At 43.8% G+C, this 71,243-nt stretch overlaps 4 protein-coding genes and 2 pseudogenes across 5 annotated transcripts; 2 read left to right on the top strand and 4 right to left on the bottom strand.

Annotated features, from left to right (window-relative positions):
• Nucleotides 1–1,629: 1,629 nt before the first annotated feature.
• LOC105079753 (tripartite motif-containing protein 60-like) lies at nt 1,630–3,429 on the bottom strand. The gene has a single exon (XM_010968548.3). The coding sequence runs from the start codon at nt 3,013–3,015 to the stop codon at nt 1,630–1,632; it is 1,386 nt and encodes a 461-aa protein (XP_010966850.2). The 5' UTR covers nt 3,016–3,429.
• Nucleotides 3,430–21,813: 18,384 nt separating this feature from the next.
• On the top strand, nt 21,814–22,744 carry LOC141579433 (small ribosomal subunit protein eS26-like; annotated as a pseudogene).
• A 5,699-nt stretch (nt 22,745–28,443) lies between these two features.
• On the top strand, nt 28,444–30,232 carry LOC141579340 (tripartite motif-containing protein 75-like). Its single transcript, XM_074374557.1, has one exon. It carries the CDS (start codon nt 28,591–28,593, stop codon nt 30,034–30,036), a length of 1,446 nt encoding a protein of 481 aa, XP_074230658.1. The 5' UTR covers nt 28,444–28,590; the 3' UTR covers nt 30,037–30,232.
• A 3,886-nt stretch (nt 30,233–34,118) lies between these two features.
• LOC105069390 (tripartite motif-containing protein 60-like) lies at nt 34,119–36,306 on the bottom strand. Its single transcript, XM_010955505.3, has one exon. It carries the CDS (start codon nt 35,819–35,821, stop codon nt 34,400–34,402), a length of 1,422 nt encoding a protein of 473 aa, XP_010953807.2. The 5' UTR covers nt 35,822–36,306; the 3' UTR covers nt 34,119–34,399.
• Nucleotides 36,307–46,715: 10,409 nt separating this feature from the next.
• Nucleotides 46,716–67,412, bottom strand: APELA (apelin receptor early endogenous ligand). Of its 2 annotated transcripts, XR_012511354.1 has the most exons (4): nt 67,113–67,412; nt 65,664–65,753; nt 61,598–61,808; nt 46,716–48,747 (listed from the first exon to the last, which is right to left on the bottom strand). XR_012511354.1 is itself a non-coding variant. In XM_010955504.3 (3 exons), the coding sequence occupies exons 1-2, from the start codon at nt 67,186–67,188 to the stop codon at nt 65,665–65,667; spliced, it is 165 nt and encodes a 54-aa protein (XP_010953806.1). In that variant the 5' UTR covers nt 67,189–67,404; the 3' UTR covers nt 46,716–48,747; nt 65,664. The 2 variants fall into 2 exon arrangements, 1 of the variants encoding a protein (XP_010953806.1); XM_010955504.3 differs by lacking the exon at nt 61,598–61,808 and having other exon boundaries at nt 67,113–67,404.
• On the bottom strand, nt 48,754–55,932 carry LOC141579617 (large ribosomal subunit protein eL32-like; annotated as a pseudogene).
• Nucleotides 67,413–71,243: the final 3,831 nt, after the last annotated feature.

Here is a 71,243-nt window from a genome sequence, read left to right as displayed (position 1 = left end):
TATGTATTGAAATATCAATTTCCAAAATAATGTAAAGGTGTAAACAAAATAAAAATGAAAAACAATCATAATGGTGTGTAATATACCACCATTTGAATGTGTGGATGTGTTTGTGTTAGTACATATGTGTTTAAAATATGTGTGGTATACATGAAGATCTAGGAAATGTTTATCTGTGAAAAGTAAAAATATGTGACTGGGAGATCCAGCATAGTGGGAGACCATTATGACCTTATATACTGTAATTTTTATATTTGTACTATAATCAGGTAACTTTTAAAAATAATCAATATTAATCAGTATTTTTAAAAGTATACCACACTGTATATACCACATTTACCTATTAATAGATATACCTATTATCTAGAGCTACAAGAAAAAAAAAAAGGAAAGGAAACTTATTTGCTGACACTTGCAAAAAATGATCATTGGGTTAAAAACAGGAAATATGACAAAATTACAACAAGCAAACCTAAATTTCAGATTTCCCTTGAAAGTGTGGGTGTAAAGTAATAATAATTTCACAGATAAACCTGATAGGTGATAAATTAATAGTCAATTTATGCTTTATTTTTAATATGTTTGTGTCTGTGGCAATCACGTTATTTAATCGTACAGAGATATTATTTGGCAAAAGATTTAGGTCCTGTTACTGGAGATTTTGCAGGACCTGACTTCAAATCCAAATTTGTCTGTATAAACTAGTGCCATGGCCTCAAAACCCATGTGTAGATCACAAATTTCCTTCAGTTGTTCCTATCAGAGAGTCATCCTTTACTCTGTTGTGAAGGTCCTTAACTTTGTTAGGAAGGACATTTTAATGAACCCATTTGCACCTGCCATTTACTTACAATAGCTAAAACCATGCATTTCAGAGAGCTTTTTCATAGTTGTCCATGTCGATCTACATGTATTATTTTTCAACATTCACTGACATTCACTGCAATGTAAGACAAATTAGATGTCTTGTGGTAGAAATTTTCAGAAGAACCGGTTGTGAAACATTATTTTTGTAACTAAAAATTTCAAGGAATTTGTAACAGAATCCCACCCACACCTTTTTGTGGAGAAATGGGAATCACAAATATAGTTTTAAAAAACAAAGGCTAAAACTACCTGTCTTCTGATACTTGAAAAACAAAGATGAATGTAGCATGCCCCCTGGGATCCGAATATCTGAAAAACTGGAATCAAACGATATTCTAAGGAGTGCTCTGGTCAACCCACTGAGGCAAAACCCCAGCCACTCAAAATTTACCTGTGTCAAGACTGCCACAACATACCGTTTATTACCACTCACTGAGGCCTTGTGTGAAATCAGGGCGGCCACTGGTCCAGAAGTGTCTTCAGAGAAAAGAGAAAAGCCACTAGTCTGAGGGGTTTGTTGCTGGGGAAATCTCCTCTGTAGCCAGGACCGTCCTGGGTGAGAACCGCCTTGCTTAGCCCAGTGAAGGAGCCTCCAGGCTGTCCTGACAGCTTGCCCAGATGTGGGGCACAGGGGAGGCCCGAGGGTGAGGGTGAAAAGACATCAGCAGTCAGACATCAAAGATGGACTCAGACTCTTTATTGCAAGGACTTACCAAGAACATAGCAAGAACGTGGATCATACAGAAAGTCTTCCAAGGTGGCTCAGCACTCATCTTCAACTATACTTATTGTAAGTGATTTAGAAGAAGGTCTAATAGAGAAATAGGGCATAAGTTTTTCTGTAAAAATGTCACTGAATATATACAAAGGAGACCTATCATTCAAATTGTAAAAAGAAACTTCTCCCAAATCATAGTCCAGAAAAATGCCAATCCGACAGGCATTTCCTGAAACCCGTGTGTCACGGGTGGTTCCCCAGAGCTGAATTTGCCAGCAGCCATTGCTTGGGGAAGGTGACACAAGAGAATTTCTAGGGAAAGATTCTTTACACACCCCTAAGGACCATTCCCCACTGCCTCTGCCTTCTACCTGCCAAAAATGCCTGCCAGCATCAAAACCCTCTGAACTCAGGACAGCGGGGTAAGAAGTAAACACTTGGGGAGGATGAACACAGTTTGGTTCCATCCATCGAAAAGTTGCAGTTTTCCGATCTTGTGAAATTTGGAGGCTGTGGTGAGCAGTTTCAGGCTCCAGTGTCAAATGGACCTGAAAGGTTCTGATCATTTTGTGCAAGCCAAAATACTGTGGGGGGAGAGTGAAAACCTCCTTCTTCACTTCAGACCAAAAGGCTGCTGGGCTCTCTAAATTTTCATAGCTTCTGTGGATTCTTTCAATGCCTGTGAGTAAATCCAGGTCAGTCTGGGAACACTTGTTGGTTATTTCATAAAGCAGACTTTTCAACGTGGATCCGTGGTCTGATATTTGGATTTTTTTCCCAGTTATTTTGTCTACAACACTCTTTTCTTCATTTAGCAGCTTAACATGAATTTCGTCATGCTCTGTTCCCAAGAAACGCTTAAAGTGTTCAACTTCAGAGTGCAGTTTGCTCCTTTGATTCTCCATGTTGGACACCAACTCAAATGACTTGGAGACTTGCATTTCTAAGCCCTTTTCAGCAGCTTCCAGCTGCTCTGTCAGGGGCTCCAGGTAGCCCTTGAGCCTCCTCCTGTGACACACTGCAGCTTGCTCCACGGGCACCAGGGGGTGGTGGCGGTGCTCAGAGGAGAGCCTGCACTGGGGACACAGCAGCTCCAGGTCCTCCTCACAGAACAGGCTCAGGGCCTGACTGTGCTTCTCACACAGGGGGGCCTCCCCCTGCCGGCCCCTCTTGGCCCTCGTGCTGGGAAGCTGCCTCACAGCGTCAGCCAGGTGGCTTAACTGGCTGTTCCTCCTGCAGCTGCGCTCAGGGCAGGGCTGCAGGCAGAGCGGGCAGGGGAAGAGGTCCCGGAGCCCCTCCCAGCGCTGCTGGAGGCAGGCGTGACAGAAGTTGTGCCCACAGCCCGTGGTCACCGGGTCCGTCAGGCAGTCCAGGCAGATGGGGCAGCTGGCCTCCGCGTGCAGCTGTGCCAGGGAGGCCGCCAGGGCCATCGTGCCGGGAGGGGTCCTGTCAGGGGAGACGCCCTCAGAGAAGCCCGGCTCTCCAGGGGCTGGGACAGGGACAAGCTTCCGACCCGTCACCTTCTCTCTGGCCTTCACGCCCGCCCTTGGGTCTCCCAGGACCCAGGGAGCTGTGTGCAGTGGGGCCGAGTCCTGCCCCTTCCTTCACCTCCACAGCCGCAGCCGCAGGGCCCGGAGCCCCAGGAGCCTCCGCTGCCTTGGGCACCTTGGTCCCTTTCACTCGGTGGCCGGAAATCGAGGCCTGAGAGGTCGTCCTCTCCTTCAGGGACAGCCCAGCTCCAGGTGGCCGTGAGGATCCCCAGCGTGGGCCAGTCAGCACATCCAGACGTGGGCCAGTCTCCGCACAGCTCAGCAGCTCCTTCCAGAAAATGCTAACACGGGGGAAAGAACACGCATTAAAGGGATAAACAGCATGTACATAATCGACAGTGTTTTACCAGTTTTTTTTTTTTTTTCCTGGATTCAAATACATACATTTCCAAACAAAAAGCAACTGTAGTCAGTTAGGACAGCAGAGCCTGGTAATGGTTAATTAATGTGATTTTGTTAATGAAAAGAGACTCAACAGGAAAGCTACACAGTACACTGTTTACATATAAAACCCTGTGATACCAGGACCGGCTTCACAGTGAGGAGGAGCAGGGAAGGGTGGGGGAGACTCACTGGATGTGAACATGGGACATGTTGGCTGAACCGTGTGTCCTCCCCTCCCCCCATGCACAGTTCCTATATTGAATCTGTAAATCTCAGCACATCGGAATGGGACTCTTTGTGGTGAGAAGGGCTGTAAAATGTTGATTAAGTTAAAATGAGGCTGCTGGGGAGAGGCCCTAGTTCAACACTGACTGGTCACCTTGGAAGAGACGTCCAGGACAGGCACCCACGGAGGAAAGGAGGTCCCAGGCAGGAAGCAGCCCCCTGGGAGCCCCCGAGCCAGGGCTCAGGGGTAAGTGAACCTCCTGGCCCTTTGATCAGCAGCTTCCAGCCTCCAGAATTGTGACAGAATCAGTGTCTATTGTTGAAGTCACCCCAGCTATGTGCGGTGTTCTGCATGGCATCCCTTGGAAAGGAATACATTGCTCTACTCTGTATCTGTTATTTTACAGGCTGAACATATTCTGTGTGGATACAGTTTCACAAGGGTCACCAGCCACTGTTCCCAGTGGGCTCCTGCCCCAGGCAACAGGCCAGCTCCTCTCCCTTCTGTGAGCCACACTCTCCCTCTAATCCAAGGGTCCAGATCCTTTCTGTCTCTGTCTCTTAGGGAAACGCTGGGATTACAGCAAACCCAAAGCCGGACCTACCATTACAAGTAACTGACCTGAGTTGGCTGCCATTTCAAATACTTGACAACAATACTTTCTTTCTGAGACAGGAAGAGAAGAGCACAGTCATTTTGGATAAGGACCCCAGAAGCAATTTGAGCAAAGCATGCCTTTAGGCTCAAGAACAAAGGCCCTGGGGGCCTGAGTCCTAGAAGCAAAGAAACAAAAAAGAAACAGGCTTAAAGAATAACTTTATCTCTGTGACACTAACAAGTGCACATAATTGCCACAAGACAAGAAGTTCAACTATCAATTTCCTGTTCCTTTTGTCCCTGTGTTTTCCTGCAGAAAATTCTCATGCCTCCTTTCCCCCCTCACAGAAACACTCCCCATTCCTGATAGTCACTGGGGAGCCTTCTGGTGCTGATCAAAGAAGTTTGACACATTATGGAAATGTCTGATCGTGAAACAAACCCCTCCCTTTTTGTTATAAAAGCAAAACTTGCCCCTTCTGCTCGAGGAGGTGTAACGTTTTTCCACCTTTTCCCTTGTGCACAAGGGATCTCTTTTAATACAAAGCTCTGCTCGCCTAAGAGTCCTGTGGAAATGATAGTCATTTCTCTGGTATTGCTGTCCAAGAATCTGGAAAGGGCCTAGTGACGTAAGATGGGGAGCCCTTCTAGGAGGGAGGCTGAGCCAGGACCTCTCTGGGCCCCCAGGCTCCCGGGATCCCAGAGGAGGAGATTCCTTCTGGGGCAGAGGGCAGAGCTGCCTGAAGCGCTGTTGTTTCAGTGTCCTTGGGGCGGCTGCTACCCTGCCGGGGCTTTGGCTTTGGTCCATCTGTCACAGGCAGGCGTGGCTTCTCCCCTTTCTTCTCTTTCTCTTACTCCCCTTCTTTTCCTTTCCCTTTTTTTTTTTTTTTTTTTTTTCTTAGCAAGGAGGCGGGAGTCCTTCATCTGCTCTGTTGTGTCTGGTCTGTTCTCTTCAATTTTCTATTCTGCTGACTGGGAAGGTTGGCCTGAATCTGAAAATCCAAGACTGATCCCCAGGGGTTGGTTCAGGCACCATTGGAATTGCTTCCCCTCTGCATGTCTCTTTGACTGTGGTGCACCTGGATGACTGTCCTTGTTTGACTTCACGTTGTAAGCCCCAATGCTATTTTTCTAAGCAAAGTCAGTATTTGTGGGGAAAGGACCTTTGTGACTATGTAAGTCAGTGGAGCCGTAGAGGCTACAGACTGCTCTCAGCTCACTGCTATTTCTGGGAAAATCAGTTATTCCCCACCTGGGAACATTTCTGAGCCATGTACTCCTGTGATTTCTCTCCTTGTCTGCTTAGTGAGTGGTATAGACTGTTACATATAATGAAGCAGGGATTGGACCTGGTCTACAGTGTATATTGTTAAAAATTGATGGGAAGGTCAAGGTCTGAGGCAGCAGTGCTCTCTGCAGTGGCCAGTGGCCTGGGGTTTGTTAGAGCAGGTCTTTGGGAGTAACTGGGGACCACTTTTGTCCTGGGCTCCATGTTAATTGGGCCTGTTGCCTGTGGAGCATTGGCCCCTGGCCAGTGGCTCTGGGATTCTGTCCAGCAGCTACCTGAGCACTTCTGTCTCAGGGACAGTGCTGACTGCTGCCTCTGACCAGGCATCGCTGCCCACAGAGCTTTCAGTTCCGGGGTGAAAGAAACAGGGCTTTAGTCCTGACCTGTCTGTTTCTGGTCACACCAGCCTCTTGAAAGAACAATGGGAAATGAGAGCCCTGTTCCATCCTGCTCTTGTTCCATAGGGTGTATTTTGCAAAAACTGGGAGAGCTTTAATTACGCTTAGGAAGAAGATACTTTTTTCCTTAACATTAAGTAGCCGTAATATTCTTTAAACTCGGCATGCAAAAAAAAAAAAAAAACCCAAAACTGATTCTTTTTGTATATACAGGTTAAAAAGTTTGGCTTGATAAAACACTTCTTTTTTTCCCCATAATTTTGACCCTGAGGGAACAAAAATATTCCTAGGAGAAACCCTGAAGTTACAGATCTCATGATGTCCTTAAAAAATAAGCACAGCCCACGTTGCCTGAGAGTAAAGCAATGGGTTATTTAGTAAAACTTCAAACCAAAGGAAAAGAAGCAGGAAAGAGGCTTTTTAAACTCAAGTAAGTAAATTTAACTTATTCCAACTGTTAATTTTGGTCTTACACCTTGCAGGTAAATTGCCATAACATGGGTGGTCATGATTTCTTATCTTTCCATTTGCATGTTGTTTATTGTTACAAAAAGGGAAATTTGTTTTGCAAAGGAGCTCTTTTCAATTGGATTTTTTAAAAAAAGGTAAGGGCTTACAAATCAAACATTTCTAAATACAAAAAAAAAAAAAATTAACCAAAATAAATTTCAGGTTCACATGATCTGGTGAATATTCAGTATTTAAATTACTATCTAGTATTAGAATTAAGGTTTGTTAATTAATACAAACATCTTTAAAGTCATCATTATTAAGTATATTACTTTTATTGTACCCAGGTTTACTGAAAGTCAATAAACTCACTTTATGTATGTTGAAAAATGCCAGCAAGAAAATTAACTCAGTATGACAATACTGTCTTAAGTAATAAAATAGAGATAAATAATGTAAAAGCTTTTAGATAAACTGTTTAGAAAAAATGTTTTAGCTTTTCCAGATTCTTAGTAACTTGAAACCTTAGAGAGTTTTGCTAAATTAAGTTAATTGATCAAAATTCCTAAAAAGCCTGGGTCATTTTTATCAAGATAATATACTTAAGCCATCAAAAAGAAAAGGTCTAGATCATTTTAATTAAGATAAAATATTGAAACATTTACTGTTAAGTTTAAGTTTGCCCCCTTTTGCCTTCTTGTGAGAGAAAAAATCTAAAGATGTTTGGGTTTATTAGACACGCAACTGGTACCACATTAAAAAGGGAAATTATGCTATGAAATAAAAGTATGTTTTTAGAGGTTATGGAATATGTTGTTTGCTAATCAGGAAATTCTGGCAGGACAAACAGGTTGTATTTGCTTGCTTCTTGGTTTTCACTAGAGATTAAGGTTTTTTTTTTAAAGGTTAAAAATTATAATGTGTAATTGAAGTTACTAAAACAATAAAGGAAGCATTTCAGTGTGTAAAAAAGTAGGAAATATATTGTTGATGGTAGAAGATGTGAAAAGTGGAAATACATTTGTTGGAGAAAAAGAGGGGAATAGTTTTATCCTAAAGGTGGATAAAAGTGATGGAAAGCGTGTGGAAAAGGAGCCTTGAGAGAAGAGTTCTGTACATGGTCAACGTTGGTTAAGATTCGATTGCATTTAATTAGGTAAATGAAATGTGTTCTTAAAAGTAAGCTGATAGAAGACTGGAGTTTGGTTTTATCTTTCTGTTAAAAGAACAAAGTTTTATTAGAATACTGCTTTTGATAACAGATTTTGTCAATTACTTTGCCTTTAAGTGATCTATAATTGCTTTTAAAATCTTTTGTCACTTTAGACTAACCAAAACAGTTTGTTTGTGGCCAATTAAACATGCATTGTACATCTGCTTTAACCATTTAAAGAAAAAGTACATTTAAAAATTAAAGCAGAGTAACTGTGGCTAAAACATTCAAAATAGAGCTGGATGGCCACTGTGGACGAGGTCTCACACACTTTCCTGGTGTTACCGAGAATCTGAATTTCTCAGCTACAGCACATTTAAGGACACCACCAACTGTTCTCAGAACAGTATCTGCTAGCAACTGCCAACTGCAACCTTATGGCCACAAGGTACCTATAAAATCAGAAGTGACACCCAAACAATGGTCCACCCTACCAGCCTCGGAAGGCCAGAGACTCACCTGGGAGACTTACTGTCCCCCAAGACTATGGGATAAGTGGCAACTGGAACCTTCATTTTTGCGCCCTGAGTAATTCAGTTCCCTGAATTAGTTAAAAGCGGCTATACCCAGTGGTACTGTTGGTTGAAACAGGAAATACAGTTCAAAAACAATGCATACTCCCCATGGGGAGCCCCTGGCTTCTGTTAGGTAAGACTGAACCCCAAATCTGGATGCCAGTCAGTGCTCAGCTCCACCCTGAAAAGCAGTATTTGGTTGTACCCTAAACACAGTAGGGCTCAGAGGACACTCCAGCCTGGCCCATCGTGGAGACTCCAGTACGAAACGCTATCTGGTGATGGGGAAAGAACAGTTATGCTAGGAAGGCAGGCTCAGTGAAACCGTGGTGCTCTCTGACTTATAAAAATAAAACTGTTAATGTCAGAAGGACAAGAATCTGCTACAGCACTCAGCCCACGGGAAACCTTTTTTGTTCCAAGTGAGTAAGACTTTTAACAGCCTAGATGCTGAAAGACAAGCTATTTCTAGAAACCAGTTTGTCTCTACTTCTGGAAATCAGTCTAATGGAGGCTCAATGGCCAGAAAAACACTTCAGGTTGTTAGTCCAAGAAACACCACCACTGTTCAGAAATAACACAAGAAATACCACTTGTTTACAGTAAATCAAGGGGGAAAGCATGTAACTGGCCTCACTAAAGAGCACGACAGTGCTGGCAGGGGACCTTCTGGGTGGCTGTGTTCTGACTCGAGGAGCCGTGTCAGTGGGACCTGAACTTAGGATTCTTGTCTTCTGTGTAGTTGCCCTGGTTTGTAGAGCTAGGTGTAAATGTTGTATAGGATATAGACAAGGCCTGTTTTACCAAAGAAATCCCAGGAGATTTCAAACATCTATGTGGCCCAGCCCCGGCCTCATCCAAGCCAGGTAGTTAGAGACTTGTCTGCTTCCTGTCAGGTAGCACCCAGGCCCTAAGTCAGCCTTGATGCCACTGCAGAAGACCCACCTGCGGCCTCCAACGATCCCTTAAGAATGAGGGGACATAGAGACACATAGTGTAAGATACCACTTACATGTGGAATCTAAAAACATACAGCAAACTAGTGAATATAACAGAAAAGAAACAGACTCACAGATGTAGAGAAGAAACTAGTGGTTACCAGTGGGGAGAGGGAAGGGGGAGGGGCAAGATGGAGGTGGAGGATTGAGGGGTACAGAGTATCAGGTGTAAAATAAGCCTCAAGGCTGTGCTGTACAACATGGGGAACACAGCCAATATTTCATAATAACTACAAATGGGGTATAACCTTTAAAACTTGTGAATTACTACACTGTATACCTGTAACATATAATGTCGTACATCAGCTATACTTCAATTTAAAAATATGATATTGTAAAATAAATACATAAATACAGTTTAAGAATGAAAACAAAAATGACGGGACATAAAGTCTGTGGGGAAAGAGACAGGAAGTCAGAGCACAGCCGTTTTGGAAAAGGACCCCAGATGGTCTTGGAAAAACCCACTTTGCAGGCTAAAAATCAAAAGCCCTGGGGCATGAGTCCCAGAAGAAGAAAAAAGGATTAAAAGATTAACCTTATCTCAGTTACACTCAGGAGTGTACCTAACTGCCGCAAGACCAGAAGCTCAACTGCAACTTCTAACCTTGTCTGCTCCTGTGTTTTCTTGGAGAACGTTCTGACGCATTCCTTTCCCCTCCCAGAAGTGCTCCCTGGTCCTGATGGTCTGCAGGAGCCACCTACTGCTGAGCAAAGAGCTTTGATTATTTCTGGAAATGATCACTGATCATGAGACAGCCCCCACCCATTTTGTTATAAAACCAACTCTTACCCCTTCTCCTACCAGAGTAGACACGCTTTCCCTGCCTTCTCCCTTGTGCAGAAGTGATCACTTATAATAAAAACCTTTGCTTGTCTAAGAGTCTTGTGGAAATGATATTCATTTTTATGGCATTGCTCTCCAAGAATCTGGAAAGGGTCCAGTAACAACTCCATTTTGGAAGGTGTCTATCTGATGCTATAAAAACATTAGATAATTATCTTAAGTGGTAACCACGGTATTAGACACCTTCATTGAAAAATATCTTCCAGGTGACACATAAGGACATCTTCACAGATGAATCTTCAGATGCCAGGGGTTGGCTTCCACGTCCCTCTCCCCTCCTCTTTGAGCTTCCCTTCCATGTCGGGGATCTCTGATCCTTGAGGATCCGTCTCCTGTTTCTCACAGCTGATTCACATCTGCCCGGCTCTCCTCCCATTCCAACCCCCTTGCCTCCCCCGCCAACTCCACTAACCTCCCCAAATCTCCCAGGTTGAGACTGAAGGGAGATGGAGGCAGCAGAGGGTCCATGTGCTCGGATGCTGGGGGGCAGCGTCCAGGCCTGGTCTCAGAGCCGGGGCCATTCAGGGCGCTTCCTGGGTCCCCCACCCTTTCAGGGACACAGGGAAGATGGGGAACTGTCCTCATCTTCCCTCTCATTTGTGTGTGGGCCTAAGTACAGATATGACAAGGCCTCCTGGAATAGTTTGGTTTTGAACAGCAAGAAACTGGTGTGACACAGAATTTCAGGGTGTTTGTATTACTTCTGGTCCTCATTTGGGTTGCTGAATTATAGATTTCCTGACTATTCTCAACACAGTTCTCAAAACTACATTAACAGTCAACAAAATCATGTTGAATTCCCTGGAAGACCTAAAATCCAGTGTGATTATCACCAAAAGAAATTCCAGGAAGTTGATTACAACATAAAAGGAAACTGTGTGTATATGTCCTTATGAAAAAGCCAGCAAGTATTTCTGTTCCATAAAGTAACCACACATGTAGGTACATAAAACCTTAAGTAGTGAGTCCACATATTGAGAAAGAAAATAGAACAGCAGTGAGCACGGTGCCTGGCACAAGGGCTCCCCAGGCAGGAGGCCCTGGGAGTGGCCCACGGCTCCCGCAGGTGTGGTCCAGGTGAGAGGCAGAGGTCAGGCCACAACCACACCCACAGCTGGAGCTTCCCTCCCCCAACCCAGTCCTCCTCTGCACACAGGGAATCACCCACTAGCCAGCAAGGGTCTGTTCCTAATGAATCCAGTAAGCACCTCCCACCCTAAGACCTCCCAGGCCACCCCAGCTTGGCCGGCATCCCCCCACACCACGGTGGGATCACCCAGCACCCTGGGCAGCTCAGTTGTCCCCACTCAGGCCCCCGGGGAATTCTGTCCCCCCCGGAGTCGCGCTCACCTGCCCAGCTCCCGGGTCCTGGCTCTGTGCTGGGGGAGCTGCGCTGTGTCCTCAAGGCCCCGGCGTGCCTTCCACTCCCCACACTGGGACTCTGGTCTCCTCTCTTCCTCTCAGAGCAGATGACCTTCCTCCATGCAGTCTGAGCACTCGACACAGCCCGGGTTCTCAGTTCACTACTGGGGCCAGAATGTGTCCCCTTGGGCTTTATAAATGCCTGGAGGGAGGGTCCTCTCCTTCACTCCCATTGGACAGAGCTCGGATGCAGTCAGCCTTGGGAACCTCCCATCCTCCTCTGATTGCATCTTCTATCCAGTGTAGGATAAGACACACCCACCTTAATCCCCTCTAGCTAATTCCATCAGAGATCAAGTTTATGACACCATCCAATACTTTGGAAAGTCCTGGCTTTGCTTCTCTCCAGTGAAATTGCTCAGCAGTCTTGGCCTGTCCCTTCAGAGCTTGTTGGAATTCCATCTGCCCCTGGAAAGAGGTGTTTCTGGAGTCTGGCGTCACCTCTGCTTTGTGCATTTCCAAGGGCTTTCTGCAGTTGTCCACGTGGCAGACCCTCAGGCAGCTGACAAGCTCTCAGGAGCAGCCCCTCCCCTTCAGGCGGTGGGGGATCTGGGGGGTGTTGGAGCCGGTGGGGGAGGGGCTATGCCGGAGCATCACCAGCACAGGCAGGGGAGCAGGAGGCCCTGGATGCAGTAAATCAGAAGTTTTCCTTGGGGAGGCCTTGAATGTAGTTTAAAGAAGTCCCACTGGTGACGCTGACGTTCTGTGGGTTCCTCAGTAATCCTGAGTGTCCGCCTCCGGATCTGACCCTTCTCAAATCTCTGTGTTCCTAGAAGACTTAAGTTACTGTAGCAGGGTCGCCTCCAGGCCGTCCCCTCCCTGACAGCCCAGTCCCTCCTGTGTCACCGTCACACCTGTCGAGCGCTCCTGTCCATGAACTCTGACCCGCAGCCTGGGACCCGAGGATCCCAGCACCTTCCCCACAGGCGGGCAGCTGTGGTCCCCATGGAGGGCGATGGGCCCAGAGGGAAGGTTCCCCTGGTGTCCACGAGGACAGCCGTCCACTCCGAGGACAGCAGGAAGGTTTTCTCACTCAGGAGCACACAGGCCTGCACTCCAGAGCCATCCTGCTTAAAAGTGTTTCAGGGAACAATGAGATGGTGCCGATGCCAGAAAAGTCTCCCCAGGTGGAAGCATCACATGGTGGCCTCCTCCCTCTGTTTCCCTTTCTAGACGAATCCTGATTAATGGCTTTTTGATGAACCTTCCCAAGTAGTCTGTACACACAAAACTCAGCGCTTGCGTGGTGTCCACTTTGTACAGAACACTCCCCTGTGTGTATCTGCAAGCGAGGGCAATTTGTGGCATCTTCAACTTCCTATTTTGCACTTATTTTTCTCCTTCATTGCACTGCGTTGGTAAAACGTGTTGCCAACACTAAGAACATAGTGTAAGTGGAACCCATCTTTCCTGAGGCTCCCCCATAGGCTACCCTCTCCTCTAAACTAATGTTCCCCTGATGATTTGTCCCCTAGTTTATCGCTGAATACGGCTATCAGTTTAGCAATTAAAACCAAGTTTGATTATTAACACAAGGTCCTTGTGGATTTTATTGGGGATTTCATGGATGCTGCAATCCAAACTGGAGAGAACTGAAACTTACGCTGAGTCATCCAATGCGTGGGGTTTTGCTGTATTTTTACATTTGTAAGTGTCTTCTTTAATCTCTTCAGCTGAATGTTTATGATTTTGTTCATGAAACTTTTGCTTTTCATGTTTAGACTCATTAAAACCTATTTCACATTTTGATACAGTTGTAAAAGATTCACTTTTGACTCCTTTTTCTTTACTGAAGTGGAGTTGCTGCACAATATTATGTAAGTGAGGGCTGCACAATATAGTGATTCACAATTTTCAACGGTTGGACTCCTTTTGTAGTTACTATATAATGTTGGCTATGTTTCCCGAGTTGTACTGTTTATACTTGCAGCTTCTTTTATCCGTCAGAGCTTGTACCTCTTTCCGCCTCCCCCTTCGCACCCCTCCCCCTTCCCTCTCCCCACTGTGACCACTAGTTTGTTCTCTGTATTTGTGAGGAAGAGATTCACTTTCAGCACTACATTTTCCTGTTTGTTGCTCACATGTTGATATACTTAAAAAATATATATGTATTGATTTTTTACAAAATAACCTTGCCATAATCCCCTGAAGCCTTTACAATTTTTCTTTAGTTCCTTCGAGTTTCCTAAAAGACAGTCATATCTTTTGCAGATAATGAGAGCTTGGCTTCTTTCTCTCAGTGCCTGGGCCTCTTCCAGCATCAGCGTCCTGAGCTGGTAGCCGCTCTGGCGGGGACGTGACACCCAGGCTCTCAGGCCTCGGCGACCTCCCCCACCAATCACAGCATCCCCAGCGGGCCGCTCCCGGTTCCGTGCTCGCGTAGTTGACGTCTGTGGAGCTAGACTGCATCGCCTCTGAATTCTCCTGGCCACAGGACGTTGAGCCTGAATTCAGGAGCCTTTGTAGGGTCCTCTCAGTTTATGGTAAATGGAGGCAGTAGAGGAGGAATAAGTTAATGAACTTAAAAGAAACAGCACAAAAATGTGGGAAATACTGTCGAACAATGACCTGGTCTCCTCAACAGGTAAATGATGGGGTTAAAATGAAAAAAAAAAAAAAAAAAAAAAAGACAGAGAGAGTTGAAACTGCAAAAAATTTGTACATGTCAAACATGAAACTTCTTAGCATCCTGATTTGAGGAAACCAACTTTAAAAAGATATTCATGAGCCAACTGGGGAATTTTGAATCCATATTAGATAGTAAATGCTATTAAGGGGGTGTGACTTGTTTTCTAGGTACTGTAGAGGCTTTATTTTAAAATGTCCATATTTTAGTTGGGTTGAGGGAGACAGGTGTGTAATGAGAGTAACCAAAAAGGGAAGAAAAGAAAATGAATTAATGAAACTTTAATAAATGTTGAATGTGAGTTGATGGAAATTTTTTTTTAATACACGCTTCTCTGCTTCTCTGTATCTCTGAGATTTTTCATGATAATTAGTTTTACAGTGGACTGAGAGGTACAAACTAAACTCAGCTGCATAAGGAATGAGAATGAGGAATGGACTGTGGTACCTCAGAATTGTCTGTAATACTAAATTTTTCTGAGTATTAAATATTGAATCAAATGTGACAAATTGTATCAGGTATCAGTGATACATGATTAGTTCCTCATGAGCTTGGTGAGGAAGCATGTATGAAGGAAAAGTTAGTAATGCTGATCCTGTCTTTATATAAGATTTTGACATTTTGTTCATCATGGATCTTTTACATTGATTTTGATTTTTAAAAATATTCCGAAGTATCGGTCTTGATTCCTGAGTGTTTCGGCACCCTTCCAATTGTGCTCCTGGGCTGAGTCCCTGGCTTGCCTCCCCCTGGACCAGCCCTGCCACTCAGCATGTGGAGCAGGGCTGGGGCCCTGGCTGGACGGCAGTGACTGTGGACGCAGCAGAATCTTGTCTTCCTTCACCACCCGCCCACCTGCCCCAGGCCCTCCCCCTGCACGGAGGGAACCCTGGCTCTGCCCTCCCTTCCCACAAGTTCTATCTCTCCTCCGTCCCTGTCAGCACTCTTAAGCCAAACGACCAGGAATCGCCTGCATTTGAGCACCTGGTTCACTGCTGTGGGCAACGGAGAACAGACCCCATGGGGAATTCTAGAGCACCACAGGAGGGGGGTGTTAGAAAGCGTTATGTTAGGATTTGGGTCTGTTATGTGACTTGGGGAAGGGTTAGGGACGCTGCCGTGACAGGATGCTGCCAGGAGGAGATGTCATTCTATGATTGGGTGTCTTGCTAAACCTCCTGCAGAAGGAAGGAAGGCTAGAGGCTGACGCTGTGACGGGCAAAGTCACAGCCGTCACTCCTGTGGGCCAGGACAGGGGGGTCTGTCCTGGGTGTTGGGTCATTTCTGTGGTTTGAGGAATATTCATGTTTTGTCTGCGCCTGGACTTGGGTCTAGAGTGCTCTTGTTTCATCTTGTCCACCAGAGTCACAGAGTGGCCGTAAGGGACGACGGTGCTGCTCTGTGACATTGTGGACGTCCCCAGGAGACCCGCAGGATGGAGCGGAGGGTGCCAGGCAGCTCCCGCTCCGGGGGGGCAGGGCGGGCGTTTCTCGTCCAGGCTCCCACTCCTAAGGGTCTCTGGGCAGGGATGAGAAGCGCTTGTCTCCGTGCACAGCAGCCTGTGGGGCAGAGCACAGGTGGAGGGACCTGCTGGAAGGTGACAGGGAGCCCAGGGCAGACCCTGGGGACCACAGGCACAGCGCCATCAGGAAGATAAGCCAACGAGAAACAGCTACTGAGAGAGTCGCTGAGACTGGGTGACAAGGTCCAGGTCCTGCATCCTCAGGTCATGACATGTCAGTGGAGGAGGCAGAGTCCCCACGAGAAACCATCTGGGTGGAAAGGTAGGACCGGAAGTGTGAGGAGAGTGGGAACTGGATCGTGGGCGTGGGGTCGATGCCTGGAACTCAGAGTGGTCATTCCCGATGCCACCAAAGTCGAACAACTCAGTGTTCCCATCAGTTCTCTCAGGGTGAGGAGGTCCAACTCAGGTCTGCCCCCGACTTGCTGGAAAATCTACATTGTGTCCCTCGAAATGTGCAAGGCACTGAACTGCTAGTAGGGACTCAGACTAAAGTAAGTGAGGGATCCTATCCAGAAGTTTCTATCCAGATCTGAGCTTCTCAGCAGAGCCTCAGAAGTGCACCTGCTCAGGGGCGATGACAGTCCCCTCCTGACAGGGGCCCCTCATCCGCCCTGTCTGTGCTCTGACTGCTGTGAGCCCTGTCACTGCCCTGGGAAGAGGGTCTCCACTCACTCCCTGTGCAGGGGAGGGACTCGAGGCTCGGTGCTGAGCTCACCAGGCTCTGGAGCTCACAGCTCACAGCTCACAGCTGACCACCAGCAGATCCTGGGCTCCAGCCCAGACTCTCCTTCCAGTGTCCACTCCCACACTGACCACTTGCCCTGCCACCGGGGACGGGGCAGCGGGCAGGGTGCGCTGGGCAGCTTAGAGGTTGGGCTGGAAGGAAGGCTACGTGAGGCCCCACTGTGACCCACATCTTTGGTCACACAGTCAGTCAGTGAGCGTCCAGGAGTCTTATCGCGGTTTCCTCTCACTGCACTTGGAAGTCAGTCCCTTTCACGGGTTTCCAGTTGCTGGCGGGCACCAGAATGCTTGGTGCAAATGCAGGTTCCCTGGCCCATTTGTGGAAACGTACCAGAAGCAGTTTCTTTTTTTAAGTAAACCTTTACGGATGGAGACCACACAGACAGACACACACTGATGCTTTTGCATCACCTGATGCAGGATTACAAAGCAAACACAGCCCTGAAACCTCCACCAAGTCCACCCACAAAACAGTACCTGCTGCCTCCCCCACCCCCACCCCCACTCTCCATCACTGTCTCCACCCTCCTCCCCAAAGATAACCACCACCTGCTGCTGAAGCACACACTGGTCTGGCCTGGTTGTGACCTTCATATGAGGGGAAACATACAGGGTGTTTTATTTTATTTCTGGGATCTTGTGCTGAATATGATGGGTGGTGGGTTCATTCTTATTTCCATGTTTCAGATCCTTTTCCTTGGTGAGTAGTGCTCGCCTGTGTGCCTGCACCGCTGTTCAGTATGTCTTTCTGTTGCTGAATCCCTGGGTTGTTTCCCGATTTGCCCTGTGGGTTTTTTGCTGCTATGAGAATTCTTGCTTACGGGCCACGTTTCCACATGTAAATCCTGGGAGTGGAATTGCTGAGCCATACGTAGGGTAGGTACTTGCACACCCAGCTTAAGTAGAAAGAGCCAAATGATTTCCAAGGGGTTTGAACCAATGTCCTGTCTCATTTTTCTTTATGTCCACTGTCTTCACCTGACACATTATGTTTGTACTGGTCAGATGTTAGGAAAAGTGTTAAAACTTTTCTCTACCCTGAATATATGCACAAGACTTGCAATTTTGGTTTCCATCCGCACTGCTCTAGGAGACCAGAAACTTGGTTGTGGTCACTGCAGTTTCCCTGAACATCATGGACACTTAGTAGCTATCTGATGCTGATGTGAACATACATAAATACAGTAGAAATTGTCCGTGAGAGTACAGTATATATTTTACAAAAATGCTTAAATTAAGCCATTCACAGAAATTATTGGTGGCATTGGTAGACTTCTTTTTTGGTCCTTTATACATATTACCAATATATATTACTTCAAAAATATATAATTCCTATTATAGAAGGATTTTATGACAATAAAGGATGCCATTTAATATAATGGTAAGTGGAGGGAACCGGGTTAAGGAACTGTATGTAAAATATACTGCAATTTATGCTAAATAATCTGTCACATGAAAACATAAAGATGTGGATATAGGAACATTTCTGAGAGCACACAGCTGAGAACATGAATCCTGATGTATCAAAGTGTAGGTTTATGGCTGATTATCGCCCCCTGTTGGTCTTCCAATACGTTTTTACATCTTTCTTCTCCTGTCGTCAAATAAAATAATACTAGAAATAATATTAATCCTAACAGTGCAGTAACGGCACTCAGAAAAGGAGCGCTTCGTGTGATTGTACGCACTTTGCACACATTCTCACCTGAAATATTTACTGAACTTCTGGTTATTGGGCCAGAGACACTCTACGTGTCAACACGATTACTGTCCTCCACTCACAACCGGCAACGACTTTCAGGGGGCGGAGGAGCCCCTGCCCCTCTTCTCCGGGGAGTAAGGCAGCTGAGCCTGGTCCCAGTCGTGTAACTGCGTGTGAAAGGGTCGTAGTAAATCCTCGCTCCCAGCCGGGAATGCTCAGACCCGTGCGCAGCGCGGCCTTGTTCCCTCTCAGTAACTTTCCTTCACTTAACAGCCCGCAGGCTGCAGGGGCAGGGCCCTTGGGAAGCCCCAGCACCCCCTGCCAGCCCCTCGCACTGACTCCTGAATCTGGTGGTCGTCGTTATCCTCTCACCTGTGAAACTGGAAGTTCTGTGACAGCTTTTTCCTTGGTCACAGTGTCTTGTTTAAATTTTATGTTTATCTTCTTTTTTTAGTGGAGGTACCAAGGATTGAACCCAGGACCTTGTGCATGCTAAGCACGTGCTCTACCACTGGGCTGTCCCTGTCCCTCTCCGGGGCACCCTACAACCACCAGCTTAGAAATTATGCTCAACAAAGTATTTGACAAAGAAATTCACTCAAAATGAAAAAGATACCTGCACCCCAATGTTCACAGCAGCACTGTTTACAATAGTTAAGACATGGAAACAACCTAAATGTCCATCAACAGAGGACCTGATAAAGAAGCTGTGGTATGTTTATACAATGGAATACTACTCAGCCATAAAAAGATTAAAATAATGCCATTTGCAGCAACATGAAGGGAGCTTAAGATTGTCATTCTACGTAAAATAAGCCAGAAAAAGAAAAATACAGGATATCACTCATAAGTATAAATCTAAAAACAAGAAGAAAAAGAAAAGAGAACATTAATGATCTTATCTACCAAAGAAACAGACTCACAGACATAGAAAACAATCCTGTGGCTTTGTGGTTACCGGGGAATGGGGCAGGAAAGGATAAATTTGGGTGTTTGAGATTTGCAAATGATAAGCACTATATATAAAAATGAATAAAATAAATTTCTTCTCTATAGCACAGGGAACTATATTTAGTATATTGTAATAACCATTAATGAAAAATAATATAAAAATGAATACATGCATATATGCATGACTGAGAGGTTATGCTGTACACCAGAAATTGATACATTGTAACTGCCTATACTTCATTTAAAAAAGAGAGAGAGAGATCAAATGGGAAGATCAGGAGGGAGCTTGGCTGAGAAGTCCAACTACTTGGGGGCCGTGGCAACTCCTTTCCGTGGGGTTCAGAGTGTGGGGAGAAGTAATTCAGGAGTCAGAGGTTTCCCCTCAAAGGCCTGTGTGCTTTGGCAAACTGAGAAGTTATGGTGACATTATTTTCCCCGAAATGAGGGCACCGAGATTTACTCCCCTGAAACCAGTATGTGAGGCGAGAGACAGCTGGCCAGGGGCCGTGAGAGGAATTTCAGATTTGGGCCCTGAGAACAGTGGGAGCCAGTGGCGGATTTCAGGCAGAGGGACCCCGAGAGCAGCAGGGACTTTTGAACAGCTCTCCGGGCTGCACCCTAATCTTGGTGGATAAGAGGTGGATACAGCAGCCAGTGGATACAGACTGGGCAGCAGGAGGCTCCCGCTGGACCCATGGTGCCCTGAGGCCGCCTGGTGGACGAGGTGGGAAGTGCACCCAGGAGGTCAGTAAAGGGTGGAGAGGGACCCCAAGGCAAGAGCTTCAGCCACGTAGGTGACAGCGCGGGACCAGGGCAGAACTGAGGGGAAGTGAGTGCAGTTTAAGCACAAGGCGTGTCTGGTCCTCGAAGAAACAGAAGGACCTAGTTTGCACTTGGATTTACTGAGGCTGAAGCTACAAACACGGACTCCAGACCCTTTAAGAGAGAGACGGCGGCTGAAGTCTTCAGAGTGGCTGACACCTGAGCGTCCGCGAGCTCTCCGATGTGCCATCCCTCCTGGTTTTACTCCAAAAATAACTCTTTTTTCACATATCCAATTTTCATTCAGAGAATCTCGCCTCTCAGTGCTCCTCCTGTCAGAAAAAAGCAAAAACATCCTCTTTTAACCCAGGATCCTCCCCTGCTGTGTGACCTACCCGTGTCATCTGCTGGGGCCTCCTGCGGGCGGAATCACCCAGCAGGGCGGGGACTGAATGTCTGCTCTGGACGCGCCCTGCAGGCAAGTGCAGCCCCCGCCCTACTCTGCTTGCCCCTGGCAGTCTCTCAGAGAAATTAGCAAGAGGGAGGCAGGGAATGGGGGCCGCAGCACCCCCTCGCTGGAGGAACCTAAAGGAAACGGAACCCCCGTGGAGGCTCAGAACCCCAGCTTATAAAGCAGCTTCGACAAACAGGTCATTTGTAGACCAGAGAGAGGAGCTTGGAACAGATTTAGGCTTTCAAGGGAGGCAGGATGTGGGAAATTCAAACCATGGAGGAGAATTAATGGAGTAAGGTTTGTTTGCAGCTTCCTCTGGCGCCCTCCCTGGGCTGACAAGGGTCTGCGGCCACTAAGACGAGAATTTGTATCCCACCACTAGCCAGAGAAGGGGAGGGTTTGTGGGTTTGCTGCTTCTTAATTGCCTTCAGCTCAATATAATTTTTGTGTCATAAAGGCATATTTTGGGGTGACATATTCTAGTTTCCTTGAAATGCAACTTCCAGATGAATGGTTCTCAAAGGTTGGGGTGCACCAGGGTCACCGGTAGGCTGTCGGTAACAGTGGTTTCTGGGCCCCGTCCCCCACCCCATTATTTCTGAGTCAGTAGGTTGGAGGTGGGGCCCAGGAACCTATATTTTAATAAATGTCTACATGGTCATGATGCTACTGGTCTGGAGAGCATGCTTAGAGACCCCTGTGCAGACCCCTTCTTGCAGAGGTGTCCTCCCTGGCCCTTCTCCACACCTCCCCTTCCCAATTCCTAAAAGTCTTCTTAATAATGTCCTCAGAGACCCAGATGTCCACGCCCACAGAAGAGTTGTCTCAGTTCCTGTTGTAATGCTGCTTCCTGGTCTGGGCAATGTTGGGAGAACATTCTGTGAGTCTGAGGGCTTCTGCACATCCTGTGAGCAGAGGCACTGGCTGCCATTTGGTTCTGCACTATCTTTCCAAGGATGCTTCCTGAGGAGCTGCTTCAGAAGCTGGAGAGTCACCCTGCAGAGCAGAGGGAGGTGTGACTGCTGTACATCATGTTGAAGGCTATGCCTCCCTTTGGGGCAGAGTCTGGGCAGTTTTGCCCACAGCGCAGTGAGGATCCGGATGTCCTGGGCTGGGAGTTCCCGTCTGTGCTGCAAATCCCCTGTGTGCACCGCATCCATCTAGGCTCACCCCACGGATGGAAGGACCCCGGGTACTGAGACTAACATAGAGTTCATGCCACCACTGTGCCACGAGTAAGAAAGTGCTTTGTGTCTTCGGCCAGCATCCATCATACAGGGGCAGGCTAACTTGTCAGCTCAAAAATAAGGTAAATCTCACATCCTTCATAGTTCTTAACACGTACACCCTCATTTGTTTTACATCACACATTTAAAAGCGTTTACTCCACCAGATCTTAGTTTTTCATTATCCTTCATCAATAAAGCCCAACAGAGTGTCACAGAGAAAATATTGGTTCTAGGTCTGGTCTCAGGAGAATAAAAGATGGGAATGAAGGCTCCTGTATCTCACAGCAGGGATGAGCTCAAAGACTAGCGAGGACTGGCCAAGAGGGTGCAGAGGCAGCATAGGGAGCATGGCCGGCTCCATGTGGGGCTCTCTGGACCTCAGCAAGGAGAATGATGGGTATACACGTTGGAGAGGAAGAGAATTCATGAGTCCAGGGGGTGCCTCTAAAAACACAGAAGGGGACGTCAGGGAGGGAAAGGTCTTCTTTAGGGAAGATGCCAGCAGTGAAGTGTAGGGGCGCAGAATTAGAGAACCTCCATCTGCCCCCCCAACACCATCACTGAGCCTGCTGAGCTCGTCACTGGTGGTTAAAACCTTTGAGGGCGCTGATCCACTGACCTAATGCTGACATTTACAGAATAACTGTGTTGTTCCTGATACTGTTTTGTGCCGGATAACATACAAGACTGTTAACCACATCGCAGTGACTTCTGACTTATACTCAATTGTCAGAGAGCTGAGATCGCCCCAAAGCTCAGGCTCGGGCTGCTTCCCTTGCGCAGGGCGTGTCTCTCCTCTTGCCATCAGATAAATGCCCCTTGCATGGAAATGTTATGAATCACAACTTTTTTCTTTTTGGACTTTTGGGAGAGTATTCTCAAATCGGGAATTAGCTGGCCAGTGGGAATAAAATGTATTTTGGCTCTCTCGTGTCCTCGCCTGGTGACCAGGCAAAGAGGGAACGATGGTCTTGCCAAAAAGGCCTGCAGCCTCATGCAGCTTATTTGCTGTGCCAGATGCCTGCCCAAGGACACGGTCACTGAGAAGTTTGTCATTCAAAACACAGTAGAGGCCGCAGCCATCGGGGACGTTTCTGAAGCAAGTGTCTCCACGCCTACGTGCCTCCCAAGCTGTCTGTGGAACTGCACTACTACGTGAGCTGTGCCACGCACAGCAAGGTGGTCAGGAGTCCTCGTGAAGCCCGGAAGGAGCGAACATGCCCACCCAGATTTAGACCTGCAGGTGCCGCCCCACGGCCTCCACCAGAGCCCATGTAAGGAGCTAAGTCCTTAATGACTGAAGAAATCTTGTTCTCTGCAAAACAAAACAACAAAATGGAAATTATACTTAAAAACCAGTATTTTGAAATACTCTTAAGTATTTTGAAAGAGACGGGCTGTTGTGGCCCCAGAGGGGTGACACTCCATCCCGGTGGCCCCGCAGACGTCACCACTCTAACCCTCCCTTTCCACTTTTGTCTATGGGAGGCAAGTCCTCCCACAGTAGAGAATTCTCGTGAAGTTTTCACAGGATGTTTGAGTAAAGCACAGAGCACGCAGTCTAACCTGGTAAAGCACTCAGTAGGCGACACCTCTGATTTGAAACTGAGAGGGCGGAAGAACACTGGAGGGAACGCTGACCTCGCAGAAAGACTGTCCTTCTTCCAGAAACTTCTCTTCCCACCATGGATGCAACACTTTCCATTCAGGCTTCTGCTCATAGTGAAATATGTGTGTGGATGTGGAACAGTTTCTGAGACCCTGAGTTCAGTGAACAGAAGGGGCTGGGCTGGGGTTGGAGGACACCTGTCCTCAGCCGTGGTTTAAAAGAGGGAACGGCCGCTTCCTGTGTGTGCGCGGGCCGCTCCGGGCTGACCAGGAGCTGGGAACGCTCCACCCCGTGGTCCTGGACACGCATTGCTGTGGCCGCAGGGGCTCAACTGCCCAGTGTTATTTTTGATCTAATCGTGTGGGTTTGGTTGTTCAAACGTTTTCCAACAGATGGTACCAGACATTTCGGTGCAGGATCTGCAGGAGGGGGGCAATGTCTGTTCCTGATGAGAAGCAAAGCCTCATCCTCTCTCCGGATGGGAAGGTCATCCACACTGAAACGGGGCAAGGAGGCAAATATGCCCTGCTTTCCTATGTCTCTGCTCCCTGGACGGTCACAGGCCCAGCTGGGATGACACTCATGTCTCTGGCTCCAGGACTCTAACTATGAAGTGAGTGAGAGAGCTCCGGAGGTTGGCTGGGTTGGGGACTAGGTGATAAGCCGATCAGGAGATGATGGGTCTATGAAGAAGATGCGGGCAAAGCACAGGACTGAAGGTCAAGACCCGGCAGCCGTTCCCCTCTGCTGTCAACTGAGAAGAGTCGTCTGTGTCTGACAGACCCCGGATCTCCTGACCCATCAGAATAGTTTGAAAATACACCCGCTCCCAAAGTCCAGATCCAGGTACAGCCCTAAACACGTGACTCCTGCACCTCCCTTACTGCACCCCGCGGGGCAGCCAGCTCCCCCTGACCCTCTACAAAGGGGACAGGCCTGGAAAGGACCCTCCTGACAGGAGTTGTCAAGGGAAACCAGGTCACGTTGGCACATTCTAGGGGACTGGAAGTGGGGTGGGCAGCCTCCAGACTGAAGAGAAGTGGGGCGGGGTCAGAGCTGGACTTGCTCCCAGGGGCTGAAAGCGTCTCCAGCAGGTATGGAGATCTAGACCCTCCAGCGGTCCTTTCATATGAATGGAAGAAAAATGGATCCATCTCTTGAAAACATTTTAACCTACAGAAAGTGTAAAATCAACCTTTCCAAGGTCAATTTGACCCTAGATACTGAAACTTGAGTTCCCAGTCTTCTCACCTCAGAAGACAGAAAAGGCATGACAGTGGAAACCGTGAAACCACGCTGTCCACACAATCTCACAAGGTTACTTGTTTACCAGCTGCCCTGAGTCTTCAGAGGGTTGGCATCATTAGTTGGTGGAGAAGGAGGCAGTGGTGAAGGGGCCATGGTGTCTGTAGGGGTCCATCCCCTGGGATGCTATGGCTCTGCCATCCCCCAAGGGGGAAGCTGACAAATCTTTCTCTGGTCTTAACCCCTGTGTTGCACCGCATACACCAAAGTCCAGGGGGACTGGCGCTTTCTAAATTATGAGTTGGGAGAGGTTTCATTTTGTACTTTGAATAACAGCTCTCATATCAGAGCAAAAATACTTACACCAATACTTTTCGAGGAAAATGTAGGGCTTATTTCTCTACTGGACCCACCTGGGAGACATTTCCCGGTTGGTACTTTTCCTCTATGGTTCATGAGAACATTATGCAAATTAATACAATTAATAACTGTGGGATAATATAATCTCAAGAATTAGATGGTGTTTTGGGTTTTGGTTGTGTATTTGTTTTAACTTGTTTAGAAACAATTGTATTTTCACAGGAAGCTGCAAAGCTAGTGCAGGTGTTTTGTTATTTGCCACCTGGAAGACAGCCATTTTCTGTCTGTCCTCACTGACTATGTTACTTACCAGGCTTATTTTACAGAAATGTTGCAGGAAACAAATGCAAACTGCTTTGGCAGTTCCAAAGCAAAATACATCAAAATTAGAGGGTTTTCCCCGCAAACATCGTCTTTTCAAATTTTCATCAAGGCCCTGGAATTCTAATCCCTGCTGCGCTGAGGCCGCGGGGCGCGCCAGGAACAGAGTCGGCAGACGCTCAGAGGCCACCGCCCTCCAGGCACTGCTGCCCTCCGGCCCTGCGGTTCCTGCCTCACTCCGGGCTTCTCCTGGGTGCGCGTCTCCTCCCAAGGGGCCCCTCCCCGCAGCGCCCTCGTCTCTGGGAGACAATCACGCCGGGAACCTGAACCATCCGCAGCGGCACAACTGTCTCGGGGGCCGGGACTTCGCACAGTTTGTCTTCCGTGTGTCAGGCAGGTCCGGACCTGGGCTCTGTACACTGCCCTGTCTGCGGTCGGGGTTCAGCGGTCCTGGAATAGGAAACTGCTCGTCGTGAGGGTGCAGGGGGCCCGGGATGGACTCACCCAGACCCCGGACCCTCCGCGTGCACGCGGAGCTGGAGATCGGGAAGGGCGGGGGAGTCACACCTCCCTGGGGAGGAAATGGACAGACTCACAGCGCCTTTCAGAGTTCATTTCCCCCATCGGAGAAGATTAAAGTTAAGTGGCGTTGAAAGGATCATGGGAGGATCTCAAATCTGCAGCTGGGATCCTGTTATCACCGGGACAGCGGCCGCCCATCAGCTTGGCCTCATCCCAGGCTGGGTCCTCCCCCCTCCCCCCCCTCAACTCTGAGCAGCACCTCTAAACACTCATCCAATCCACTCTCCGGGGGAGGAGCCACAGCCTTTAGGGCGGGACCCCAATAGCTCCACCCTCCTGGCGGTGTATATATGCTCGGGTCACATCCCCGCCCACACTATTTGGTGGGACAGCAGACTGAGGACCAGGCGTTGGGACACCACCAGAGCCGCACCAGGTAAGCGGAGAGCAGGAGTGGGGAGGTGACAAGGCCAGGGCTCCCTGAGTCCCTGCTCTGGGCCCAGCCTAGGGACCCACCTCCGAGGGATCCACACTCAGGTTTGGCTTCTGCTAAAACCTGTCCTTTATCAGGGTTCCCAGTCCCTCAGCCTGCCTTGTCCTAAGTCACCTAAATGCGTACTGAGAGCACAGATGCCAAGTTCCTACCCTGTCCTGGGGGCCTGAGGATGAAAATACTTGTGTGTGACAATCCCGCAAAGGCTGGTCTGAAGCTGTGGGATCCCCCTCCAGGATGTCTCAGTCCTGGGAAGTGTGGAGTGTTAACCAAAACCCCAGAAACCCAGACCTCACTGAAATAGAGACGTTTATTGGGGGTCGTTAGGACTGCAGTCCCGGAGACACAGATTCAAAAAGCACTTGAATTGTGTCCCCAGGATACACAATGGGGAAGGCTTATAAAGGCATGAAACCTGCAAGGCTCCATCAGTTGGCTGTCAATAAGTAGGATGGACCTGGCAAGAAGGGTGATGGTTAAACAGAGAAGGACTGGTTGTTGCTCAAATTGATAACACAATTGTGAGGGTGGGGGTGGGGAGGGGTTTGAAACTACAAGGTTGCAGCTAGAGCTGTCAGCAGGTACTGCTTTGTAAACAGCTGGTGGTGTCCTTGAGTTTGATCCAGTTCAGAAAAGTCAGGTTGTTACTGGTGCAGGGATGTGTCTGAAACCACAGCCACATTGGCCACCGGCTCCATTTTGACTTTTAAGGAACTTTAAATCTCATCAGTGTGCAGGTGGGGAGGGACAACGATTAGAGCTCCGGGGGCCGGGGAGGAATTTGGTCTTCCTCCATCTCACCACGCCTGCCTGCAGACAGGCAGAGCAGAAGCAGGTTACCCCAGAGTCACTCAGTCCCTATGGGAGACCCGGAAACCTGGCAGGATTTTAGTGCTCTACAGCTTAGCCAGGGACTGAGGTGATTTTTGGAGATGCAATCATGGCAGACAGCACGGAGGTGACAGCTCTGTGTGGGATGCAGTTTTTCCAAATCTGTAAATCTACAGCAGTCAGAGTGAAAAGAGCTCACGATCCTGTCCTTACTGCTCTGTCACATTTTGTTGGGGAGGTGACCCTCATGCAGCGGGGAAGCTGAGATCTGGAAGAAGTGACAGTGAGCTCTGAGCCGGGCAGCACCGGAGACCTCTGAGGGCTCTGCTGGTACAAAGGCACTGGGGCCAGAGGAGCTGAACATACTACAGGAGGGTAGGAGGGTGAGAGCCTGGTGCTGGGGAAGCTGGAGCTGAGGGAAGGACGGGGTCCTCTAGATGAAACGCAGTCCTGCAGGAGAGCCCTGTGGGAGGGGGTGTGACTAGATCTGGGTGTGGGTGGCAGAAGACTGGAGGGGGCCCAGAGGGTGGTAGTGGGCTGGGCAATCAGAGGCTAGAACACTCTGAAATTCATTTGTCCATCATTCTGGATCAAAATACTGTTTTAAACCAATCAGGCATCAAGATAATTAAATCAATAGACTCCCTCACACCTCCCCGCATCGGCCATGGATACTCAGCGTCCAGCTTTGGGATCACTTCACTGATCTCAGAGGAAAGTCTGGGGAGTTTACCAGGACACATCCTCTGTGGGTGCCCTGAGTTGGCCTCTCAGCTCTTTGAGAATCAGCAGCAGCTTCTAAGGGAAAGTGCCACACATCCTTGTAGAGATTCTGACCTCACAAAGCTTCACTAGCTGGCAGCTCACCAAGGATGTCAGGGAGTAGTTATGTGTATGTGTGTTTCTCAGCTTCAACTCACAATAAAATCCTGATCTCAATCTCATACTGTGCCTGATGTGAAGAGTTTTCTGACCTGGCAGGGTGTCCAGATAAATTTCTTCTAGTCCAAATCAAATCCACTTATGCACACAGTCTGATGTATCTGATATATCCTGTAGTTGAGAACCTTAAGTGAAAAGTAAATTTTTATGTATTATGAATTGAGTGCTGTCAGAAATATCTGTGGTTTAAGCCAAAAAGTAGCAGGTTCTTTTATTAGATTTTTGACAACACTGAAATGATTGAAGCTGAGAATTTTGTCCTTTAACCAGATCCTCTTAGAATCAGGGATGCTATGTGACTTTGCCCAGGTCCACAGATAAGCTGTTGACTGAGGGGGACTCCCCACCCAGGCCTGGGGCTCTCATCCCCAAGCCCACACACATTTCAACTCCCAGGACACCGTCACATCAGCCAGTGGTCCCTGCGGGTGTAAGTGGATCGTGGTGGAGGGGAGGGTCAGCAGATTCTTCAAGGTGGCAGCGAGCTGGTCCCACAACACAGGGCAGCCTTTTCACAGGCAGGATTATTTTTCTCATCCCCAGGAAGGAAAAGGCACTTTCGACTTGTGTCTGCTTTCTGACCCAGAGAGTTGCTGAGAGCAGTGAGTGGCCCAGCTGCTCTGCGATCAGCTGCAGGAAGTGAAGGAAGCCACTCTGGCCACTGCCCGCGCCACCGAGTTCCGACGGCCCTTCGGAGCGCAGCGTCCTGGACAAGGAGTGAGAACCGAGGGTGCGCCTGCTTGTCAGCGTGGAGACCCTGCAGCCCGGCCTCCAGAGAAAACCCACCTCGGTGCAGCCCCGATGGCGGTGGCGGCGGCCCTGGCTGGACTCCAGGCAGAAGCCAACTGTCCCGTGTGTCTGGACGGCCTGAGCGACCCCGTCACCATCGACTGTGGGCACAACTTCTGCCGCCGCTGCATCCAGCAGTCCTGGGCTCACCTGGAGGACAGGTTCCCTTGCCCCGTGTGCCGCCACCCGTGCCAGGAGCGGCACGTCAGGAGCAACACCCAGCTGGGCAGGATGATCGACATCGCCAGGCAGCTGGGCGGCCGCAGGAGCAAGAGGAGGAGGCGCGAGGAGCCGCGCCTGTGCGAGCGGCACCACCAGGTCCTGGGCCTCTTCTGCGAGGACGACCTGGAGCTGCTGTGTCCCCTGTGCACGCAGCCCCCTGAGCACCAGGGCCACGTGGTGAGGTCCGTGGGCGAGGCCGCCGCTCACCACCGCAAGAGGCTCGGCAGTTACGTGGAGCCCCTGAAGACGCGGGTGGCCGACGCTCAGAGCCTGGTGGCCGCGCAGGACAGGAAGCTGCTGGAGCTGCGGGAGCAGGTGCAGCGCCAGCGGCGGGAGCTGGCCTTGGAGTTCGGGCAGCTGAACCGGGCTGTGGACCGCGAGCAGGAGGCCGTCCTGGAGAGGCTGGTCCAGGAGGAGCGGGACATCCAGGAGCAGCTGGGCGCCAACGTGGCCGCCTTCTCGGACCACATTTCCACCCTGAAGGGCCTCCTGCAGGAGGTGGCCGAGCGGAGCGTGCTGCCCGGCGTGAGGCTGCTGAGAGGCATCGGGGGCGTCCTGGGCAGGTGCGAGGGCCTGCGGTGCCCCGCCGTCTACTCCTTCCAGCTGCGCCGCGAAGGCTGCAGCCTCCCCCCGCAGCACTCGGCTCTGCGCAAAATCATCCAGACGTTCCGGGAGGACGTGAGCCTGGACCCCGAGACGGCGCACCCCAGCCTGCTGGTGTCCGAGGACAGGAAGTCCGCGACGTTCCTGGGGAGGAAGCGGAGGGCGCCCCGCGGCGCGCGGAGGTTCAGCGCCGAGCCGGCGGTGCTGGGCGCCCAGGGCTTCGCGCGCGGCCGGCGGTACTGGGAGGTGCGGCTGGGCGGGCCGGCGTGGGCGGTGGGCGTCTGCGCGGACCCCGCAGACCCCGCCCCCGGGACGCGCACGGGGCGCCCGGCGGGACCCGGCGGCCGCTGGACGGTGCGGCTGCGCGGCGGGGCGTACGAGGCGCAGGGGCCCGGGGGCGCCGTCCCCCTGGAGCTGAAGGACCGACCCGGCGGGGTGGGCGTGTACCTGGACTACGAGCTGGGCGCCGTGTCCTTCTACAGTGTGGACGACAGGTCTCACCTCCACTCCTTCTCCGCGGCGTTTTCGGAAGTCCTGAAGCCCTACTTCTGCATCAGGAGCGACTCTCTCACAGTCTGCGCGGTGAGAGACTACGGGGGTGATCCCAGCCAACAGGGACCTGCAGATAACTGAAGTGTTTCCAGAACTCTAACGTGGGAGCGTGTGAAACTGTAGTTTCACAGCTGCAATAAACTTGTGAACATTTGCATGTTTCGTCTACCTGCACCTTTACCTGTTTTATAAGCACCTTACGCGTTCCAGGTGGGAGAGAAGACAATTGTGCGGGGACACTTTTCAGTGGGTCTCTTGCTTTTCTGCAAGTGTCGGGAGCGAGGAACTGAGGGCTCCACACTGTGTTTCCAGGTATGTTTAAGATAGAAGTGGTGTCTGCATCCAGACTTTTAGGACTCACCTTTCTTTATTCCTTTCCCCCACACCTGGGAGAGCTGATAAGAAAGTCTGTGTGCAGGGGGAGCTTTGGTGCAGGGGGAGCTTCAAACCAAGCAGGACCCCAGTAGTGCCAGAACCCTCACACCAGCCCCACCCAGTAACCAGCAAAATAAAACAAAACCCCAAGTTAGAGTCCCTTCTCTCTCATTCATCTTGCACCTACTTGGTAACCACTGTGGTCACCCCATAAACCTTATTGTGGGAATAATAAACGTTTTCATATTCTTCTGGTATGTGTGGCATCATCAGTCCCGCCCACACTGAACCAGATTTTGGGCGAGGACCCACCCTGGCCACAGACCCTAGTCCTAACATTTGGCACTCTGGGCAGGCATTTCTCCTCTGTGGTCTGGCTTCAGACTGGCTCTGCTGCCCCAAAGCAAGCATACACTTTGAGCTTTTATGCCTTTGCTTGCGAATCAGCCCAGCCTTAATGGTGTCCCCTCCCAGGGTTGGGTGGGGGGAGGGGAACACAGAAGGAAAAAAGATGGAAACCTGAGGAGGAAACAACTAGAAAAGAGGTCCACAATTTGACCTAATTGGAAATCCACGATATACTCAATTTTTTGAACGAAAAACTTAAAAGTGTGAGATTCTCTTTTGTGCTCCCACTAAGTTAAAACCCGGTGCCCCCAACGATGTTAGTACGTTACTGAACATAAAGTGGACATCAAAGAGGTATGCAGCATCTTATCCATGGGAACTGTGGCCGTGCCTGAATTCCCCCAGTTCATAGCACATATTGTCATAAACTGTCCAAGAGAAGGCATGGATGATCTAACCCGTGAGAAATAGATAAAAATTAAATCGAACCGTTGGCACCTACAAATTGGCTTCACAAAATGGGATCCCATGGAATTTCAACATTTTGAAATTCACTGTGCAAGATCTATTTTGGGTAAAGTTTAATTATCCCCACTGCTTTTGTTTTACTTAAATTTTGCCTGTTTTTTAACTTGAGAAGAGGGTATCTCACAGTGAATGACCACAACCTAAATGCTGTGTTCTCACCCAGTATTGTCTAATTACTGGTTCCATCCAATCAGCAACTGGTAAATATCTGACTGTTATACGTTTGGCCAGTATGTTCTAATCAGAGCTTATTTCAACAGCTTCCCAGCCGTAATTTTCCTTTACTTACAGCAGGATACCAGGCAATCCCAGGAACTTCAACAACCTTGCTAGGGCAGGCAGTGTGTGGGGGCAAGATTTTCACTTCATCCAGCTTTCTCTGGGAGTACAGTTGATTTACATTTCTGATGCCCTTCTTCAGAGAATCATTTGAACACTCAGTCTTGGTTAATTTCCTGACAATTACTTGGTAAACTGAGAGCACCTCTATCCCTGACACTGTTGAGAAGTAACTGTTGACCCTCTCAGAACCCACGATGTGGAAACAAGCCCAATGTCTTTTAGGCCTTTTTGGGTTTTGGAGGCAACATATTCTTCGTTTATCAGTCTTACTCAAGGCCATTCATAGTGTTACTTGCAAATCAGCCCACCTTTAATGAGGCCCTTTCCAATGAGGGCTCTAGAATCTGTCAAAGTCGGAATCCGTTAAGTGCTCCTATGAGTGCCCCAGGAACATCTCCGTGGGGCTTCAGCAACTTCCTTGTGCTTCCTGGAGACTCTGGACCACCGTGACCACCACAGGTTCCCCTGCACTCCTGTTACAACACCCTGCCCTGCTTAGATGTGTGCCATTGCCACACTCATGACTATTGACAGTTACTGTTACCTATTGAGAAGAGCAGTAACTGTGCAAAATCAAATTGGTTTTGGTCCTTTTATAACATACACGGTAGATAATAAATTTGTGTAAATAATGTATATGTGCAGTTTAAAGGAAAAATACCATACTCAAGTGTCTACCATTCAACTTAAGAAATATACCTGTGGTTTCAAGTCCTTCTGTACCCCTCCTCAATTGCATTCCATTTCCTCCCTGGAACCCAGAGTAATCACTAGCCTGAATTTTGTGTTGCATCCCTTGTTTGCTTTTCTTTATGGTTGTCATATGTATCATTAATAAATTGTTTAGTTTTGCCTGATTTGGGGCTTCCTATAAATGGAAACATACAACAGATTTCCCTATGGCTTGCTATTTTCTCTAAATGTTATGTTGAGATTCTGATACGTGTAACTTTGTCTATTTTTAAAATTGCTGCTGAGTATCTGTTATATGATCATATCAGTTTGTCCATTCTATAGTTTCTACAGTTAATAAGAGGGCCCATATGACATTTCTATTGCCAGAGAGAAAAACCTTTCTCTAATTGTCAACTTAATTAGCTACATTAAAAGAAAGAAATCACTGGTTTCCTATTGAAAGAACCATGGGGAGCAACTTATTAGTTTGAAAAAGGGTAAGCACTAATTGCTATGAAGGGAAACAAATCAGGGATCTGTGACAGACAACACTGAGGAAGGGATAGCAACTTAAAGCAGCTGTGCAGATGTCAGATAAAAGTGTTCCAAGCAGAGGGAATGGCAGGTGCAAAGCCGTAAGGAAGAATCACCCCTGGCCTATGGAAACAGCAAGTTGCTAAGAGTGGTTGGAGCAGAGCAAAGAACGAGTGATAGGAAACAAGAAAAGGAGTAGCAGTGTCTGTGATATAACCGTAGGGGCCACCAAATGCTTGGTGGGTTTTGAGCACGGAAGTGGCACATTTGTTTTCAAAGGATCGCTTGGCTGCAGTGTTGCTGAAAGACTGTAGGGAGCAAGGATAGAACCAGGGAGACAAATGAGAATACTGGAATAATAATCTAGTGTATGCATTCCTTGTACATTGTTTGCAGAAGTTACATATGGGCTAAACAAACATCCACCAGTGAGGAAATCACTAGGTACCACTGACAGCATTATTTTATGTGAAGGAACAGGAGGTATCAAAAGTAACAGAAGTAACAACAGAAAAAAGAAGTACAGAAACTGAGCAAATATGAGCAATAAAATGAAGGGTAAAACCAATCATAAAATATGTCAAGAATCAATGTTGTACTGGAGGTCCCAGCCAGTGTGATCAGGCAAGAAAAAGTACCTAGATTGTTAGAGAATTTAAAATGTATTTGCTGATGACATAATAACTCTGCATAAAGTCCAATGGATCTACTTAAGGATAACCTGACAAAAGACATTAAGGGCATGTACAATGAAAAAGCTACAAAATACTGCAGAGAGAAGTTAAAAGACCCAAATAAGTGAGTTCATGGGTTAGAAGCCTTGATATCAAGATGTCAATCCTCCCCAAATTGGTCTAAAAACTCAACACAATCTCATCAAAAACTTAAGTCTTTTTTGATGATACAAGTTCTTCTGAATTTAACCTATCTGTGATCTACTGAAAACTGTGGTTCCCTGAGTAGAGTTAGCCTGAGGAGGAAAACACAGAAACCAACAGGGATTCTGGGAAAAAAGGTCAGTTCCCCAAATGGGTCAAGGATGGCAGCTAAACGGAGCTAAGGACATGTAGTCCAAACGGGAAAAAAGCGAAGATTACCTTCTGATTGTATGCGTATATTTAAGTATATGATGCATGTACATAGTGGGGGCACCACCCCATCTTCAGTAGTACTAAGTGAAGATTGAGAAAGACAGACACAGAATTAGAAGGAAACATGTTACTGAGAAATATTGAGGTAAAGAGATGAAAGTTGAATGTGGCTACCTTCACACAGCAGTTGGTCCTGTATGACTTTAAAAGAGGTTTATTTTTTAAGGAAAAAAAAAAGTAGGCAATTAATACAGAAAAAAATTACTGGACTTTTATTGACAATTAGTGAACTTCTAAAGTAATGTATTTCATAAGTATTTCATCTTAGATTTCTAAAGCACTTTCCAATTGGATCCCATAATTTATCTGTAAGGTAGGCATTATAACCACACTCTTTAGAAGTTTCTAAAACTGAGAAAAACTGTTCTAGTTGTTTACAGGAAAAACTAAAATTAAATAAAGAATTGCTGAGACTAGGTTCACTAGCTTAGTTTTGTCCAGTCACTGACAAAAAAAAAAAAAAAACCATTTAAGAGTCTTACAATAGTCCATCATTCAGAATCTGCTACTGTACAGATTTTAAGAGGTTTAGAGTCAGTTCCAGTATAGAAATAAGGCCAAAGTGCTTCTGTAAAACAATCACTAAAAATATAGAGAAGAGCTCTATCACTCAAATTGTAAAAGGAAACCTCACCCAAATCATAGTCCAAAAACACGCCAATCTTACTGGGTGTTACTCTTGGCAGAAGATTAATTTTTTTAGGGCCCAATGCAACATAATTACTCTGACTGCATCGTCCAATACCCCATAATCCATCCTGTACTAAAATCCACTGATTCTGACTCTTTCTCCTTCTGGGAAGCGAGTCTTCACAGACACCCACGATCCATTCAGGCTTGTCTTTCACTTCTACCTCCCAATAATGCCTGCCAGCACTATAGCCCTGAGAACCCAGAACAGCTGGGCAGAGATAAAATTTCCTCGGGTTACGAGGTAAGCTTTTCATTTTACTTCCATAATGCACAGTTTTCCTATCTTCTGAGACAATAAGTTTACGATGTGCTGTTTCAGGATCTAGAACTACATCTACTTGAAACTGCTTGATAATTTTGTTTAGGCCAGAATACTGTGGAGGAAGACTGTAACCATATTCTTTCAACTGGAATGAAAAAGGTTCAGGAGACTCTATGGTTCTATACCTATGGTAGATATTTTTAACATCTGCCAGTAATTCCAGTTCTGACTTCACATATTTGCTCTCTATCTCCTTTAATAGATATTTTAATATGGAAACATGATCTGAAAATTTTGTTAGATTTTCATTTAGTTTTGTTAAAATATCCATTTCTTCATCTTGTAATTGCCGAAGAACAGTCTTTTGCTCATTTTGGAGAAACAACACAAGTTGCTCAAATTCAGCCTTTATTTCTTCTCTCCTATATTCCACTTTCTTCTTCAGTTCCAATGATTTTCTGGTTTGCATAGTTATTACTTTTTCAGCTTGCTCCACTCTCTCCTTCCAAAGCTCAGTGCAACGCTCCAATCTTTTCCTGTGATAGGGGGCAGCTTTTTCTATGGGCCAAATGTAGTGATTCCGGTGATCAGTGGAGAAACTGCACTGTGGACATAAAACCTCTCGGTCCTTCTGACAGAAAAAAATCAAAACCTGATTGTGCTTTTCACACATAAGCTTCTCTTCCTGCCTCTTCCTCTTGCTTTTTCTCATCTGGAGCAGCTTAGCAATTTCAATCAAATTGCCCAGCTGGAGATTGCGCATCAATTTCCTTTCTGAACAGCAAAATCTGCAAAAAGGGCAGGGGAAAGTATCATTTAGATCCTTCCAGGACATATCAATACAGGACCGACAGAAGTTATGCCCACAGATGATAGTCACTGGGTCTTTCAAGTAGTCCAGACAGATGGGGCAGCTCGCCCCTGCCTGGAGGTCTGCCAGGGCTGTCACAAACTCCATGGAACCACGTGAACAGAAGTGGTCAGGTAATGAGCCCTTTAGTAAGACTGGGTCTCTGGTGCTCAAGACCCAGTGAGCAGTGGATGTCTTCCCCCAGACCTCACAAACGGACCAGCTTTCAGCTTTAATGGCTTGGTATGTTGATGGCAGCCTCTACAGACTACTTCCCTCTCCCTTAGCTCCAGAGTCTGTTGCCAAGAAGACTCCAACTCCACAGGCTGCAGTCTACTGCACACTAGAACACAGTAGCTGGGCCACTGCTCTTCCCACTCATGTGAAGTCAAGTTCAATGGCTTTCTAGTGTAAGGAAGTAGTCTTAGGTCCAAGGCAAGGAATCCTTCCTATGGGTGAGAAAAGACATTAAGTTAAAAATATGGTCCCACAACCACCAATGTATTAAAACATTCGCACAAGAATCATCAATGAATGCTAAACTTGTTAGATGGAGGTACATGGAAAAAAATGGGAATTTACAGTTGTAGACATTCAGCTCACATTCCTTATTAATCAAAAACAACAACAAAATATGGCACAAATTGACTCTATGTGCTTCCTGATATGATGCAATGGGAAGCACACAAAACTGCCTATAAAATATTCTATCTCAATCTAATCACAAGAAAACAGTAAGTCTAATTTAGATTGTGGGGCATTTACAAGAAAATTGGTATGCGTTCCTCAAAAATGTCAATGTCGTGAAAAGGCAAAAAAAAAAGATTCTAGATTTAAGACTAAAGAAATATGACAATAAAATATGATGCACAATCTGATGAATCTGGGATATAAAATAAAAAATTAGACTAAACTAAACTAAAAGAACACTTTGGGGAAAAATGTGAGCATTTTAGTATGGACTGTATCGCATATAACATTGTATGAGTACTAAATTGCGTTTAATTTATCATATTATTTATAAGTAAGAAGTAAAATGTCCTTGTTCTTAAGAGATAAAACTGCAGTGGTGGGAGTGGAGGTGGGGACCCAATGGCTGCAACTTACTTTAAGAAGGTTCAATAATTTTAAAAGGTATATATACATAGAGAAAAGGCAACTATATAGCAAAAGGCTAACAATTGGTGAATCCCGGCAAAAGGTATCTTTATGTTCACTGCATATCCTTTCAACTTTTCTGTAGGTATGAAACTTTCAAAATAAAAAGTTAGGGGTCCATCATCAAAAAGTCTACAAATAATAAATGCTGGAGAGGGTGTGAAGAAAAGAAAAAACTCTTACACTGTTGGTGGGAATGTAAATTGGTGCAGCCACTATGGAGGTTCCTTAAAAAACAAAAAAATAGAGTTACTATATGATCCAGCAACCCCATTCCTGGGCATATACCCAGAGGAAACTCTACTTTGAAAAGATACACACACTCCAATATTCACAGCAGCACTATTTGCAATAAGCAAGACATGGAAGCAACCTAATGTCCATCGACAGACAACTGGATAAGAAGATGTGGTATATATGTGGGTGTGTGTATATATATATATATATATGCATATTACTCAGCCATAAAAAAGAATGAAATAATACCATTTGCAGCAACATGGATGGACCTAGAGATTATCATACTAAGTGAAGCCAAAGACAAATATCATATATCACTTATATGTAGAATCTAAAAAAAAGATACAAAGGAACTCATTTACACAACAAAGACTCACAGATACAGAAAACAAACTTATGGTTACCAAAGGGGAAAGGGGAGTAGGGATAAATTTGGGATTAACAGATACACATTGCTATGTATAAAACATAAACAATAAGAACCTATCATATAGCACAAGGAGTTACATTCAGTATCTTATAATAACATACAATGGAAAAGAATCTGAAAAATAACATATATATATATATATATATATTGTTATATATATATAACTGAATCACTTTGCTGTATGCCTGAAACACTGTAAATCAACTATACTTCAATTTAAAAAAAAAAGATGCTATACTCCCCGGACCGAAAAAGAGGTAGGGGGAAAATTTCTTGGCTTGTTTTCAAGATACACCCAATTTTTAAGCAAATCAAATTCCTGTAAGCTTATCATCAACACAGTATTCTTTCCCTTCTCCAGGAACTAACAGACACTTTCTCAACTTTTCTTCTTCACAACACGAAGACAGAATAATATGGGCATGGTTTTGACCTTTGAAACTGGCTTTGCCGTGGTGACCTAGTAAGTTCTTTTACTACAGACTTTCTTTTCCTACCAGCAGAATAGGAAAAATGCAGTAGTTCTAGAAATTCTCTGTAAAGTATCCCAAACTCAAGGCTTGACTGTCTTGTACCTGCATAAGCAAAAGCTATCATAGCAACATGCTATGGGAGGCAGTGTTTCACAATGGAAAGACTAACATTTTTAGAAGGATACTAGGTTTGAATCCTGGTTCAGCTACTTATTGTGTATCTTCAAGAAAAGTCATGTACCTTTTTTTGAATCCCATTTTTATGACCTATAAATAAGAATTATAGTAACTTTTGAAAATAAGGACACCATATAAATTACACTTAATATATGTCCACTGTTCTTGGCCAACAAGGATCTATTTATTTGAATCTGGACTGAAACGTGGCCCACTCATTGCATTTGCTTAATAGTTCTCTTGAATACCTTTCAATCTAGAATAGTATTCCCCTGTCTCCACCTTTGTCCTGTAGATTATCCCAAGTTCTTTATTTGCCTATTGCTTCTTGATATAATTTATCCCTCAAGCCTTTACTTTTTTAATGGAGGTACTGGGGATTGAACCCAGGACCTCAGGCATGCTAAGGACACACTCTACCACTGAGCTATACCCTCCCCACAAGCCTTTATTTTTTAAGCTGATTCAATCTTCCCCTCATTTAAACCTGTCAACAACTCACCAAAGAAAGTCAGGACAAGTGCTCCACCTTTTAGCTTACAATTCAGAGTCCTTCATACCTCATTATCTCCATCTGGCTATGGTGCCACAAAGTACTTGGTTTTTATTTATTCATTTATTTTTTAACAGAGGTGTCATGCTCTCCTTCCTCTTTGCAACCACTCACTGCTTAGACTACTCTTTTCTCACTTCTTGGGACTGATTTTTGCTCCTTAGGAGACTCAGCCCAAGAGAAAGGTTCTCTAGGATGGTTTATCATGTATCAGGCACTACTAAGGCTCTTTCATTAAATCATTGATTCAATTAAACTTTGAGAACAATCTGATGAGGAGCTATTTTCCTCGGTTTGAAGTGTAAAAGCTGAGTTTATAATCCTTTGAATACACTTATACAACACCACATTAATTGGCATAACCACTGAAACGATACTCAATCACTACGTTGTACTGCCTACTGCCCCTTCTTCATATGCCCGCAGTATTCTCTGCTTCCCTCTACTTCTATTTCAAAGCACCTTGTATTTTTCATATTTGATATGTTCACATTTATTCACATTTGATAACATATTCCAAAAATTTTTAAGGTGAAAAAACAGGGGTTTACTGACTCCAGCCTTATAACTGAAAACAGATAAACACAAACTGAGAGGTAGCAACACCTGAGAGAACTGGGTTTGCATCCAACCACGCCACTTAACTAGCTATATGTCCCTGCCAAATTAAAATTTCTAAGGTTCAGTTTTCTTTTCACAAAGTGAGAAATAATACTATCTCACACTGTAATCATTAAATGAGAAAATAACGTAAGGCACATGTCACAGTGCCTGGCATTTAACACACGTACGATAAAAAGTTCTAACACCATCTTATAAAATCTCAAAAGCTCTTAGAAATCTAGCCGAATCCACATACTTAGACCGTAACATTTCACACTTCATTACATTATATATTACATATATACACACACGTATGTACGTGTATTGATTAGCATACAAAAAGCACCGACATTTAACCTAAAAGCTGCTATGTGTCCTGTAGTTTCTAAATCCTCAATGACTAGTAAAGGCATTAACTTGCACACAGTCTCCTCCAAGCCAATCTCCCTACCTGCCCATGCCACATTATGATAGCTACGAGCCAAGGCTTCGGTGACTTCCAATCCTTGCCTAATACTTTCAAATTGGTACTTCTGAGTAGGCTAAGGAAGATGGGGGGGGGGGCGAATGGGATTGGGGGTGGTCAGAGATTAGAAAATGGAGGCTGAAGGAAGTTTTAAGCATCTTGCCAATGTCACACAGCTAGTAAATTGCAGACCTTAACAGGAAAACCAAAATCAGAAGAAAAAAAAAAAAAAACTTTTAAGAAAGTATGTATAAAAAAGGACTCTAGCACAGTACAAGGACTATGATAAGGTACTCAATCACTCCAGTATTACTGTGTTTTCTTTTCCCAGCATACACACAAACCAGTCTTCCTAGCTTCTCAGAATCAAGCCCTTAAGTACACAGACCGTGAGGTGCACAGAACCAGCTTCGTATGCACTGTTACCACCCTATTTCAAGCCACCACGTCTCTCCCTGGATTACGAGCCCTTTTCTACTCCGAAACACAACGGAGCCTCCAATCAATTCCCTAACTCTGTAGCTAAACTGATCTTTCCATATACAATATAATCCTTTTATCTTCCAATTTAAAACAGTCTACTGGTCCTTTACTGTTTTAAGAAAATAGTTCTCAAACCTTAGCTGGCATCATAACTACCTGTAAGTCTAGGCAAAAGCCTGCTAAGTCACAGGGCCACTTTCCGATTCAGCCGCCCTCTGGTATTTCTAAGACGTTCCCAGGGGATGCTGCGGGCCCGGGGCCACGTGTGAACCACTGCTTCGTGGGAAACAAGGCTTAAAAGGCCCACCAAGGTAGGCACTGTGTGGTCACAGTACCTAAACGGTGGCCACCACCCCACTCCCTCAACACCCCCCGTTTTCCTCACACCAAACAGCAACTCCTTGGAAATAATGCAGCAATTCCCAAACCGCCGTCCAGGTCAGTCTCCGTCACTGAGCGCCGTCCGCCACCCCCGCACAGCCGCAGTCTGAGGAGACCCCGCGGTCCAGGGCAGGGAGACGCCCAGCGAAGCCCCGCTCAGCGAAGCCCCCTCCGCCCTTCCTCTCGCCCTCCCTGCTCACCTGAAGCGCGCGGCCCGACTCTCTCCAGCCGGCGACTGTGAGGAGCCTCGAGGCGCCGGCGCAGGGCGCAGGCCTCACGCCCCAGAGCGGCCGGTCTCAGGAAATGGCGCGCACCGGGCGCGCGGTGATTGGCGGTTCCCCCAGAAACGGGCAGGGGTGGGCCTGCGCATGCTCAGTGACGGGGCGGGAGCCCCGGACGAGCCCCTGAGCCTGGGGGATGGGGTAGGGGGGCAGGTTTCCAAAGTGATCCGGCCGACGTTGGCTTCTGCAGATCATCTGGTTCCCAGTGGGGCCTTTTCACGTTATTACTGCTTTGAGTCCCGTGAGCACGGTGAGTGTCAAAGTCAGGCTGCGGGAGTTGTCAAAAGCGTCACCGCCATCTCCTAACCGTTTCTGGTGGTCTGGGGTCACAGGGTGCTGCAGGGGAGGAGTGGTTTGGTTTCCAAGAACAGGCATCTCCAGGATCAGTTGCCTCAGGGTGGGTGACTGGGTGGGTCTGCCCCGCCCTGCACTTTGTGTCCTGTCTGGACTTGTGCTCCCTGAGACCTCTCCTTAGGAAGTGACGGGGGTGCGGTGGAATTTGAAGAGTGAATTTAGTTAGTTGAAGTGAAGGGTAATGTGGTCAAGGATGAAGGAGGAGCCAGTGAGGAGGCCATCAAGGCTGAGGAACTTGGTACATGATGCAGGAGCGAGGTTGGTGTGGCTGGCACCTGGGCGGAGCAGGGAGGTGCAGGAAGTAGTAAAGGTGAGAAACGGCCTTCAGGAAGCTGGGGAGATGGGCGAGAAACACTGCTGCAAGACCTTTCAGTCAAAGGTTAAGAGTTTGGTCTTTATTAAGTGCAAAGGAAATCTAGTGAAGCATTTTTAACCATTAACGTGATATAATAATATTTGAATCTTGAAAGAATGGCCATGATTCATGAAACAGGTCTTTGGGTGCCTTTAAGAGATCCAAGAAGTCGTGCGTGGTGGGCAGGTAAATACAGGTGCAGGTTAGAGAATCCTCAACAGATACTGTGAAAGTTGTGTTCCCTAAACATTTTGAATTGCTGGTGGCAGCAGCTTCCCCTCTTTTTGTTCTTTTACTGTGGGGTGAGTATATGGTTTTAATTTAAACTCTAAGATACAAAATAATTACTATATTATCATTCCTATTAACAGTTGATGACATATAAAATTCCTTAAGAAGGGAACTTTTTCCTTTTGATACTGAATCCTGAAAGGTTGACCCTGCTTTGCAGGGTACAGCAAAATTCAACAAGATGGGGCCAGTTTACCTATAAGTGCTAATTAACCTGAAGAGTTCATTGTTATACACTGAATCCTGCCTCTGGACCCATTGCTTTTAAGAATGACCGTTGTCTTCCTGACAAACTACTTCAGAAGTTATCTGGCTTTTGTTACCAAGCCCAAACTCATTCTGCTCTCTGCTCGACAGGCCAGGAAATCCAGAGATGAGGTGCTGGGGCAAGGAATAGCAACTTTATCCAGAAAGCTGGCAGACCAATAAGATGGCAGACTAATGTCCTGGAGAACCATCCTACTCAAGTCAGAATTCAGGCTCCTTTTATACTAAAAAGGGGAGGGGTTGGTTGTTGCAAACTTCTTGGTGAAGGAATTTTTTGTTCTTGGAATCCTTTGTTCTTGAAGCTGTCCACCTGGATCAGGTCATGGTGCCCTTGTGAAACTGCCAGCAAAACATGACACTTTCTTTTCTGCAACTTGTTGTCTTTATATAAGTGCAAAAGTGTTAATATCCTTAAAAGTCAGAGCCTTGAGAATGGACTGTCCTGTATATTTCAGGCTATAGGCAACATTCTTTAACAAAAGGTGCAGAACCAGCAAGACTGAGCCTAGAAAACAGGGCACATGGTTAAAGTCAAAGGAACAAATCTAATATGGTGTCAGATTTGTTCTTTTCTATTACAATTTTACCCCCTTACACCTTCTTTGTAGAACTAAAACTGTTCTAAATTTATCAGTTTCTCAACCAAGGAATATTGTTTTACACGTGTTGCTCTCTGGGATGCTTTATAGTCTTGAGCTCTGGGTTCTTCATCTTGTTTTAGCAGGTTGCTCTTCCAATGCCTGCCCTTCACGCATATACATAAAGGCTTGCAAAGGCACATGACAAGCTTTTTATATGTAGTGTGGAACATATATAGGTATGTGTATATATATGAATACACACATGCATCTGTATCTATAGATATCTATATATGCACATATACATGAATTTATGTGTATATTCATCTAAATGTCTATTTCTGTTTCCTACAAAAGTGAGATTTAGAGGGAGCAGGTCTAAGTGTCTCATTTTGTTTTGTATCATTTGTAAAGCTTTAAAAAAATTTTTTTTAAAACAAAACAACACAAAAATATATGGACTTTGCTATTTGAAAAGAACTTTTTAAAGAAAAAAAGCCAAGTTCTTTTGATACAATTATTTTTAGAATAAATATTCTGCTTAAGTATGATAGTAAATAAAAGAAAGAAGAATTTTATGCAGGTACTTTTTTCTCTTCTTAAAAATAAGTAAACAGAATGATTTTCAAAAGTCCTTGAAAAGAAAGGAGAGAAAGTTGAGAGGGACTGAATTCAGACTTTGTTAAATGACGTATGAATGCACATACAGAGAAATACACAGGTCTCTGTTTAAGTAAGCTGAAGTGGTCATCACTACACGACCTGCTTCCATGAGGTTCCCAACACAGGTTCCCACACCTGATGCACAGTGAGGCCAAACCAAAATGTTTGGAGCAGAGAAAGGTTTATTATAGGGCCAAGCAAGGGGAACAGGTGGCTGTGCTCAAAAAACCCAGAACACCCCAGTGGTTTGGGGGAGAAGTTTTTATAGTCAAAACGTGGAGGGGAGAGCTGCAGGGTGTGGGACTTTCTTCTGATAGGTTAGTGGTGAGGTCACAGGGCTGTGCTCCAGGAATCCTGTGCTCAGACTGAAGTTACCATTCTCCACCTGGGTGGGGCCTTGGTTCCTGCAGAAGCTATTGTTGTGTATATTCCTTCTGAAGGAGCCAGGAACCTGCCTCCTCATTGCACTGTTATTTCTTGAGTGCCCCTCCCTTGTTTCTGCATTCCCTCACTTTCCTGATTAGCAACTGTTTGAATCTGCCCTTTGGTACTTAGAGAAGGAAGGTCTAAGAAGCTGAAGCCTTTTTTCCTACAAACAAGAAATAAGGGACATGGAAAGGACTTGCATCCAAGAGGACCCCACAGGGTTGTGCTCAAGTTTCAGAGGCATGAACCCATGGAGCAAAAATTTTTCTTCGTTTTTTAGTTGCAGATCAGGAACCTTTTTTATTCCATTATAAAATAGGTGACTTTAATAAGTTGTTTAAAACTCCACTTATATCCTAGAGCTTAAGAGCTCATTTGGAAGGTACTTGGCTTTGTATTCCACCTGTATCAGTTTACTAGCTGTGTGACTTCAGGTTACTCTCATTTTCTTAGTTCCTGTTTCCTCATCTAACAATGGGCAAAGTGGTACTTAATCCCATAAGGTTATTGAGAAACCACTTTGCAAAGGGTAGACCCCTTCTTTTCTTTTTTCTCTCCCTTCCTTACTAATAAGTGTTCTCTTTAAATTAAATTAAAACTAAATAATGAAAAAGAAAGGCTCAGACATTCCAAAATCAGAACTCCAAAAATCATGGTATGAGTAACTCATGTACAATCTCATCACAGGAAAGAATGTTTAACAGCAAACATCATTAAAAAAAAATCATATTGCAAGTTTAGAACTTTTTCATTTTTCAAAGCTAATATTATTAAAAGATTTTTTCCAAATGCTGAAGAATTGGAAATATTTTTGTTTTGTTTGTAGTATTTGAACTTTTCATGACCCTTGAGGCTCAGTTTATACAAGTCATATTTAGTTAAGTGTAACTGTTTGAGTTATGGAACACAAAAGCTTTGTGTACAATGCACTGGAAGAAGATAGTTTGCAAACTGACATACTAACACGCCCTTACAGGAAACATTCCATTAAAAATAGAAAAACTGAGAAATGGCTATATACCAATATAGTTTTTGCTCTTACTCAATACCAAGTTAAAAACGTTTTTAAGCAAAAAACAACTAACCAGCAATAACTTCTGGACTCCAGAAGACACCAGCAGTCAACTTCTCAACAGTGAGACTTTTGGGTTTTTGTTTTGTTTTGGGGGGTGGTAATTAGGGTATTTATTTTTGTTACCACTTGAGCTATATATACCCTCCAACAACAGTGAGACTTGATAAGGGTCTGGTTACCTGATAATATTTACTATCCTTTAATTCTTAAGGAAAAATCATAGAGATGAACAGATATTTCTAAACATATAGGACAAAAATCTCACCTCCCCCCATATTATTCACAGTAATAGGGAAGTCCAGAATAGAAATATTGTTATAGTAAAAATGCTTATTAGGTAACAAAATGTATGTTTTGTTCTAAAACAAGTTAAAGTTGTTTACAAAATTTGAGTATCGTCAGAAGCTCCATGCAGTTCACGTATATTATAATCTTAGATTCCTCATTTACATAAAATAACTAACATGAAGGATGCTGAAACCCCCACAGTGAGTCAAAGGCAGCATCTGCTTCCAGCCACAGCCATCAGTGAGATCACCTCCTCACATGCTTTATGATGGCTTTATGCTTATTCTGTGGGTAAATGAAAGGACAGATAAGCTTTAAGAAACTCCAAGTTAAAAATTTTGAAGGATATTATACGACCTCTTACATAGCAAGTGCCACAAAACAGTTGATATAAGATACTATGAGAACTTGCAAAAATAAGAGTATTGTAATCATCCAAAAGGTAGAGAGTCAGGAGATGGTGTAGGTAGTTCTTATATGTTCTAGTGTACAATCAGATGACAAATTTCCAGAGGTGGTTGACAGGGGCCAGAGCCTCAAATTATCAACCACATTATCTCTTACCAAGACTCCTTGGAATCCAATTATACGATTTTATAGTAGGGTGAGAGCTTAGATATAAAAAGAAGCCAGGGCTAGAATCCAGTGTTCTGTCCATGATCACCCTGGCCAGGTGGAAGCCAATCATGGAAGATGGGATATAGATCTAGAGTTTAGGGAGTGAAGTCATTTGGTGATGTGAGAACAAAGGGAAGAAATGGAGGGCTGGACTCAGGGTCCAATGTCCTAAGACAAGCTCTAGTTACTGACAGGATGAGAGCTAGTTTACTAATTTTTATCTTTTGCCTCAGGCTCTGACATGGCTCAGATCCTGTATTTACCTAAAGTTTGATATTTTGCTCATCATGCATTGTTTGGTGTTTAATTTTTTTACATGGCATTAAAAGATACACATTACTATATATAAAATAAGGAAACAACAAGGACCTACTGTGTAGCACAGGGAACTACATTCAGTTTCTTGTAATGAGCTGTAATGGAAAAGAATCTGAAAAAATATATATGTATGTATAACTGAATCACTTTGCTTTACACCTGAAGCTAACATTTTAAATCAACTACATTTCATTACATTTAAGAAAGGCATTAAAATGGTGTTACTTATCTTGATTACTGAGGTTTTGGGCACACTGTTAGATGTTGCACCTACTTATTCAAGTACTGGCCCTGGGAAAGAGTGAAAATGGTGTAGGGACCAAAGCCTTCACTGATTTCACAGAGTTTGGAAGGGACTGAGCCAGGAAAGAAGGGATCAACATTTACAACTCTTCTTTGATCCACTACTCTGCTCCACTTCAGTGACTCATCCCATAGCCCCAAATTGTGGTGGCACCATTATTTCTGGTCCCCTCAACCATCTTGATGAAACGATATAAAATTTTTCCTTTGTGTTCTGAAAATGTTAGAAATTGCAAAGAACTTTTAATAGAAAAAAGAATAAAACAAACACCAAATCACAAAGAAGGTAAAGTACACATAGTTTAACACTCCTCTGGTCTCCCCCTCCACCTTGCCAGTGAAAAAAAATATGGCTCCATTGCCATGGGCTTGTTCTGGTGTGCCACCTTCAGCAAATGTGTCACTGGTGTTGAGAGACTCTTTGCCTTTCCTCTGATAATCTTGAGTGAGGTAAAAGATCTGCAGTGGCAGGGTACGATCAGTCTTAAAAAGGAACAATGGAAACAGAGACAAGTATCAGGAACCCATCTACCATACTGTGTTCCACAATCTGAATGTTTCTTATACAAGTAAGGACAACTAGAACTCAGATCACTGAGTGTTTTATTGAACAGTTATTGAAATTGTATGAGCAGATGTGCATAACCATTTAACTACCTTACAATGGGAGGGGTGGTTTTTAACTTTTTCTGTGAATATGGGAATCTGTACTTGCAAAAGTGTAGGCTTGTAGTCCATGAAATATACCTGAACTGTATATTGTTTTTTTCTCTTTTTGTACAAATTATATAAATAAGTACATACATGTTTTAAATATAATTGTAAATAGCTTGTGTTTCTACTGAAATGCACTTGTGTAAAGGAATTATAATTCACCCAGAAATCATTTAGAGTTTCCCCAAAATATCCAATTTAAATAATGAAATAACATGTTTCACAAAACATCTTTTGTGTGTGAATTTAATTACAGTACTTTGTATAATCACCTCCCATTGCAAAAGACACTGTTAAGAAGCTATGAAAGGGAGACAAACATTCATGACGTCAGAATTTCTATTTCAAATTCTTCATACATTAATCCCAATCTTTTATTTTAGCAAAATAAGAGATAATGGTTTATGGCTCTAGAATGTTTATAAAGTAAAATTTCTAGTCAAGACATGAATGTGTAAATTTCATATCTGGAATTATCTTAACTGTAAAATAATAAAAACTTTATGGCACTGAGCTAAACAGTCTGAATAAATACAAATTAAGAGCATATTTAACAACTTTGGAACAACTGATTATCATATCAGTACAGTTCAGACAGGACAGTTTCCTTCTTAGGTAATCAAATATTTAAATTCCTTCTGATTTTGTATTTACACGTCTCATCACAAGTTGAATAACATCAAAACAAAGCCTAGCAGAGTGTTGAGCACTCATATGTTAGAGACAGACCCTGCCCTGCTTGAGACTTCATTGGCATAGGTGTATTTTAAATGTCAGTTTTAAGTTGGCTTTTCTAAGAAGCTGTCGACACAAATGAATTAAGAACATAAAACAGAACTTCAAAGGAAATCGAACATTGGTTTCTTATGACTACACGTGGAGAAACAGGTTTTTGAAATGAACATTTCAGTTATAATATAAAATGAACTACAATTATTTCAGACTTTGTTTTACAACTTTAAGTGGGTATTATTCAAAGTAAAAATAACGTACATAAACATTAAAGCCTATTATATAAAATTGGTAGAAATTAGTAACTTCTTTCTTAGTCTCTCTATATAATCAATGAACCAATTATTTTCTCCCTAAACTTTAAAGTCAAATAGTCAATGGAATTGATTTCAGATGTAGAATAAAAAGAAAATCACTCAAACATATATAAAGTAATTTTAATACCTTTGGAAAACTATAGGAATGTGAAAGAACAATTTTAAACTCTTGCACATTTTACTATTAGAGAGTTCTAAGACATTAAAACAGTTTTTCTTCTTAACTCAGGTAAGAATAATAATGTGCAGAAGAAGAGAGAATTTTGTTATGCAAGCAAATAAATATACTTCAAACTGGACTGCTTTTGAATTTATGTTATTTTGCCTCTAAAGAGAAACCAGGAAGAAGAGAATCCTGTGAAGCTAATCAACCATCCCAGGTGCTTTCAAACAACTCCTTTTCGTCCAGGAACTTCTAAGCAATCACACAATTACATCCTTTCCTTCACTCTTCTTCTGACAGACCCGGTGAGGTTAGACAGAAAAAGACCTGTATTTGGAAGCAAAAGAGGAACAAATGTAATAATAAATGCTACGCAGCAGACCAGTTTACTCATGCTTAATTTCTTTTTATACCCAATGAGTTACTAAAATTTACCAGGTTTTTCAGTGCTGAAAGATATTTTCTTACCTTTCAATATAAATATAGCAACTATATTTCTTAAAAGTTTCAATTTATACAATTAGTTTTTTTTTTATATTAAATGATTGTTCCCCTAATAATCTTCACTTCTCAATGACCTACATTGGTAGTCTCAACAATTTTTCTTAATATTTTGGGGTTTTACTTTTTTTTAATTTTTAAAATTTATTTATTTATTTTGAGTTTCATGGTTTTATTCACACAAATACAACGTGCACGAGCTGTCTATTCATTTTCTTCGCTGCGCAGCCTGGCGTTGGGATTGGTGACTGATGGCGTTGGGATTGGTGACTGATGGCGTTGGGATTGGTGACTAGGCTGTTCTTTCCACAATGGCTTTGCGGTTCTCGGAGGAGACGTTGTGAGCAATCTCAGCACAGTAAGATTTGTTGCACATCAGCAGCACTTCGAGCTCCTTGACGTCGTGGACCAGGAACTTGCGGAAGCCGCTGGGCAGCGTGTGTTTTGTTTTCTTGTTGCTCCCGTAGCCGATGCTGGGCATCGGGATCTGGCCCTTGAACCTCCTGCGCACCCTGTTGTCGATGCCTCTGGGTTTCCGCCAGTTCCGCTTAATTTTGGCATATCAGTCTGACTGGTGCCGGATGAACTTCTTGGTCCTCTTTTTGACGATCTTGGGCTTCAGGAGGGGTCTGAGGGTGGCCATGATGCTGACTAGGAGACGGCTTCCACCTCCACAGGTAGTGCCGAGGAAGAGGGGGGCGGATTTTTTATTTTTTAATATATGCTTTTATTTATATTTTGCATAATGTAAAATTCTACTAAATAAAGCAACTTGGCAAAAACAAAACAAAAAACAAAACAACACATTCATTCTGTCCTGTAAGTGAAAGCACTCATCTTTTGCTCTCTGGAAGGAAGTTCTAGGTCACTCTTTACTGCCTGACTTTGATCATGACTGTGGACGGCAATAGTCAATCTAGAATGGTATGTTTCAACGTTTGTTTCCAGTCTTTCTTTGCTTGCTTTTCATTCTCCAGTTTAGAGTTTGGCATTGTCTTTTCTGCTGTCAGAACATTAAGCTGTCCACTATATTGGAATAATGTTCTCCTCATTCTGTTTTACTTTCTTTTGAAGATCATCATTCTTTTCTTTTACAATTTCAATGTCTCAAAATACTCATTTTCCTTTTCTTGGTTCTGATTTTTTATTGTTTCTTTTTCTCATTTCAGCCTGACAGTTTCTTTCTGTAACATGTGGGTTTTATGCAACAGGTCTTTTTCATGACTATGAGAAACCTCAGCACTCCTTTCCTTATTAGCCATTTCTGTCTCCTTTTGTTTGGAAAGGTGATTGGTCAGGATTTCATCTTGTAATATTTTGCATTCTGCTCTCGAGAACATTGCCTCTCAGAGTCATTTCGCTTTTCTACAACCTGATTTGGATTATTTCTTATACCCTTCAGTTCCATTTCCAGGGCTCGGAGAGTGAGTTCAAGCTGCTGCTTCATTTCAGCTTCTTCATTATATCGCTCTTCTTTTCTTCTTAAATGCTCCCTAGTTTTTTCATCTAACTTGGCATTTCTCCTCTTCTCTTTCTCTTGTTTTATGGTGAATCTGACTCAGAACAAGGCCTGCTATTTGATATTCTTCTGGATATTTATCTTGTTTGTTTGTAACATATTCCTCCATCTCCTCATTTTGCTTAATTCTCTGTGTTTATTTCTATGTCTTAGGGAAGTAAGTTACATTTCCCAATCTTGGAGAAGTGGCCTTATGTAGACGACATCCTATGGGGCCCAGCAGCACACTCCTCTCTGTCACCAGAGTCATGTGCTCTAGTGTGCCCCCTAGATTGGTTGTGTGGGCTCTTCTGTGGGCGTGTTGGTAGGTGGCTTTGGCCCACAGCCCGACTGGCTGCCAAGCCCTGCCTCATGTAGTGGCTGCCAGTCCACTGGTGGGTAGGGCCAGGTCATGGTGAGGCTAGGTATGTGGCCTGGGGGTCCCAGGGCTTGTGCCAGCCATTGGGTATTTGGGGCTGGATACCAGCATGGCTGCCTGTGTGTCCAGGGGAGTCCTGGGGCTGGTCCTAGGCAGTTTATTTTGACCACCTCCCAAAGACATGAAAGCAGCCTCTTGCTTTATTTCTAGAAACTTCTACCTCCTTCATTTTTCATTTACCTGACAGTCATGGTGGGGTGTTAACTATAATTAATTTAGCAGCAAGAATATGCAGTATGCCTCTTCTAGGAGTCATCTCTCAACTCGGACTGCCAAAAATTTGAACATAATGAGATGGTTTTTTTGCTTATGAGACAGGCAGACTAAAAGTATTGATAATATTCAGTTTTGGCAAGAGTATGGGGAATACACATTCTCATTACTTGCTATTGGAAATGCAAAGTGGTGAAGCTTTTCTAGACAGCAATTTGCCACTAAGTACCAATGTTTAAAATATACATAACCTGGAGGGTTACTTAAAGTGGTGATATGAAGAACTCTGTGGTCCCTGTTCCCTGTGAATCAACCATAGCTGGTGAAAATTATTATTATTATTTTTAATATTTAAATCCTCTGGAAATTGTTCTAAGAGAATAGAGCAAACAGAGAAACATTTATTCAGGTGCTATAGGATGAATGTTTGTTTTCCCCCAAAATTCATATGTTGAAACCTAATTTCCAATGGATAGGGGCCTTTGGGAGATTATTAGGTCATGAGGGTGGAGCCCTTGTGATTTGGATTAGTGCCCTTACAATGTAGAACCCACAGAGCTCCCTTCCCTTACCACCATGTGAAGACACAACAATAAGACGACCATCCATGAACAAAGAAGTAGGCTCACACCAGACACTGAATCTGTTGGTGCCTTGTTCTTGGGTTGGGTAGTACAGTGGTACTTATTTAGTGAAAAAAAAAAATCCACATAAGTGGACCTTCACAATTCAAACCTGTGTTATTCAAGGGTCCATGTTCATGTATTGGAAAACTTAATTGTCAAGATGGCAGTACTTCCCTGCAGATTAAACAAAATGCTATCCAAGCCACAGCTGGCTCCTTGTAGAAACTGACAAGCTGATATGGAAATTCAGAGGAACCAGAATAATCAAAACAATCTTGAAGAGCTACAAAATTGGAGGACTCACACATCCAGATTTAAAAACTTGCTACAATACTGCCATAATCAAGACAGTATAGGGTTAGTTCAAGGATTGACATATAGATCAATAAAACAGAACTGAGAGTCCAGAAATAAAACCTTACATTTGTGGTCAACAGATTTTTTACAGTAGTTCCAACATAATTCAATGGGGGAAAGAATAGTGATTTCAACAAATGGTGCTAGAACAACTGGATAACCACATGCAAAAGAGGCTGAAACCCTTCCTCACACCAAATACAATATGTAACTCCAAATGGATCATAGACATAAATGCAACAAAACTATAAAACTCTTAGAAGAAAATATAAATGTGAATATTTGTGATCTTGGGTTAGTCAGTGGTGTTTTAATATAACATCTAAAACACAAGCAACCAAAGAAAAAGTAGACAAATTAGATTTTAACAAACTAAAAACTTTTGTGCTCAAAGGACACCACCAGGAAAATGAAAAGACTACCAAAAGAATGGAAGAAACTAATTTGTAAATCATATATCCAATAAGGGCCTTGTATTCAAAATATATAAAGAACTTTTACAACTCAAAAATAAAAAGACAAGTTAAGTCAATTGGAAAAAATGTGCAAAGAATTTATATAGACATTTCTCCAGAGAAGATAGACAGATGGCTAATGAGCACATGAAAAGATGCTCAGCATCCTGTCATTAGGGGAAGTGCAAATCAAAATCACAATGAGACACCACTTCACATCCATTAGGATGACTATAAAAACAAGTATTGGTGAGGATGTAGAGAAACTGAAACCATTCTGTATTGCTCTTAGGAATAGTAAATTGCTGCGATCACTGTAGAAAATAGTTTGGCAGTTCCTCAATAAGTTACTCAAACACAGAGTAACCATATAATCCAACAGTTTCACTCTTGGGTATACACCCAAGAGAACTGAAAGCATATGTTCAAGCAAAGACCTGTACACAAACATTCAGAGCAGAATTATTCCTAGTAACCAAATAGTGGAAACACTAGATGACTGGATAAACGAAATGTGATTTCTCTATACAATGGAATTTTATTCAGCCATTAAAAAAGAATGATTTCCTAATTCATGCTACTACATGGATGGGTCTTGAAAACATTAAGCTAAGCAAAAGAAGCCAATCACACAAGAAAAAAAAACACATTGTAAGTCTATTTATATGAAATGTCCAGAATAGGCAAATCTATAGAGACATAAAGTAGATTAGTAGCTGCCTAGGATTAGAGAGTTGGTGAGAAGTGGGGAGGACCTGGTAATGGTATGGATTTTGTCTTATGGGGAGATAAAAAGGTACTAAAATTGATTATGATGATGGTAGCACAACTACTTGACTATAGTAAGAACCACCGAACTGTATAGTTTAAACGGGTAAATTATATGGAATGTGAATTTTATCTCAAAAAAATGTTTTTAAAGTACATATCTTAGTGATTCTACTTCTAGACAAGTTTTGTAAGAAAGTAAGCGTACAGGTGTTCAGATGTGCATACATGTTCAATGCACCATTGTTCAGAACAGTATAAATAAGTAAATAAACATCCATCAACGGAGTCAAGTTAAATAAAGGCTGTTCATATAATGAAAAAAAAGTCATACAAAACGACTGTTTCTGTATCTACAAATAAGTATATCTAAGTTTAGCAAGCTGTAATGAGGCAAAGTAGTAAGTGCATTCCACATGTGTTTAAATAATATGTGTATGTATCATACATATAATTTTTGTATATATAAAAGTGTTACTACAGCAGAAAAAGTGAGGGATAAGTATAAAGTTGAAAGCTCTAACACAATTTCAATGTGAATGAAATGTGAAATCTAAAGAACTCCAAAGTGACCTGAAAGTTACTCGGGCCAGTGTCATGAGAGACCTTCTATTTAATACATGTACACACACACACACACGCACACACACACACGCTCATACACACACATACAAAGTGGCAATTGATCAGAGCCTTGATTGAGTAGGAATAAACTCGATAAAGAGAAGGGAAAAAAGAATCCTAGATCCTAGGCAGAGAAAATAAAATGTGTGAAAATTCTGAAGTGGAAAGGAATAGGACACATTTACAAACTCACAGATAGCTACAGGGAGTCAGACAGGGGTTGGGATGAGAGAGAAATGCTTTTCCATGTCCAGTTTTGTGAGTTACATTAAGAATTTTATGTAAATCTCAAGTAGGATGAGAGATACCTAAAAAGTATTAAAGCAGCATGAAGCCGTAAGATGAAAAATGGATAAAACAGCAAAAGTAGATACGAGGAAGTTGGTGCAAGGCAGACAGTACGTAGGTGTGGGTGGTGGGAACGAGATAAGTTCGGAGCTGGAAGACTGAATTTACAAACGGACAATGGCTAGACCATATATTAAAATAGAATTCTGACCCATAAACTCTGTAACAATTGGCCCCACATGGTGAGAATTTGGTCAATAACTGTCAGCTTTACTAATATTTGCCCCTAATTCTAATTCAGGACTATCCAGAGAAAGCCATACAGGTTGCCCAAACCAATCACACAGGAAGCCCCACTTCTAGGTAACCTGCCATCAACTGTCCCTTACCAACAACCTGTAATCAAATTAGGTTTGAAGTTTTCCTTTTTTTTCTATGTGTTTTCCCACTCTCCTGCCTCTCTTTAATCCTCTGTCAACGCAAGTGATGGTGGTTGACTCCCTTGCTACAGCAAGCTATGAATAAATAGGCTTTGCTTGTTCTCATTTGGATTTTTTTTTTTTCCTGCAGAGTATTAGCAGTGTAAAGAGGTAATTAAATCTAAAGGAATGGTTGAAATAGAGCAGGAGAGAGTAAAGAGAAACCCTAGCATGCAAGTCGTCCCAAGTAAGATTAAGCCTGCCTAGGAGCCAGAGGGTCAGCTAAGAATTTAGCAGGAAAGTTTAAGTGTGGTATCCTAGAATTTAAGAGAGGGATTTTGCAGGCTGAGTCTTCAGTTGCTAAATTCTGCTGAGAAATCAGAGGGAAGGCCAAGAAAATGAAAATGATTGGTTATTTTAAAGAAATTGTAAGACAGATGAGAGTAGGTTGAAATGTGAATGGAAAATAACGCATCGGAGACAAGGACAGAATCCTTGAGAGCTTTGACTGAGGAGTGTGTGTGTGTGTGTGTGTTTTACTGTGTAGTCTTACCGGCATTTAAACCTGTGCTGACATGACGATCCAGAGGGCAAGAGAGAATGAAGACAACGTGTATGTGGCAGTTTTAAGATTCCTGAGAAAGTGGGAAGGGAGGGAGGGGGTCCACGCATGGATGGAGGCATGGTCCCGCCTTCGTGGCACTCAGAGGAAGAGGGTCGGGGTGAGCAGAGTGGGAGGCGGGTGAGGTGGGATTTATACTTGGGAGCTGAGGGATATACCATGTGATGACTTGCATTTTCTCTGTGACGTGAGGCAAGGCCCTCTGCTGAAAATGAGGAAGATAAGGGTCTAAAATTTGAGGTGCGTAGAAAAAGTTAGAAGCCGTTAAAGTGAAGCGTAAGGCAAGTTGACCACAGAAATGTAGGTTTGCTAGACAGCATGGGATTGGATGAAGAATTCAAAGGGTTTCCAATCTGACTTCTTGGGTATACTCCAACAGCAGTACCATGCCTGGTTGAAGACTTCAGGATTCTTCCAGAACAGTGAGATGAAGATAGAGTGGCAGGAAACTTGTAATACTGGCAGCAATTATGGAAATAATCAGTCTTAGCAGGAGAAAAGGACCAATCAATGGTCAATGCTCTGGAAGGCTGAAGGGGCTGGAATAGTGACAGTGGCTGACCAAGCTCCTGGCATGACCACGGATGTGCAGGTGGACATGACCATAACCATGACCCCGTGGAGGAGGTATATAGCTCAAGAGGCAGAGTGTATACTTAGATTGCATGAGGTCCAGAGTTCAATCCCCATTATCTCCTAAATAAATAAATAAATAAATGGAATTACCCCCCAAAAAACCCCCCAAAAATAGTCATTGAATTGTACACTTGAAATTAGTGGATTATATGATATGTAAAATATGCCTCAACAGAGGCATATGTTAAAAAAAAAATGTAGAAAGCACAAGATATGTGGTTTGTATGATTAATTATTTTTTTTTATAAATATTTATAAATAATCTGAGTGGTAACAAGTAAACTATCAAGGATTTTAATTGTAAATTAGCAATATTCTGAGGAATTGTAGACACGCTTACAAGATTTTGACTGTGTCTGGTGACAACTGCTTATAATTTGTTAAGATCAGGAAGTTTAGAACTCATCTAACATTCTGATATTACTGGTATTGCGGAGGGAATTGTGGCGTTCAATACCACACATCACTATTAAAAAAAAGATACATCCAAGAATGAAATGTACTGAAGAAGTTAATAATAGGTGATTTTGTTTTTCTCAAGGCACCTAAAAAATAAAAATAAATAAAATAAATATTCTCTTGCTCTTATCTAAGATTAATCAATTTTTCAAATATATTACTGCCCTGTAATAATACAGTTAACCTGCTATCACTATGTCACTAATTGAATACTTAACTGAGAACAAACAGAAAATTTATGCTACAAAGAAATTTTAGATTCCTGAAAATGACAGCGAACAGCTACTTTTTTTTTTTGGTGAGGGGAAGTAATTAGGTTTTTTTTTTTTTTTTGGAGGAGGTTCTGGGGCTTGCTAAGCATGCACTCTAACGCCTGAGCTATTCCCTTCCCCGAGAACAGCTACTTTAAGTAAATATCTGCTGCAAAAAGAATTATTACACACTTTGTAATGAGAAATCAGTCTCCAAAGTGAAGAAAACTCTGAAATGAGGCTTTAGTCCATCATATACATATTTTGTATAGGGGAATATACATTTATTATAATAATATACAAAACAGCTATATTTTTATACATTTATATATTCAATATGTTATAAATATTACCATTAAGGCATTATGGTCTTTATAGAAAAGTTTTAATTCATCAGTAAATTAGGGATTTTTCTCTAACGTGGTCTTTGGATGCTGGACTATGTTTAATTGAGAAAACAGTAATTTTCTATATTTTAATTAGTTTTAAGCAAGACATCCCACAGATATTATAGTCCATGCAGGAATCCCCTATACTTAAAGCTGCTCTCAGGCTGCTCATACACCATAAGGTTATAATCTAAACTTTAGGGGCTGTCTGGTCTTCAAGGAGCCCATATTCTAGTGCTGATAAAACTTGATGAAGTAAAGTTGAGTATGATAAATGGCTTTAAAAAACCTACAGACAAAAATGTAGTGCGGGGGAAGGTATAGCTCATTGATAGAGTGCGTTCAACCCCCAGTTCCTGCGTTAAAATAAACAAACAACCTAATTATGCCCCCCAAATAAAACAACAACAACAAAAATAACAACAAATAAAAATGCAGTGATTGTTGAGAGTGGAAGATTATTTTAAGCTACTTGGATCAGGGCAGGTCTCATACAGAAAATGGAATTTGAAGAGAACCCTGGGGGAGGCGAGGGGTTTCAGCTTGGTGAGATGAGGGAAGGATTTCTGGAAGAGGAAGCACCTTCCAGAACAGCACAGACGTAGGGAATCGAGAGTTCAGTTTGACAATTAATATCAGGAAATAAAGCTGAAAATGTGTGTTGGGGCATGATGGTAGTAATTCCTGAATGCTAATATAAACGTTTAATTGTATTCCATTCAGCAAAATTTATGGAGTGCCTGCTGTAGCCCAGGCACCTTTTTCAGCTGAAGATACAAAGATAAATAAATACAAGCCACCATCGAGAGTTTAGCTCAGCTACTCCATGGTATTGCTGCCAGGTGTGTGCTTTATGTGGCCCCCAGCCCCTCCTGCACATGCCCTGGAGAGCAGTGCAGGGTCACAAGCAAATGGAAGTGCCTGATGTGACACACCCCCTCCACAAACAGCCCTTGTGACCAAGAGTCTCCCTGCCTCCCAGGGCCTGTTTACCTAATGTGCCCCTTAGATAAGACTCCCTGGGGCTGACCAAAACCTAACTCTTTTGGTTTGAAAATGAGGGAAGGGGGCAGGGCACAGCCCTTCAAGGAATGACAGCAATTAACACCAGGATGGTGGAGGATTCAACTCCCAGTTGGCCGTGAGGATTAAGATGGTGGGAGGTTTGACTTCTAGTAGACCTTGAGCTTCATTATATGCTCATTGTAACATAGTAACATGGTGAATAACATGCCCACAGGCGCCATGACCGTCCCAAGACTAACCGCAAAAGGCCAAAGAATGTGTGGTGGCCCAATTCCTGGGAGTCCCAGCCCCTTTCCCAGGGTAGTTGGAATGGTCCCACCTGTAGGCGTGTGAAGCTACTGAGCCCATAAAAACAGGTAACACCATGCCTGGCCTCCCTTTCTCACTCTCTCCTCTTCAGAGACAGCCCTTACTCTAAGTGTAGAAGAGAATAGCCTTTGTTTTGTTGGAGGTTCACACCGACACCATGACCTAGCCCACAGGGATGGCTTTGAGAACAAAGAACGCCTGCAGCAAGAAGGTTACAGCAACCAACCACCCCCCCCCCTTGTTTTCTGTATAAAAGGAGCCTGTATTCTGACTAGAGCAGAATGGTTCTCCAAGACATTAGTTTGCCATCCTCTCGGTCTGCCAGCTTTCCGAATAAAGTCGCTACTCCTTGCCCCAACACCTCGTCTCCCAATTTATTGGCCTGTCATGCAGCGAGCAGAATGAGTTTGGATTCAGCAACATAAAAAGTGTGTACCTATTTTTACTTTAATGTGAGCACCCACCCACTCCCACACCTTGTGGCCTTTCTCTTGCCTTTTGAAACAGCCTGCACTCTATGCAGTATGTATCTCTCTAAATAAATCTACCTTTACTCAACGGTGGCTCACACTCGAATTCTTTCCTGCATGAAGCCAAGGACCCACACTTGGCGGGGCACATCCCAGGGGCTCAGCCAAAGCCTGGGACACGGCCCTCCTCATGCCCCACATCCGTTTTTCCTGCATCAAGTTCACCAATATGGCTCCAGCCCTGGAACCCAAAGTGCTCCACCCACAGGGCCCTTATTAGGCACATACCCCAGGTCCTGGCTCTCGGTCTGCACACTGCCTTCTTCCCAGGGGGCCCCTCCAGGCATGCCGGGTACTTCCTCCAAGACCTGTAGCAAACTTCTCTATTTCAACTTACCAGCTGTTGAAAAAAGGCTTACTGTTCTGCTCCACTTCACAAATGTTAATTTAACAGTCCAGACACCTGCACTACGCCTTCAGAGAATTTTCAGGAAAGAGGGGAGGAACCCCATTAGTGGACATATGATTACCATGCAGTGAGTTCAGTACTTGCGCAGAAGTGTGCAAATGGTGCTGAGAACAAAAAATGGGCATCTAATATTGGTAGGGGTATCAAAATCAGGGAAGGTGTCTTGACGGATGACTTGATAGTGAGGGGAGAGAGTAAGGAAAGGACCCTGCAGGCAGAAGTGTAGCTTGAGGATTGGCAAGAGGTGAAGGATGGACTGACATGAAAGTAATGGTAACCACTCTAGCTACTGTGTGTTTAGCACCTACTACGTGGTAGCTATGGCGATGATAAGGTAAACACCATTACTAGCTCCACCTCACAGACGTGGAAGGGGAGGGAGGCTTACAGAAGATAAGTGACTTACCAAGGATCAGCAGCGAGTCAGCCGTGTGGCCAGAGCTAGAATCCAGGCAGCCCAGTCTTAACTCTCATCCGCTCGGAGAGAGGGCAGGGGAGAAGAGGCGGGGCTGGGCAGGGGCATTTTGTAAGGCGGTCCTTGCTAAATGATGGGCGTTCTCACTGTCCTGAAGACCTCAGAGACAGTGGAGGATTTTAATCAAGGGATCATGATCGGATTTACAGTTTAAAAAGATCAGATGCTAAAACAAAAAAAATGGGCTTTCCGGAACCAGAGCTGGAGGCTGGAGTGATCAGGTGTGGAGGTGATGCTGGAGAGACACGATGGCACTAAGACAGTAGTAACAGAGATGAAAAGAGGAAGCAGGGCCATTTGCAGCAACATGGATGCTCCTGGAGAATGTCATTCTAAGTGAAGTAAGCCAGAAAGAGAGAGAAAAATACCAGATGAGATCGCTCATATGTGGAATCTAAAAAACAAAAACAAAAACAAACAAACAAAAACAAAGCGTAAATACGGGACAGAAATAGACTCATAGACAGAGAATACAGACTTGTGGTTGCCAGGGGGGTGGAGGGTGGGAAAGGATAGACTGGGATTTCAAAATTGTAGAATAGATAAACAAGATTACACTGTATAGCACAGGGAAATATACACAAAATGTTATGATAACTCACAGAGAAGAAAATGTGACAATGAGTGTGTATATGTCCATGAATGACTGAAAAATTGTGCTGAACACTGGAATTTGACACAACATTGTAAAATGATTATAAATCAATAAAAAATGTTAAAAAAAAAAAAGAGGAAGCAGGGAGTCAGGTAGAAGGGACAGGAACACGGATGTTTCACTGCACAGGGCCTCATATATAGTAAACATCTAGTACTTGATGGCTTTATAATTATCCTCCAGGTTTTGAGAACATAGGAGAAATACTTGAGAGAGAGGAATTAAAGACTCTACTTTTAGGTATTCATTCAGTCACGCATCAAGTATCTCTGGAGGGCTGACGACAGAGAGTCACTGGGCACATAGATGGGATCAAAGCAAAGTTCCCGTTGTCCTGGCACTTACGTTTTAATGGAGAGAGGCAGACACGAAACAAACAAGAAAGTAAACATATGTTCTGTCACGTGGTGTTAGGTGTTACGGAGAAAAACAACCTAGGAAAAGGAAAACAGTATCGGGTAGGGGAAGGAACTGTTTTTTTTTTTTTTTTTTTTTAAGATGTTGAAGGAGGATTAATAAAGTGGCTGCATTTAGGCTAACAGATTGCTTGCCCTTAAAACGGTCGACTAATCTGACTGACCGGTTGCTGCTCACAGTCCCAGGCCCACTGTTAAAACTAAAGCTATTGATCTTACTGCTTCTGCTTTATTCCAGTAATCAAAAGCAATACTCATACTTGGTTTCTGAATTGTTCTCAGGGAGGTCACAGAACTGTAACCTTACGAAGTAGGCCAAACACCCAGAAGACCACGCCTTGGGCGCTTGCGAGATAAAGAGATGGAAAGAGTGACAACCGCTGGCGTCTATAGAATCGGTCACCTGGAGGCATCGTGACGCCATTCTAAGTCTTCTGCTGAGAAAATGATTGTTGATTGTTATCAGTACTTCATTGTTTGAGCTATGGCTATATAACCACCCCACCCCATCCCCAAGGAGGGTTCACAGTTCTGAAGGCACCAGCCTGCTGTGAGTCCCCTTTGCCCGGCAAAGCAATAAAGCTGCCTCTTTTCTTCTAAGACCCAAGACCCGGACTCTGAGTTATTTGGCTTGTCAGGGACGGGGGCCATCTTTCAGCAAGAATGTGACCCTTCTTTTTTTAAATTTTATGTAATCTTTTTAGTTTTTTTGGGGGGGGTGGTAATTAAATTTATCTTACTTTATGCTGGGGATTGAACCTAGGACCTCAAGCATGTGCTCTACCACTTGAGCTACACCCTCCCCTCCTGACCTGTATTAAGACTTTATTCTGGTACTGCTTTTTTGCCAGCAGGGAAGTCCTTCCTGATGACATCTATGGTACTGGAACAGAGTCGAGTTACAGGAGTAGCTGTGTGGAAGCCGTGTCGGAGACATGCTCGTGCACTGTGGCCGTGGGCTTCCAGAGTCTGCAGGGCAGCAGAGGTGATGCCAGGTTGGCAGTTGAACACCCCGTACGGGTCCTAAGAGGAAAAGTATCTCTTATTCCAGAGATAGCCAGACGGAAGCATGGTGTCACTGAAACCAGGAAAATTCATTCTATGTTTTTCTTTTTTTTTAATTAAAAAAAATTTTTAGTTTTTTTCTTTTTTGGCGGCGGGGTGGGGGGGATTAGGTTTATTTGAGGTACTGGGAATTGAACCCAGGACCTAGTGCATGCTAAGCATGCGCTCTAGCACTTTGAGCTCTACCCTCCCCCCTCATTCTACCTTTTGACCCACAGAGACAACTGATGTGTTCACTGGATTTCAGAAGAAGGAGGTCACTAGGGAACTCTCCCTGGGAAGCAGCATGTTGGAAGACAGACGGGAGGAAACGAGTCACCAGAGTGCACTACGGGGTCAATGGTGCACCTTTTTTCTTTTCTTTTTTTTCCTAAGATGAAATAGATCAGTTTGGGTTTGTTTTTTTGTTTTTTGTTTTATTTTTTCCTATTGTGTGTGGGTGGGGGGGTAGGTAATTAGGTTTATTTATTTATTATTATTTTTTAATGGAAGTACTGGGGATTGAACTCAGGACCTCGTGCATGCTAAGCACATGCTCTACCACTGAGCTATCCCTCCCCCTGAAAGAGATCAGTTTTGACATCTTGAACATTCTGGGGAAGCGAGTCATTTCTGGATCACGGTGCTTGAGGTGTGGAGAGAGTAACCACGCCCAAGAGAGGAGTCTCTTAATGGAAGACTAGGAAGGCAAAATAGGAGAAGTGTTGCAGATGAAGATGTTTGTAGTTTGAGGGCAGTGTCTGATTTTGAAGCTTAATTATCTCCATTTTCTCTGGGAAGAGGAATTATCTCTTGCTGTGAGTTGGATGAGGGGGTTAGAAAGTTTAAGGAAACTGGAGGTCATTAAAGGTTTGAAATACAGCTGAATGGAAATCGGAGGTGCATCAAAGAAGAGTTAACTTCCCGAGAGCCCTGCTAAAGGTGGTGATGACGTGCTCCACTGAAGTGGAGGTTCTGGGTGCAGCGTTGGCTTTCGGTTAAGCCAAAGAGGCAGAATGGAGTGAGAAGGGCCAGGACACCAGGACAGTTGAGTAAAAATTTTGGAGACAGGACAGAGGTTTGATCAGGGGGGTCAGAAGCCCATGACTGTAAGGGGGTAAGAATCAGGCAGAAAATAGACAACCAGAATCATTTACATTTGAATGGCAATCAAGGGTGATAAGAGGGTATTAACTGGTCTCAATTTAAACTCATGTATTGAAAGGTACCTTTACCAAAAACATTTTCATAGCCGTTATCTCTGGGAAATGAAAACGAGGAATGAGGTAGGGTGACAGACTTTTACTTTGGACTTGACATTCTCCTAGACTGTTAGAAAAAAATGTCCTACCGTGAACATATATTATAATAATTATTAAAAAGCTGGAAAGAATACATGTTAGCAGAGTGTGTAGTTACCAGGAGAGCGTATTTATAAATAAAATCGAGGCTGTAGTGAGACAATACTGTTGGAACGGGACAGCATTAGCACCAAAGCCCCTACCTCATTTCCGCTCTACTTCTCACACCGACCTATAAGCTTGGGTTTCACCCTTCTCTTGCTTTCCTTCACTCTAACCACTGAGGGCTGAAGGTGATGCCAAAATATTTGTGAGAAAAAAGAAGCACGAAGAAAATGAATTTTACACAGCATAGATTTTCTATTTAACTACCTCAATTGTTAGGAAATCTCACTGAAGATCTTTGACAAGGACTCCAGGAGAAGGAAAAATGGACAGAGTAAAGGTAATAGGGCTTTCCCATCCTAAACCACACTAAAGGGTTAATCTGTAAAACTTCAAAGTCAACTGTTTACCTTACCTATCCTTTTACCTTCCTTGACCCTAACTGAGTCAAGTAACTTGTGATTTTTATCTAAAGCATGAAGGAAACAGAGGGGGGCAAATGAACAGGAGGTTCTGCGCCAGAGTTCTAACACCTGCGTTTACAGTGCTTTTATCCAGTTGTCAAAGTACCTGGTCGCAAGACATATTAAAAATGTGCAAGTATTTAGGACAGTGAGAATCACGCTATCAAACCCGAAGGTAGCATTTTGCTGGCTGAGCAAGATCTTGGGAAACTATCTTAACGTTTACCTTGCACTGGCTTTTATACTATCGCTGGATTCTAAAATGTGACTTCTACACATTCTTTAAAAAACTGTTAACTGGAATGCAGGACTGGTCTAAACACTGAGAAAATGGACGCTGTAACCTGAGCCATTCTTTAAAAGGATTACCCAACTTTTGTAAAGGATTGCTGTTCTTAACAGACTTATGTGGCTTTGACTCAAATTTCCCTTTGGTTTACAAATTTGGTTTACAGGTCAAAATTTTCCTTAGCTTTGACAATTCAAATGTCCCTAGTCTATCTTGTTTACTGGCAGCAGAGTTTTTATGGCAGGTGGTTTGTGGAGAAAACCAATATAACCTGTGGCCGACTAAGGGCTTTTGTTCGCGTTTGTGAGGTATCTTTCCCTGCATATGCAGGAATTCCCTCGCTACTGCAAGATGCCTCTTTTGTTATCTGTGGAGGAGGGCTGGAGAAATCTTGAACTTCTCCACCCATCCTAAGCACAGATTTTTATCATTATTTACATAACAGACTGAAATGCATTATCTACACATACCAAAGGATGTTTTTCACATATAAAATCCTTTTAATGCATGTTTGAGTCCCTATTAATTGGCTTCTCAAGAACTTTTTATTGTATCTTTCTGGATTCCTCCACCAAATTTATTTTTCATGTTTTACTAGCAAAAACAAATTTGTTACAGATACAGGCATAGAGAACTTGGCTTTTTGTCTTGGTTCTCGTAATAAATGCTTATTACTGAACTGTTCTTCCTTCATCTGCTGTCTGACGCCGGGTGTTCACTGGCTGGAAAAGCGCGTATTAAAACAGGCACAGCAATCATTCTTCCCTCTGAATGAAAAGTGCCATAAATACCCCAGTCCACAGGCCAACTCAATACGCTAATTTAGCCATTGCCTGTGTTCTGTTAACCAGTTGAAGGATATTTCTATGACTTATTTTTTTAAAGGAAGATACATTTCATGTAAATTAAAGAGCTTAAAATCATTACAATGGAATGTCAAGTTCCTTATTTTTTAGTATGAAGTAACTTAAACAGGTGTTTGAAGTTAGTTGATTCAAACAGTATTCCTGGTGATGGTGGTGGTGTAAAATCATTGCTTTTTCCATGAATGTTAAAAAGAGGGAAAAATGCTATTCAGAATTTATCCTTAAAGATGCAACCATCTAGACCAATTCTATTAGTGAAGCTGGAAAGCTGCCATGTCAGTAATATTAAGTTGATTTTACATATTAAAAGAAATGTTTTCAGAAAGAATAAACTACTAAGTATTGAGGGTAATACATCATCCATTTGGTGATATTGGGCAAATGTGTCCAGAAAATTTTTAGCACACAGTGGTCTTAATGGGAAATGTGCTTGTTCTGGAAAACACAGGGAGCTAGTCAGTGTTTTCCAAAACTCATTTTTAAAGATACCTTTATAATTAAATTCTCCTAGTGCTTGGTTCTTCAATTACGAAAATTCTCAAGCACATACAACAGTATTAATCCTCATACAGCTATCACTCAAATTCAACAACTATCAAGATTTTCCTCATCTGTTCCATTAAATGATGAAAGCAATTCCCAAACATCATTTCATGTCACTGTTACTACGCCAGCTGTGAGTATGCGTTCCTGAAACAGACATCACTGTCAAGCCATGATCACACGTGCAAAATATGAATAAACATTCTCAGGGATATCTAATCTGGAACATTGCCCAAATGCAGTAAAACTCTTTCTATCAGAAGTACCTCAGGGGAAGGGGACTCGTGAATGGAGGGGTATACATCTCCTCTGAAGACAGTTGTATCTGGGCAGCTTTCTCCTCATTGCCAAATTAGCTGCAGGGGAAAAAAAAAAGAAAAATATGAGAAGCATTTACCAAAAATTAATGTTGTTTAATTTGGAGGATGTGAGGGAACATTCTCGATCCAAATTATACTGTGATTATTTGCTATTTGTTCAGATGTGCAGTGATAAAACAAATTAAGGTGATGCAAATGCATGACAGGTATTCCTAACAGTTCACGTTTCTGGTATACACAGGGATTCAGTTATATATAGAGTCCTTTTCATATTCTTTTTCATTATAGGCTATTACAAGATACTGAATATAGTTCCCCGTGCAGAGGAGAAACAGTTTGAATAGCAATTGCTGGAAACAGTAAGAAAGGATCAGATGCTTTTGGAGTTGTTAATTTGAAATTTTTTTCTTACTTATGTAAAAGGGCAGACCAGGAGCCCTTATTTGAAATAATCTCAGTGATCAAACTTCTGATTAACTAAAAGGCAGAGACTGAATATTTAATCACTTATGCACCATCTTCTGTTCTAAATGGGGAAGTATATTATCAAGTGAATAATCTAACATATTTGGATATAAATTTTGTCACCTTTCTATTTAAATTTAGTTGGCTTTTTTCTTAGAAAACTTTATATATAGATACATATATATATGTATATACTCTTTTTTTTAACTTGCCAGTGCTTTGAAATCTTAGATATTTAGTTTTGAAGTAAAAGCACTTTAGAATAACTTTGTTTACTAAATTCCTGGTATTTAAGAACAACACAACTGATGGAATCCTTGAAAAATATGTCAAGTGAATTAATATTATTTATCTTGACCAAACGTGATAATACTAAAAATGGCACCTTTTAAAGTGGCACATCTGACTATATATCTAGAAATAACAGCTGTCTTTTTACTTACAAGTATAACATACCTATGCTAGCTTTGGAATCAATTTTCTTTGAATTTAGAAAAATAGTGATAAAATATTTATCACCATTTTAAAATCTAGCTATTTTTAAAAACATGCAAATAACAGACCTACCAGGATAGACAACAAATTTCTGAAATCCTACACACTTATCCTCAATTCTCCGAAGCACACCTAAGTGGTTTTTTAAAGTTGAAGTACAGTTACAATGTGTCAATTTCCGTGTACACCATAATGTCTGTCATACATATACATATATATATTCGTTTTCATATCCTTTTTCATTATAGACTACTACGAGATACTGAATGTAGTTTATTTTATATATAGTAGGTAGTATCTGCAAATCTCGAACTCCCAATTGATCCCTTCCCACCCCAAGTGATTTTCAATACAAACACAGTCGTGCTCGGAGGCCCATGGGCACAAACAGGCATAAAAAACAATTTACTCGGTACAAAAGTGTCAAAGTCCTACCTGCTCTCTGTCCGTGGATAAGGAGAGGACTCATCATAAAGATTAAAAAAAGGAAAAAGAATTGTTGAAGTCTCATTTTTCTGCCACACTGCGCTGGAGCGACGGCGCGCGAGGTAAAGCGAGCGGTCCGAGCGGCCTGCGCGGTGTCCGCGGGGCTGTCCTCACATTCTGAGCCTCAGAGCTCGGGCAGCCGCGTTCCCCAGAAAGGTTAATGATCATAGCAGACAAGGTTGCTGGTGCTCAGCCCGAGCCCCTCGGCCTCAGGCCCCTCCTCCACCCGCTCCTCCCGCCCTGGCCGCGCCCCTTTATTTCCATAAGCAAATATTGGTGAAATAAACCATTCAAGCGCCCGGTAACTTGGGAGGAACTGTCCCCGGCAAGCTCCGGGGAGAGGCCCGACCTGGGCCTGGGGAGTGTGCAGCGCAAAGCCTGGCCTGGCCTCCTCCCTCACCATTTACATCTGTTTACACTTTGCATTGTCCACCCAGGTCCCACATGCAGAAACACACAGGAATGACAGGAAGTCTCCCATCCCTTTCGGAAGGAATTCTGAAGCTCTCACTTAGCCTGCCAGATGCTTTGTGGCAGAACATGCGCTGAAATGCTTTCTCTTTTCCAAACCTGCTGCAAAGTGGGGCCCCCTTGCCCGAAATCTCTAAATTGCTTAATCTGTGTGGCCTGGCATCCATAAACATTCCTGGGATTTAGAATGCTCTGAAATAAATCTGAGAAATGTTTATATTTTTCTTTTGTAAAGTTCAGTTTCTAAAGCAGTGGAGATCATTTTCATTTTCTTCTGTGGTACCTCCAGGATTTTAAAAAAAGTAAGTTCAGGCAAGGCACAAACTCATCAAAGCTGTGTTCTGTTAAATGATTTACACATGGGTGGCAGATACAGCTCAGACACAGAAATTAGGAACGAGCTCAGAAGACAAAAGCAGTCTCGTGTCATCTTCTGCACACATGCTCCAAGATGCCTTGTTGTTTGAAGTGCGTCCTTGCCTGTTACACGTAGCTGATACCAATGAAAATGTCTGTACTTACTGTAAAGTAAACTGAAACGCTAGTGTAGATACACTCAAATACAGGTAGATCCAAAATAGCAAATCCAGAGCATATGCAACTTGTGAATTGCCAGGAAGTTTGTTGTATTTCCTGCCTCTCAATTCAGGGAGTTGGTACACAACCTTGGGCTTCCTGAGTTTTGAAATGAATGAGTAATTTTCTTGATCTTAGACATCAGTGTGTAAGAAGCCCTGCCTGCATCCTTATGCATGCACTTTTTAACGGGCAAGAGCACACAGAAACTCTTAAAATCACCTTCTTTAAATCCTGAGAATATTTGTCTGGGGGCTGGAAGTGTGGTGTTATAGGGTACCATGTTGCCTCGCTGCATTTGTACATCACACGGTAAAATCAACGGAACACAAGAGTGTGGACTCGATATAAAAGTGCCTCATGAATAGCACAGGGATTTTTCAGATTTCTCTCCCCAGCAAACTTCTCTGTACAGCACACTGGCAAGCCATGAGCTGACACAGTGGAGTGTTGAATTGAGCAAACCATCAGGAAACCAATATAGATTTTGCCAGTGTAACTTCAGGCCAAGTCTTAAGACTATTCAAACGTATAGTAGTGAGCTTTCTTTGTGGATAAGACGGTGACCACCACAAACTGCGTATACTGATTACAATTTTATATTTCATTACCAGATGATCGACGATGAGCTCCTACCTAAAATATGGCTAATAAAAGCAGAAGATATCTCCAGCGGTCAGGATACAGCAAAGTGCTGTATTTAAGTCATCTAATCCATTTGAACATCAGTTTTCTTATTTTAAAAAATTGAAATAAAATATATTAGCAAGATAATATATTATATTTATGGAAGTTAAGACATTATTTATTTATATAATTTACCATTATTCTTTCCAAAAATAACTCAAGGAAGAAATTGATGAGGTTGGTGATGGAGAAGCAGCAGTTGTTTTTTGGAGAACAGTAAAACAGTGTATAAAGGCGATGGGCAAGCTGAAATGCTAGACACCGAAGGGCAGCGACATGTGACCCGGCATTTCTATGGGACGTGGGTCACCAGCGGTGGTCAATCATTCATGTTCGTGCTGAACAAGCAGGTCTGGGGAAGACTTGTAGCAGAGTGCTAAGTCGTAAAGACGCACATGTCTCTGCACACAGCGCCAGGCTCAGCTGGATGAAATCATGTCATCTGGTTCATGTGAACAGAAACCCCCACTCACAGCCCACCTGCGGCACAGGCTGGCTTCCTTGGAGTGAGCCACGCACTGTCCCTCTGGGCCAGTACCATGCTAAGTGCATCACACACATCCCTTCACTCAGTCCTCCCCAAACACTCGGAACTTTCTGCTCCCTGTTTATCAGATGAGAAAGCTAACAACTGAAGAGGGTGTAGCCTCCAAGGCTACACAGCCGGGAAGAGGAATAGATGGAATTCAAACTCCTTGACCTGGGTCCATGACCATTTCATTGTCCTCCCCTCTAAGGCCCCAAATCCTAGTTCTTATAACAATAGCCTATTGCAGTGAGTCTAAAAACAAGGATAAATTAGGAATACACATCTTATGTTGGGTTGAAGAGCGTTCCCCCCAAATTCAGGTCAACCTGGAACCTCACGTTGTTTGGAAGTGAGGTCTTTGCAGATGTCATTCGTTAAGATGAGGTCATACTGGAGCAGAGTAGGTCCTAAAGCCAACATGACCGGCGTCCTTAAGAAAAAAGGGCAGGCACGGGGGCACACGGGGACAAACAGGGAGAGGGCCACATGACAACAGATGCAGAGACTGGAGTTTGCCAGCAACCACCAGAAGTTAAGACAGAGGCATGGAACAGATTCTCTCTCTGAGCCTCCAAGAAGAAACCAACCCTGCCAACACTGATTTTGGACTTTGGCTGCTGAGATGGTAAGAGAATACATTTCTGTTGTTTTAAACCACTCGTTTGTGGTACTTTATTACAGCAGCTTTAGGAAACCAATATACTACTATATATTCACATGTTCTCCAAGTAGACATATTCCCTATATAATTCTATAAAAACATACTCATTTTTACGGTGGCATACTGTGTATGTCGGGTATTTAACAAAATTTGTCATATTTAGACATGATAATATCATGTAAGTTTCATCTCCATTTTACAGATGAGAGAACAAACTCAGGGAAGTAAATGACTTGCCCCCAAATCAAAACAAAACAAAAACAGCTAATGGCAAGGCCAAGATGAGGCCAGTGTCCACAGCCCAGAGCCTCTTCCTCCTGTGACTTTGATCCTGAGAGGTCCTGCCCCACCTCGCTTGTCGTCTTCCTCACCTGCATCTCACTCTTCGTTCCAGCCTCGGGCTTTGCTCCTGCGCCCCTTTCAAACCCTTCAGCCAGACATCTGAAACAGAGTCTGCCTGGGTGTCTCACCCCCTCCCCGCTTCTCCTAGATATCGGGCTCACACTTTTCACTGGATGCTGAAACCAGTGTGTCTCACGTAAAGTTATTAAACTTTCAGACAGGAGAGGGAGGTAATTAAGTTTATCTATTTAGTTTTTGATAGAAGTACTGGGGATTGAACCCAGGACCTCACACATGCTAAGGACACACTCTGCCACTGATCTATACCTTCCCTTCTTCGAATAGACCTTTTTGGTGAGCACTACAAACGATCCAGATCAGGCTAACTTCTGCTCACATTTTCTCTTTGCTTATTTTTGCTCATGTTGTGCGTGTCTTTTCTTTGAAAAGACCTCCTCTGTTTGTCCCAGTTTTACCTGTTTGAAGTCCTAATGGTTCAGGATTTAATCCAGTCTAAGATCGGTTCAACAAATATTTCACTAATTCACTTACATCCAGTTCCAGTCTCTGATTTTAGAGACTACGGATAAAATGAGGAATCAGATGTAGTCCCTACTCTTAAATTTAATGTTTACTCATTAAATTTTATCTAATCTAATTTGATTTTCTTTTACATTTGATAGATTTCTCTATAAGCGTTTCTTGATTCCTGCCAACTGAAAATGATTTCAGTTCTGTTCTGGGAATCTGGAAAACATCCTCTGTTATCATAGCCTTTTCACCACCGTAGTACTTAGTGCCTCCCTTGTGGCCC

Source organism: Camelus bactrianus, chromosome 2 (assembly GCF_048773025.1).
Source record: "Camelus bactrianus isolate YW-2024 breed Bactrian camel chromosome 2, ASM4877302v1, whole genome shotgun sequence".
Classification (NCBI taxonomy): Eukaryota; Metazoa; Chordata; class Mammalia; order Artiodactyla; family Camelidae; genus Camelus; species Camelus bactrianus.
This window is presented reverse-complemented; position numbering and strand designations above follow the sequence as displayed.

Coding starts and splice junctions, on each gene's coding strand:
- LOC105069390 (XM_010955505.3), bottom strand. CDS start 35,821: ATGGAGTTTGTGACAGCCCTGGCAGACCTCCAGGCAGGGGCGAGCTGC.
- LOC105079753 (XM_010968548.3), bottom strand. CDS start 3,015: ATGGCCCTGGCGGCCTCCCTGGCACAGCTGCACGCGGAGGCCAGCTGC.
- LOC141579340 (XM_074374557.1), top strand. CDS start 28,591: ATGGCGGTGGCGGCGGCCCTGGCTGGACTCCAGGCAGAAGCCAACTGT.
- APELA (XM_010955504.3), bottom strand. CDS start 67,188: ATGAGACTTCAACAATTCTTTTTCCTTTTTTTAATCTTTATGATGAGT. Junction 65,754..67,112: donor TATCCACGGACAGAGAGCAG/GTAGGACTTTGA, acceptor TTTCCCCTGCAG/CTAATTTGGCAATGAGGAGA.